This window comes from Pan troglodytes, chromosome 1, assembly GCF_028858775.2.
Source record: "Pan troglodytes isolate AG18354 chromosome 1, NHGRI_mPanTro3-v2.0_pri, whole genome shotgun sequence".
NCBI classification, from domain to species: Eukaryota; Metazoa; Chordata; class Mammalia; order Primates; family Hominidae; genus Pan; species Pan troglodytes.
The window spans coordinates 43,253,005-43,317,109 of NC_072398.2; the positions used below are offsets into that span (position 1 = coordinate 43,253,005).

Below are 64,105 nucleotides of genomic sequence, written 5' to 3' on the forward strand. Positions count from 1 at the left end.
GACGCAGCAGGAGCTGGGACTCGAGAGACACCCTCTTCTTCTCCTCACCAGGCAAGGACCTTCCATGTCCTCCTGGGCTTTGACAGCAGTGGGCTCCTTTTCCCTCTCCTCCTAACCCCCTTCCCCCTCAAGTCCCCAGTTTCTCACCTCCCTCCCTGGATGTGTACTGTTCCTTGGAGCTCGGGCTTCATGAAAAGTGTTGGAAACACAGTGTGGGGATTATTCCAGCTTTTTTGCTACTCCCCCTAAGATTCACATTCCTTCCTTTGCCCTCCCTTTTTTGGCCAATTCAGTACTTATTCAGCCTTTGTTAGAGGGCGAGCTGAAGAACAAAAATAATCCTTCACATTTCTACAGAGCTGTACAGAGTGCTTTCATACATCTTATCTCAGCAGAGACCCACAAGAACCCTGCGAAGAAGGCATTGTTACTCCTTCTTACAGGGGAGGAATTGGTTCTCAGAGAGGCTACACATCTAGCTGCAGGCAGTTGGCTCAAGCCCATGTCACCTGGCTCCAAACTCACTGTTATTCTACAATCCTACGTACCAATAGAATCTACTTCCCATCAATTATCTTATTTACTCATCGCAACAACTCTAAGGTGTTACTGTTCATTTTACAGATGAGGCAACTGAGTCTCTTAGGTTAAGTAACTTGTCCAAGGTCATGCAGGTGCCAGGAGCTGAGTCTATCTGAATCCAAAGCCTGTGCTAAAAGTACTGAAACTGAGACTCAGAGAAGCCATTTGACAGCATTCTTAAGGGGCAGCCCCAGAATTGAAATGCAGGTCAAAAATCCCCAAGTCCAGTACTTCTTCAATTGCACCGTGCTGCCTGCCCCAAGAACCTGTGGTGTGTGGCTCATTCATTCTGACCCAGAGAGATGTCAAGGACAAAGGCTATTCTATTGTTGGACTTGGTTCTTAGCTCTAGCTATCTGTATTCCTCTGGCTGAACTCTCCCTATTCACACCTCTCCCGCTGTCTGCCAGCATTTCTTTCCAGCCCCACCCCCAGCTTCTGGGTTCAGCTTTTTTCCCTTTTCTCTGAGTTTGGGAACAACCAGGTCTCTAATGATCATAGAGCAACTTGGAGAAGAGTGAACAGCAGACCCTCTCCTCCTCTAGTCTCACTAAACTCTTCCAGCTGTAGAAAAAAAGCTCCAGAGGGGGTAGGAAGCCCATGAGAGGGAACTGCTACAAATCCTGGCTCTGAGAACGCATGAATTACAGCCCAGTGGTCCCTGAAGGCTTCTCGAGAGAGCAGTTCAAAGTCCCCAGCCTGGCTGGAACAACAGTAGCCTCAAGACTGGCTGGGGCTTGGCGCAGTAGCTCTCGCCTGTAATCCCAGCACTTTGGGAGGTGGAGGCAGGAGGATCGCTTGAGGGCAGGAGTTTGAGACTAGCCTGAGTGATACAGTGAGACCATCATCTCAAAAAACAAAAGACTCTGGATGGGATGAGGCAACAAATCGGTGACTTTCCGCCACTCCGTCCCCATCCATCTAGACCACTTCCCAAATCCTCCAATGAAAGAGCTCCAACAGATAACCACAGGTACATCCTACACCCCTATCAAGGACTTAGCTCAAGCTTTTTACACCTCACTACCTAAGGCGAGAAGGAAGACAAAATATTCATAAGCAAAGAGAATGGGAACAGAAAGTTTGGCTGGAATCCCTTGATTGTGAATCTGGGTTGCTAAAAACATGGCCATCCTAAACCCAGTATTCCTTTTATCCAAGGGAGATAATAGGAGACAAATTTCCTACTTGAGAGCTGAACATTTCATTAAATTTTTTTTTGAAAATTCAAATCTAATCAAAGACGGTTGGTTTTTGTTGTTGTTGTTTCTTGAGAGGGGGTCTTGCTCTGTCACCCAGGATGGAGTGCAGTGGCAAGATCATGACTCACTGCAGCCTCAACTTCCCAGGCTTAAGAGATCCTCCCATTTCAGCCTCCTGAATAGCTAGGACCACAGGTGCACGTCACCACACCTGGCTATTTTTTTTTTCTTTTTTTTTGTAGAGATAGGGTCTCACTGTGTTGCTAAGACTGGTCTTAAACTCCTGGGCTCAAGTGATCCTCCCACTTTGGGCCTCCCAAAGTGCTGAGATTACAGGTGTTAGCCACTGCACCTGGCCTAATGAAATATTTTTATAAAAACAAACCTACTTGCAATTCTAGCATTCAGTGTCCATCTAATGTCAATAAAAAGAACCAGTATCATGTTTAACATGTTGTATCTAGAGGTACAAATATAAAAATTTAAGGATAATATAAATTATTTATTACTACAAAATGTTCCTTAGCTCCCACGTGCAATGTTGCAAACACTACACTAATTCATGGGTACCTCCAGAACCAGAAACTGGAACATAAAACAGAGCAAGAAAATGGACACTCAGCACTACTGGTAGATAATATTTCATGCAAGAATTCACTACACAGCTGAGCGCAGTGGCTCACGCCTATAATCCCAGCACTTTGGGAGGCTGAGGCAGGTGGATCACCTGTGGCCAGAATTTGAGACCAGCCTTGCCAACATGGCGAGACCGTCTCTACTAAAAATACAAAAATTAGCTGGGCTTGGTGGCAGGCACCTGTAATTCCAGCAACTTGGGAGGCTGAGGCAGGAGAATCGCTTGAACCCAGGAGGCAGAGGTTGCAGTGAGCTGAGATGACCACTGCACTCCAGCCTGGGCGACAGAGCAAGACTCCGTCTCAAAAAAAAAAAAATCCACTACAGACAGGGCGCAGTGGCTCATGCTTGTAATCCCAGCACTTTGGGAGGTTGAGGCGGGTGAATCACTTGAGGTCAGGAATTTGAGACCAGCCTGACCAACATGGTGAAACCCCGTCTCTACTAAAAATACAAAAATTAGCTGGGTGTGGTGGCATGCGCCTGTAATCCCAGCTACTCAGGAGGCTGAGGCACAGGAATTGCTTGAACCGGGGAGGCAGAGGTTCAAGCAGTGTGCAGTGTGCAGTGTGCTGAGATCGCATCACTGCACCCCAGCCTGGGCAATAGAGGGAGACTCTGTCTCAGAAAAAAGGAATCCACTACAGCCATGCTACCTAAGAGGAAGCATTTGACAAGTTAATTTTCTTTTCTCTTAGCTAAGCACTTTGACAGCTCAATTCCTGCCTATACTCCAAAACCACAGTGGCCTCCAAAGTTCACACTGATACAACCCACAAACCTTCAGGGCATCCAGACACAGTTACCTTTTTTTTTTTTAAAGACATAAAGCATGTTTGCTTAGGTAGCACATACACTAAAATTGGAACAATACAAATTTCCAATTAAAACACAATCGCACAAGGATAACACAAAAATATGTGAAGCACTCCATATTTTTAATGTATACATATTTCAAAACATCATGTACACAATAAATGCATACAGTGTTTATCTATCAACTTAAATAAATGAGACAGAACAAGATATATAAAGAAGTCACCTCCGGAGCCTGAACTGTATTAGACTCAGTAATGTGTGTTCAGTGTTACTGGTTGTTCTGTGCCAGTGCTGAGCACAGAATCCCAAGGGACAGAAGCATCTCTGTGTTTTTAATGGATTTATTTCCTTTGTGGTTATATTATATGATGCCTTCTAAAGCATTAAGTTCGAGGCAGGGGGCTTTCTTGCCTGGGTCTGAGAGATAAGGTGTTATTTTATATACCACATGGTGCCTGGTCTGGAAAATCAGGAAAGCCTCTGGTGAGGAAGTCATGACTGAAGCTGAGACTTCAAGGTTGAGTAAGAGTTAGCTAGGCAAAGCACAGAATGGGAAAAAATATTTGCAAACTTTGCATCCAACAAAGGTCTAATATTCAGAATCTATAAGGAACTGAAACAATTGAATAAGCAAAAAACAAATAACCCAATTAAAAAATGTGCAAAAGACATGAACAGACACTCTCCAAAAGAAGACATACAAGCAGCCAACAAACTTATGAAAAAAATGCTCCACACATCACTAATCATCAGAGAAATGCAAATCAAAACCACAGTGTGATACCATCACACACCAATCAGAATGGCAGTTATTAAAAAGTCAAAAAACAACAGATGTTGACGAGGCTACAGAGAAGGGAAGACTTACACATTCTTTGTGGGAATGTAAATTAGTTCAGCCACTGTGGAAAGCAGTTTGGAGATTTCTCAAAGAACTTAAAACAGAACTGCCATTTGACCCAGCAATCCCACTACTGGATATGCATCCAAAAGAAAACAAATCATTCTGCCAAAAAGACGCGTGCACTCACATGTTCATCACAGCACTATTCACAATAGCAAAGACATGGAATCAACCTAGGTGCCCATCAGTGGTGGTTTGGATAAAGAAAATGTACATATACACCATGTAATATTATGCAGCCATAAAAAAAAAAACAAAATTGTGTCCTTTGTAGCAACATGGATGCAGCCAGAGGCCGTTGTCCTAAGCAAGTTAACACAGGAACAGAAAACCAAATAGCACATGTGCTCACTTATAAGTTTGGGTAGTCATGGACATAAAGATGGCAACAATAGACACTGGGGACTGTTGGAGGGGAGCAAGGAAAGGGGAACAAGGTTGAAAAACTAACTGTTGAGTACTATGCTCAGTACCTGGGTAACAAGATCATTCATACCTCAAACGTCAGCATCACACAGTATACCCAGTTAACAAACCTGCACAGGTACCCCTGAGTCTAAAACAAAACTTGAAAAACAAAAACAAATGAAAATATATACCCCTAAAAAGGCTTGCACACATTGCATATAGCAGCCTTATTTGTAATAGCCCCAAACTGGAAACAACTGAAATGTCCATCAACAGGTGAATGAATAAACAAACAGGTGCATCCATATGATGGAACACTACTCAACAGCAGAAAGGAACAACCTGTTGATACACATAACATGGATAAATCTCAGAATAAGTACGCTGAATGAGAGAAATCAGACAAAAAAGATATATACTACATGATTCCATACATATGAAATTCTAGAAATGAAAAACATCTGTAGTGACAGACGGCAGGTGGCCCAACGCATGGGTTGAGAGAGAAAGATTAAAAGAAGCAGAAGAAACACAGGGGTCATGGATATACTCTTTATCTTGATTGTAGTGATGTTTTACTGATGTATACACATGTCAAAACATCAAATTGTACACCTTAAATCTGTGCTGTTTATTGCATATTATACCTCAAAAAAACTCTTAAATTTAAAAACAAAACAAACAAACAAAAAAACAGTGAGTTAGCTAGGCAAAGAGTTGGGGGACAAGGGAGAGAATTGTGCCAGACAGGGAATACAGTAGACAAAGACTATAAGGCAAATGAGAGCCTGAAACCTTCATGAAATAAAAGGAGTTGGCCAGGCACAGTGGCTCATGCCTGTAATCCTGGCACTTTGGGAGGCCAAGGCAGAGGATCACCTGAGGTCGGGAGCTGAAGACCAGCCTGACCAACATGGAAAAACCCCATCTCTACTAAACATACAAAATTAGCCAGGCGTGGTGGCGAATGCCTGTAATCCCAGCTACTCAGGAGGCTGAGGCAGGAGAATCGCTTTTACCTGGGAGGCGGAGGTTGCGATGGGCCGAGATTGCGCCATTGCACTCCAGCCTGGGCAACAAGAGTGAAACTCTGGCTAAAGAAAAGAAAAGAAAAGAAAAGAAGTCCAGTTGGGGCCTTGTAAATTAGGAGTGGAATTGTGGGCTTTGACTTAGGACAGTAAGAAAGAAAGTATAGCTAAGAGGTCCTTCTTTCCTTCTGTTCTTTTGTTCCTTTTTCTACTTTCTTTTTAATACTTACACATTATTTATTATATGCCAGGCACTGTTCTAAGTCACGTGTGTGTGTGTATGCGTGTGTATATATATATAAAATCATTTAATCCTAATAATTACCCTATGAAGTAGGCAAATTAGAAGGTTACTTAGGTTAATCATTTGGGAAATGCAAATCAAAATCACAGTGGGATACCACTTCACATCCACTAGGTTGGCCATAATCCAAAATGTAAAATAATAAATGTTGGTGAGGATGTGGAGAAACTGGAACCCTTCTACCTTGCTGGCGGGAATGTAAAATGGTGCAGCAGCTATCGAAAGCAGTTTAGTGTTTCTTCAAAAAGTTAAACATAGGCTGGGCATGGTGGTGTGTACCTGTCATCCTGGCTACTTGAGAGGCTGAGGCAGGAGGATGGCTTGAGCTCAAGAGTTCAAGTTCAACCTAGGTTTAAAAAAAAAAAAAAAAAAAGGCCAGGCACAGTGGCTCACACCTGTAATCCCAGCACTTTGGGAGGCCAAGGCGGGCAGATCATCTGAGGTCAGGAGTTGGAGGCCAGCCTTGCTAACATGGTGAAACCCTGTCTCTACTAAAAATACAAAAAATTAGCCAGGCATGGTGGTGCATGCCTGTAATCCCAGCTACTCCCAGGAGGCTGAGGCAGGAGAATTACCTGAACCCAGGAGGCAGAGGTTGCAGTGAGCCAAGATCATGCCATTGCACCCCAGCTTGGGCAACAAGAGTGAAACTCCATCTCAAAAAAAAAAAAAAAAAAGTAAACAGAATTGCCATATCACCCAGCAATGGTATATGGTCAAAAGAAATTAAACAAAAGATATTCAAATGAAGCTTATATATGAATGTTCACAGAGGACTATTCACAATCAAAAAAGGTGAAAACAACCCAAATGTCCATCCATGGATGAATGGATAAACAAAATGTGTTGTATCCATACAATGGGATATTATTTATCCATAAAAAGGAATGAAGTATTGATCTATGCTACGATGTGGTTGAACCTTGAAAACATCTGGATAGAAGAATATTTAAGGGCAAAAAATAAAACAACAACAACAAAATTAAGTTAAGTAAAAAAACCCATTCGCAGAAAGTTACATATTGCATGGTTCCATGTATATGACATATCCAAAATAGGGAAATCTATAGAGACAAAAACTGACTAGTGGTTGACTAACCAGGGAGAGGAGGGGAGGGAAGGGGAGAGTGGGTACTGACTGCTAATGGATACAGGATTTCTTTTTGGGGTGATGAAAATGTCTTAAAACTAGACAGAGTGATGGTTGTTCAACACTGTCAATATAATAAACACCAATGAATAGTACATTTTAAAATGGTTAAATTCATGTTATGTGAATTTTACCTCAAAAAATAAATAAATCCAAAAAAAAGTTATTTAGGAGGTAGAGTCGATGGATGGCAAATGGTGATTGATGGGTGGTGGGCGAGGAGGCAGGGAAGTAGAGGAAGGAGTCAAGAATGACTCCCAGATGGCTGACAAACAAATGGGCGGGGGAATCCTCTTTTCTGGGATGGAGAAGACAGAATAAGAAATAGACATCTGGGAGAGAACTAGCGCATTTTGGATATCACAAGTTGGAAGTGCTGAGACATCCAAGTTCAGAGCTCAGAAGAGAAGTCTAAGGCAAAGATATTTGGGCATCATGAACAGAGCATCATAAATGGACACTATGCAAGTGAATGAGACTCCATATGTAACGGTCTGACAGAGAAAGAAGGCCCAGATGTGTAAATTACAAGGTGTCAGCAAACATCACAGGAATTTTAAAATATAAGGCATTTCAAAATTAATATAAATTTTAAAATATAAAGTCTCTGTGTTCAAGGACTTTGTGATCAAGCATAAAACAATACGTTCATGTCAAAGAAGCCTTCAGCTCTGTAACATATCACCAAAGCCTACCATTTCATCTTTCATTTTACACGTCCCTACGTGCATCCAACCACATGTTGAAGAACCTGCTGTTCCCTGAAAATGACAAATTCTCCCTTGCCTGCGTGCCATTTCACTCTGTTCTCTCTAACTGGAATAATTCTTTCCCGTTTCCAATTCTTTTAGGCATATACTTAGGAATGAAATTGCTCAGTGATATGGTAATTCTGTGTTTAACCTTCTGAAGAAACATCAAACTGTTTCCTATAGCAGCTGCACCACATTATATTCTCACCAGCAAATGGACAAGGTTCCAATTTCTCCACACTCTCACCAACACTTGTCATTTTCTGTTATTTTCTCTCTTTTTTTTTTTATGGCCAACCTACTGGATATGAAGTGGTATCCCATTGTGGTTTTGATTTGCAATTCTCTAACAACTAACCTAAATAACTTTTTAATCTATTTACCATTCTCCAACCCACTGACCTCATTTTCCACCTGATATATTGCAACAGCCTACCTCCTAGGGTAATTATTAGGATTAAATGAGTTTGCATATAAACCCACACAGTCAGATTCAATCAAAGCACCTCCATGTCTTTGAAGACTTCCTGAGCCTTGCCTTCCTGTGACAAAATATACCTTTGTCACAGTGTTTCCTCCTGTGACAAAGGTATATTTTTGTTAAAGCTCCCCAGGAGATTCTAATATGCAGCCAGGACTGAGAACCACCAGACTGGGGCAGTTTCCCAACCCAGTAGGATCATGGGAGTCACCTGGGGCACTTATTTAAAAGGGTAGGTTTCCTGGCCCAGCACCAGACGTTTGGAAACAGAATTTCCAGGAAAGAGGCCTGGAAATCTATATTTTAAAAGAAGTTCCCAACAGGTGATTCCTATGACCAGGCCAGTTTAGGAAACCCTGGTCTAGAGGATAATCCTAGAGCAGTAGGCAGTAAACACAGAGGGCAGTTTGAAACTAGGTAATCTGGTTTGCAAGATACAGTCTTTTTGCATCCTGGCTCTTGAAAGATAAAGTTTGCTCATCTTTGGCTTGTGACCCACTGTGGGGTTGCTGCCCCTATTAGCTCCCACCTGCATCTATGTAAGAGACTGTCCATCATTAACCCTTTCCAGGTAGGCATGCCCTCACACTCTGGGAAGTCTAAAATTTCACGTGAGGCCCAGAAAAAGCCTGAGCTGCCCGTTCCAAGTGCCTAATCCCTGTTTATTGGCTGTTTCTCTTTGGTGAAATCTTAACAGTCCTACTGCGTGCAGGGAATGTTCCAAATGCTATATTATCCTAATCCTCTCATCATCTGTGAAGGCTAATGCAACTCCATCTTGGATGCTAATCCACCATGTTGACTTCTGATTAACTCCAGTTCCGGAAATGCCTCTAAGATTTCTATTTTATCTACTATTCCTTGGTAGGACCATATACTTATCATAAATCCTGCTCTTAGGTTAAAACAACTGACCATAAATCCTGCCCTTAGGGAGCTTCACATAGCATTCTCGCCTTTCCCTACAATTGTCCTACACATTCCTTCCCTGTAAGGTATAGGTATTCCTTCCTTATAAGGTATTCAAGCCCTGGTCTTACTGCTGTCCGGGATATAGACAGGGCTTCTGTTCGCAAGTCCCTATTAAATGCTTCTTTCAAGAAACCAGATTTGTCAGCCTCTTTGGCCTCTGAGCTTTCTCACACTTTGGGGGCAGGTTTGCATAGAACTGCTCACCATGGAACATATGTTGCAGAAAGGGAATTATGTCTCCATTTGATAGACATGGCCCAAGGTCATGTACCTAATGAATTGCTGAGCCATTCATGGATTCAAATCCGTGTGATTACAATGCTGTGGCATATTCCACTCTGCAGCACTGCCTCTCAAAGATTACTTTTCTATCCCCAGTTATAGTTCACCAGACCATTTTGTTTGCTGTCAAGGCTTCCCAGCTATACTCAGTAAATTCAGAGCTGCAGCTCCAAATACCTGGAACCATCCTGCCTGAGGGAATCCCAGGGTGGGTATCCAGGGGGCTCTGGGGAAAGGGAGCTCAGTTATAGAGAAGCAAAGGGAATGATGACAGTGCTGAGCACAGATGGCCACACTTCCCTATCCCACCCCCATCACTACATCCTCCTAAAACTGAATGAAGCCGGAAGGGGATGTCACCTCAGCTCTGGGCAGCAGGAAAGAAGTTGACCTCTGGGAGGGAGGGAGCAGCGGAGGGGTCACAGCAAGGGGAAAAATGGGAGGGGGCATCCTCCCCCACAGAACAAAAGATAGAAAAGTTTCCAGCCATGTCAGGCTAGTCTTACAACTAGCCATGCTGGTTAGGGGGTCCAGGATCTATGGGGCTCTGGAATTTTATGATGTCTCAAGATGAGTATTCAGGTAGTCTATGGAGAAGCCATTGGTAGACAGTACTTGGCCCAGAAGGAAGGCCATGGGGCTAAGAGAACCTCAGGATAGAGGCTAAATTAACCACATATTAGGACAAGTGCCAAGCAAGACTGAAGAATGCTGCCCCACAGAGGACCTTCCCACACAGGCTCCTCCACAGGCCCCTGCCTGTGGAGTGATCAACAATTCCTTTTGCCACAACACTCTTTCCCACCCCACACCCAACATATGCTCATATTCTAAATGAAAACACTGTGCTTGCTATACAAATGATGTTTCATGACAAGTCACCCAGCCTCTCTCCAACTAGATGGCGTCCCCAAGCTCAGTTTATATAAAAATTTGGGGTGCTACTACTAGCTTCTAGTTAAATGCCACATTATGTTCTGAAAGACATGAGGAGGGGATGCTGTGAGTTTGTTAGGGTGGTGCAAGGGGAAATTTCTGTCTCCCAGAGTAACAGGAATCAGTGAGACTCTTGACCAGAGCTGGTCAAGGATGCTGGAGAGAAACACAGCAAGAGAAAAACGCTGTAGAATGCAACAGGCCTATGAAAACAGTGCATGGAGAAGAGGCTGATTCGGTGGTCTTCCATATTCAGGATGGACATTACAGGCCATGAGGAAGTTAAAGCTGATTTTAAAAAAAGAGTTGCCCAATGCAGGTTAGGAATAAGACCCTCCAACCAAAGTTTCAGGGAACCTCCTTTGGAGAAAGAAATGTGTTTCTAGGTGTGGAAGAGCTCTCTTGGCTAACAAGCTCAAAGATTGGGCATGTCTTGAGGCAAGAGAGAGTCCACATGACCTTTGGAGGTTCTTGTCATACAAAGGTCCACAGTGATGCTCAGAGACCCTCACTATCTTTTTGATACCCCCAACTGCGTCTCTCCTTCTGAAGTATCTGGCTGGCCTGCTACTTGCTGGTAGTTCCTGTCTTTTCATCTGTGACCTCCGCTCCCTACATCTGTGCTCGTCATTTCACAGACTGTAGCTATTTCTGCTCTTTCAGTAGAGAAGGGCCAGGATGTCTTCCTCTTCCTAAGGTCACAGCTGCCTAAGCCAGAGGAAATCTGCTTCCCCCAGGTCCTCTTGGTGTTTGACTCTAGGGATCAGCACAATACAGAGCAAAGTACCTACATCAGCCTTATCCACCTCATCCATCATTCATTCAACATATTTATTAAGTACCTACTATGTGCCAGGAGCTGGGTTTACACTAGTGATCAAAATAGATACAGAGATTATATTCTTGTTCCAGTGGCCCTGACACTTCAGAAGACACCAAAACCAAGGGCTTTTGTATTTATTTACTCATAGAAATATTTGCAATACCTATAACCAACAAAGGACTCATATCTGATATTCATAAAGAACTCCTACAAAGTGGTAAGACAGGGCCGGGCTCAGTGGTTCACACCTATAATCCCAGCACTTTGGGAGGCCAAGGCGGGCGGATCACTTGAGGTCAGGAGTTAGAGACCAGCCTGGCCAACATGGTGAAACGCTGTCTCTATCAAAAATACAAAAATTAGCCTGTCATGGTGGCATGTGCCTGTAGTCCCAGCTACTCAGGAGACTGAGGCAGGAGAATCACTTGAACCCAAGAGGTTCCAGCCTAGGCAACAGAGCGAGATACCATCTCAAAAAAAAAAAAAAAAAAGTAGTAAGACAGAAGGAATAGAATAATAGAAAATGGACATAATACTTGAACAGATATCCAAGGGTCAAATAAATGCATGGAAAGGTGGTCAACTTCATTGGTTATCAGGACAAAGCAAATTTAAACTACAATACCACTATACACCCACCAGAATGGCTAAATTTTTTAATTTTTCTAGATTGACAATATCAAGTGTTAATGAGAATATAGAGCAACTAGAACACTAAGACGCTGCTGGCAGGAGTGTAAATTAATATGAGCACTTTGAAAAATTGTTTAGTCGCATTTGCTAAAGCTAAAAATATGCATATCCTTTTATGACCCAGTAATTCTATTCCTAGGTATATATCTAGTATAAATATGAACATAAGTGTACCAAAGGACATGAACAAAAACGTTATCGCAGCCTTATTCATAATAACCCCAAAGTAGGAACAACCAAAATGTCCATCAACAGAATAACAGATAAATTGTGGTATATTTATTTAATGGCACACCGTACGGCAATGAAAACAAATAAGCTACTGCTACCAATGTTTTGGATGAGTTTCACAAACATAGTATTGAGTGAGAGAAGCCAGACACAAAATAATACCTACTGAATGGTTCCATGTATATAAAGTTCAGAAGTAAGCAAAACTAACCTGTAGTGTTAGATAAACGTTACTTTTGAGAAGGAGTGTGGCATAGTCACCAGGAGCGGATAGAAGGAGGGTATCTGGGATGCCAATAATGATCTCGTTCTAGATCTGGATGGTGGTCATATGGGGATGTTCACTGTGTCATCATTTGTTGACCTGTACACTTAGGTTTCGTGTTCCTTTCCTAAATGCCTGGTATATTTCAATTTAAAAAATACACACAGGAGAGGGGAACAGTTTTCAAGTAAGTAAAAACATGGAAGGTAGAAAGGAAATAGGAGAGAGATCAAGATTTTATACACAGGTAGCTGAGCTGTGGCCAGATTAAATGGGGTAGTGGAGGGGAGGGAACTGTTGAATAGAACAGGGCAGAAGTTGCCTCCAGCCCAACCAAAGTTCCTCCAGATACATCAGCCTTAATTCCCCACCCAACCCCACACCCCGTATTCACAAACCTCATCTTTCTGGACAAGTCCCAGCATTTCCTAGACTAGCAGCTACTTCTCCTGGCAGAAAAACCCAGTATTTGAGGCCAAAACTGGGGTCTGAGACACTGATATTTTGCTCTAGTAGGTCCTGTGAGTCTGCAGGCCCTTGATGCAAATGCTCCAGAGCTGATCTGGAATCATCCTGGGGGTACTGGTTTGGGGTGGGTGAGGGGAACAGGGTTTGGTATGTGTATTTGTCATCCTTATCAAAAGGAATGACCTGCTCAGGTTGCTGTGTGTGCTCCTGTGAGCACGTGCCCAAAGCTTCATACACAGCACTGCGTTCTCTTCTCCCCAGGCACATCTCCCCTCCAAACCCTATTCAGGGGTCTAGAGCCATGTTCGAATGCCCCCGGGCTACTTTCAGGGAGGAAAAGGACAGGAAGGAACCGTTGGTCACAGGTTCCACTGACAAGAGGGGAAAACTTGGGAGTGGGGGTTCCCTTATGAGGGAGGTCACACCCCCTGCACAAAAACATCCCAAAGAGAACTGGCATTGAGCTTGTGTTGGAGAGGTGGAGATACCCCAGGGAGGAAGTGGCGAAAGGTGAGCATGGGAACACCCCTCTTTGATCCCACAAGGTGCGTCAGGGAAAGTTGGATTTCATTTAGTCCGGGATGGTGACATCTCTCCGCACGCTGCCACCAGGCTCAGTGGGTCAGAGGAAGTGAGGCTCCCCTCCTCTCCGACCTCAGGTGATGCGTGTGCGACCCCAGCCATGGGTCTGACCTCCTTTCGCTCCCGCCCGCCAGTCTCCACCCCTTTCAAGGCCGGGACTTTTTTAAGGCCGGATTCGTCAGGGGTGAGCCATTTGCTCAAGGAACGCGGAATCTGGAGGGAGCCTAAAGTGACGAGCCGGCGGGAGAAGAGCAAGGTAGGGACTGTTCTGTCCGGGTACCAAGTGGGAGGAGGGAGCACGCGGCTGGCTGCTTGAGCCCGGGGGTCAGAGGTGGCTGGCTGGCTGGCTCCACAGGGACGTTTACCGGTCTTCCCGAAGGCCAGAGGCTCCAAGGAAACATCCAGAGGCCGGAGAGGACGCGCACTGTCGCACACGCCTCTCAAAGTCTGCTGGGGCTCCGACGCGGCGCAGCGGGCCCGGAGGCGGTAGCACCACGCAGTGAGCCCGGGCAGCGGGCCCCTCGGACCCGGGCCGATGGGCGCTGGGACCCGCGCGCTCCAGGCGCGTAGAGCCGGCTCCCCGTTCCCGTCACTCCTCCTACTGCGTTTCCCCGGCGCTCCGCCTCCTGGGCACGAAGCGAAGGAAGGGGGCCGGGCCGAGGTTGATCCCGCCCCCTCCCCAGTCCCTGATTGGCTGCTGCTGTTGTCCATCCGAGAATCTATTTTTGATGGAGCGGGGGGGGGTGCCACCCAGTCTGCCCCAGATCACGTTTGCCACCGGCAGCCAACCAGTTGGGCCCAAGTCCGCGGGCAAGAAGCGATTGGGGGCGCGTGAGCTCGGCCCCCCGGTCCCCCGTCCGGGTGCCCCCCCGCCGGGCCCGAAGCGATATATCCTGCCCTCCCCGCGTGGAAGCGGAGCGGCGGCCTCGCTGTAACGCAGAAGCGAAATGTAGCGAGCCGGGTGTCGCGGCTGGACGCTCGCCTTGGCTAGGGGTGTGGGGGGGCACGCCGGGGGCCAAGGAGGACTGTCGAGGAGGAGTGATGAGAAGAGGGGGTGCCCTGCACCCCCCGAGACCACGGGCCACGCTGCCACTCGCCAGGCGCCCCCCTTCCTCCCAAGCGAGGGGCAGGTCAGTCCTGTGGGGTCCTGGGGCGGGGAGGGGGTGGTGGAGGGCGGCAGTCCTGGCGCGCAGCGCATTTGCTGAATCTGAGTGGTGGAGAGACTGAGGAGGCCACCCAGTTACTTTCTCTCCCTCCTCGAGGTTGGGGATACTAAAATGGGTCTTTTTTGTCCCCGCCTGGGAGGAGGGGATAGGGCGTCCTGGTTCACTTTTGCTTCTTTCGTCCCAGGGCCTTAGGCCTGTCTGAAGTCTCTTTACAGGGGGAGTGGTGAGGGAGGACTGGCTTCCCCTCCTGGGATCCCCCTCTCAGGTTCAGTGGCCTGCCAGGAACACAGGAGGGAGGCGGGGGTGTCAGCTTTTAGCGGACTCAGAAACTTTTCTGGCATAGGGGCACTGGACTCAGAGGTTTCCTCCTGGATCTCTGGTGAGGGAGTTTGAAAGAACCACAGTACTGTGTTTAAGGAGATTGGAAAAGGGAGTCCTGGTGGGTGACTGAATTGATAGAGGAAACAGTTCTCCTGGGCCAGTTCCTGGGGTTTGATACCTCCTTTCCTAAACTGAACTTGACTAATTGTGTGTGTTTGGAATACTTAAGGACCTGTTCCTCTTACCTGGTGGAACTCTCTTTAAATTTATTTTTTACGAATAAGAGCTCTTCTGGTGAAATGGAATAGGATGGGAGTCCATGAGGAATTAGGAAGCCTGGGAATTCCTTTAGGCAGAGAAGTGGAGCCATTACAGCTAAAGAGATGCATTTGGAGCAAGTGCATATTGGCTTACGGTGCTTTGGTTTTTGTTTTGGGTTTTTTTTATTGCTACTTTTGTTTTTTTGTTTTTGTTTCTAAGAATTCCACTATATCCAACTCTCAGTAACCCTGGGGAACAGGAGGAGCTTAATTAACTGAAATGCGTGGGTAATAAGCAATCGTTTTATGCTCTGTCCCTTCTAACTGAGATAACTCCCTTGTCCTATCTGACAAGCTCACAGGGCCAAGAGCAGGGGGAGACGGGGAGAGACAGAGGCCTGGATCCGAGTCAGCTGTCTGAGCTCTTTGTAACACTGTTGACTCTCAAGGGCAGGAGTGGGTAGGCCTCTGGCTCTTGGCCTTGGTCTGGCAGGCTTGCCTCACTGCCCAGGGAGTCCTCCTAGCTTTGTTTTGTTTTCTCAGAAGCTAGAACGATCTGGGGTCTGGGGGACTTCACTCAGCAATCAGTTTCTCCCTATTTCTTTGCCCTGTGTGGCTGTCTTTCTGTTGCTGTCTTGTGATGATAAGCAGTCACTTTATACAGGGGTGGCTGTGTGGCAGGGAGTTTGTGACTGAATTTGTAACTGAACCCCACTTAAATAATGCAGGGTTCTTAATGGGCATTCAAGAAGGGGTCTTGCTGAGGACACACCTACCCACCCCCAGTTGCTGAGGAAACAGTACAGAGGGCTCCTGCACAGCGTCTTCCCAATCCCAGGCTGGTCACATCTCGTTGCTGGTGACCACGGTGGTGATCCCCCAGGAGGGTTGCTGGTGGGGAGGATGGCGGGGATAGCTCCTGCTGAGCCTCCAGATGGAGCAGTGCAGGACTGAGTAATTTTTGCGGAAAAAGGGAGGCAAATAGCAAACTCTATAACTATATGATGAACTCCTAACTTCCTTGGGGGGAAATTCTCCCAGTACGAGCTGTCCTTTGCTATAGCATAATGTTCTTTTTCTTTTCTTTCTCCTTCCCACATAAGGTGTTCCACACTGATTCTCGTGACTTTAAGGACCAGGGATTTGAAGAGGTATTAGCTCTTCCCAGGAAGAGAGGAAGTTTCTGGAAGAGAAGGGAAAGACGGCAGACGCTGCGCTGGGACCAGCAGAGCCTGAGGAGCTGTGGGAAGCTGACAGAGCCCAGCCAAAGGAGCGGGAAGGAGCCGCAGCCCCAGGCTGGCACTGTGTTCTGAAAGATTTGAACTCAAGCTGCTTTTTACGGAAGAGGGGCCACTTCAGAGGGCACCCCAGAATTTGGTTGAGCTCTTCTACTCTGGATGCCCCCTGCTCTGAGGAGCCTGCCACTGAGAACCAAAGAAGATAAGAGGACAGATACTTTTTCTTCAAGCACAGAGCTGGTGGGTTGGAGTCAGGCATCTGCACCCCAGTGGCTGTCTGGTGAGGAATTTCTTGTTTCTTCCCAGCTTGCGGCTTCAGTGCTTGATGGGGCTGCCTGTTGGTGGATCAGTTTTTGCAGTGCCTGGTAGGAGTGGAGAGCCGTGGGAAGAGGTCCCGCGGCGCCCAAGCCTGGGTTCACCCCAAGACTAAGTTCTTTCCCAAGTTAGAGAAGGAGAGAGAAAGCAAAAAGAAGAGAGGAAAGTTCTCCCTTCCCCTCCTCCGTGCCTGTCATGTCCTCTAAGCCAGAGCCGAAGGACGTCCACCAACTGAACGGGACTGGCCCTTCTGCCTCTCCCTGCTCTTCAGATGGCCCAGGGAGAGAGCCCTTGGCTGGGACCTCAGAGTTCCTGGGGCCTGATGGGGCTGGGGTAGAGGTGGTGATTGAGTCTCGGGCCAACGCCAAGGGGGTTCGGGAGGAGGACGCCCTGCTGGAGAATGGGAGCCAGAGCAACGAAAGTGACGACGTCAGCACAGACCGTGGCCCTGCGCCACCTTCCCCGCTCAAGGAGACCTCCTTTTCCATCGGGCTGCAAGTACTGTTTCCATTCCTCCTGGCAGGCTTTGGGACCGTGGCTGCCGGCATGGTGTTGGACATCGTGCAGGTAGGACCTGAGTAGGGCAGCTCTTGACTGTGAGCCCAGGGCCACCTTTGCCTGCTGGGAAACTTGGAACTTCCTCTCTACCTCCCTGTCAGAAGTGGCTGCTGCTTCCTAGAATACTGTTTCCCTTTGGATCATGTCCTCGGTTTCTTCTTGGTCTAGTTCCTTTCTTCAGAAGCCTCAGGGAAACCGAGTAGCCCCGGGGAGGTGATCAGGGCAGTATTGCTAAATAGAAACAGAATTGGCTCCCGAGCTCAGGCTTGGGAGAGGAGAGATGGAACAGGGTCGTTGCTTGCCATCTCTCCCAAGCAGTCCTGCCGAGCCCAGCTCAGTAGGAGACATTTACAAGGGTCTCCTCTTTATGCCTTTTCTCCCCTGCATTTGGGGTTTCAAGGATACCCATAGTAGAAAGCTCAGTTTCAAGCCTCTCCTCCATCCCCCTACTGGGCAGGAATTTGTTCAGCTGCCAAGAGGGTCTCAAATTAAGTAGGAAGGCTCTTGAAGGCATTTTGTGTTGCTTATCTTCCTGTAACCTTGGCATAATCCCCTTGGGGGGTGGGGGTGGGCACTTGCTGTCTGATGCATGATTTGGAGATTTGGTGTAACAAGACCCAAATGTGCTAATTATCTGCTGTAAATGGGGACAAAATGTAACTAGGCCTGGGCAGAACTGTCTCTCCTCTTTGCTCCTCACCTGTCATTCTGAACCTGCCCTGGGCAAAGAGGGTTCTTTTTGAGGACATTGGGTAGAATGAAGGATGAGAGTCAGTGGGACATGGAATCTAAGAGCCAGAGATGTGCCATGTTAATTTATTGTGAGTCAGGACTTATGAAGAACCTCCAGGTCCAAGAGATAAAGTTTTGTTTTTAGATAAAAGTTTTTTAGGCACAGTGTGGCACACCAAACTTTTTGAAGGTGCTGGGTTTACCTAAGTAATTCAGCAATGTGTATCAAATTCCTGCTGAATGCTGGCCTCTGTCCTAGGTACTCAGAGAAATATTAATACCAAGGCAGGAGGAGATCTGGCCTTTGCTTTTTGGGACCCCCAGTGTTCCCTGACTGTGATATCTCCCAGAAGGACACGAAGCTTAGCATCACCTTCCCTGTGCCAAGCCAACCCTACAGACCATAGTGATATAGAGTCCTGCTGGTAGGTCTCACCATGCCTGTGTCCTGGGAGACTGAAGGTGGTTGGTTCTTGATAGTGTGTGCACATGGAGAACTTTGACCTGAGCCCTTCAGGGGAACCCTGCACCTTTGGTTGCTCATGAGAGTGCTGTTTAAGTCATGCCAAAGTGCCTTGCACTGCCTCCCCTTTCCCCAAAACTGTTATCTTGAAGGTTGTTCCTACATGGAGGTTGGGAAGCCAGCCTGGAGCTTTGGGTTCCTCCTGCTAGGGGCTGCTCCTCCCCTTAGGGCCGGGACTGGGACAGTAGGAGGAGGAGAAAGAGACTAGGGTAACATTTTTCTCCACCTCTTCTATTCCTTTCCTGTGGCCTCAGTTCTCATTCTTGAAGTTGTTGCATTCTGGTTTGATACCTACAAAGGGTTGCAGAGCCAGGGTCCAGAGGTGAACTGAAGAGAGTTGTCTTATTTTCTGGATAATAAAAATGGTAGTGGGGAAGCATTTGGGGGGCTCTTCGGTAGGCCCATGAGGTAGGATCCATAATCATCTCCATTTTGTAGGTAGGGAACTTGTAGCTTAGAGGGATTAGGTAACTTGTCCCTGGTCATCTGACCCTAGAGCCCACACCACTAACCCCTGTGGCCTTCACCATGGCCATGGTTCACCAGTTGGTTAAAAACTCGGAGAGGGGGCCGAGCTCAGTGGCTCATGCTGTAATCCTAGCACTTTGGGAGGTCAAGACGGGCGGATCACCTGAGGTCAGGAGTTTGAGACCAGTCTGGCCAACACAGTGAAACCCCGTCTCTACTAAAAATACAAAAAATTAGCTGGGCATGGTGGCAGGCACCTGTAGTCCCAGCTACTTGGAAGCTGAGGCAAGAGAATCATTTGAGCCCGAGAAGTGGAGGCTGCAGTGAGCCAAGATCGTGCCACTGCTCTCCAGCCTGGGTGACAGAGCGAGACTCCAACTCAAAAAAAAAAAAAACTCTGGCTGGGCATGGTGGCTTATGCCTGTAATCCCAGCACTTTTGGAGGCTGAGGCAGGAGGATCGCTTGAAGCCAGGAGTTCAAGACCAGCCTGGGCAACAAAGTGAGACCTTGTCTCTACCAAAAAAAAAAAAATAGTCAGGCATGGTGGCATTCTCTTATAATTCCAGCACTTTGAGAGGCTGAGATAGGAGTGATCACTTGAGCCCAGGAGTTTGAAGTCGCAATGAGCTATGATTGTACCACTGCACTCCAGCCTCAGCAACAGAGCCAAACGCTGTCTCAAAAAAAAAAAAAAAAAAAAAAAGACTCTACGAGGAGCCTGTTTTCTTTGTCTTTCCTTGAAGAACTGGGTGGCTTAGAATCTGGATTAATTAGCGTTATCTTCTGAAGTGAGCAAGAATAAAAGTTCTTAGATGGGGTAGGGAGGGACCCCCGCATACACACCACACCCCTACCCATCCCACACACTTAGATTCCAAAGTTTCTGATGTGTTGCCCCATCCCCACTCCAGGCCCATGAGCTGGAGACACTGAGAGGCCTGGGTAGGGAACCTTTGGAGCTGCTCTCAGTGTGACATCTCAGCTCACCTCAGAGCTGTGGATGACAATGGCAGGTTTGTCCATGTCCTCCTCCCCCAGCCTTCCTGCTACAGCTGGGCTGGAGCAGGCCGTGCAGATGGCAACAGTGAGATGGCAGGAGGGGGTGAGTGCAGAGGGACCGAGACATGGGACCACAGGGAGATTGTTATTCCACATCCACGGGAGTAAAAGGGGGACTGACAATCTCAGATTCAGGAAGAGCGGGATGGTTTCTAAGGATTCACACCTATATTACCCCTTCATAAGCTAAGATGGACTTCAGTAAGAGAATCTGAAAGTGCCCCAAGACCACGGGGCCATCTGGAGAAGCTGGCTATGGAGTGTCCCCAGCATCTTGGAGCAACTGAGCAGGAGTCCATGTTGGGCCTGGTTCAGATGTCTCCTTGGTCCAGGGCCCCCATCTTTCCTTGCTGCTGTAGAAAACTTGGTTTCTTTTTCACCAACGCGATGCAAAAAAAAAAAATAAAAAGTTGAATTTTAATTTTAATTTAAAAGAAAAAGAAAACCCACTCTCTTCCTAGAAGGGTCATTTCTGCCTCCTCTTATCTGCCCTCCCGTAAATGTGCACAGCAGCATCTGCAGTGAAATAAGGGGCTGGTGCTGGCCCAAAGTAGGAAAAGGATAAATGGACCTCCAACTGCTCTAACTTCCCAACCATGGCTGAAAGTTCCTGCAGCATCTGGAAGGGAAGCAGGCTGGGGCCTGGTGTTGGCTTCTGAAAGGGGTTGGGATATGGGAGCCTCCTCACTGCAGGAGCCTTGTGCCTATCTGCCCAGTTTGGTCCTAGGCTGCTCCGGATGTCTCACTCCCTTTATCTGTCAGCCTTTGTGAGGGATGGGGTGACAGGAAGTAGTGTGCCCATCTGCACTTTAATTCCCAGCTAGGTTAAGACAGGTCCTTATTTTAACTCACTACTCTCCTGCTAAGGATCTTGAACAAAGTAGATCCTGCTGTGTATACAGAAGTCTACAACGATGAAAGTGCATGGCAAGCGTGGCCTTGGGGAAGTAGAGTGGGAAGGAAGTATTCCTTCTGTGCCTGGCCTGCTCCTGTGGCCGCAGCATCCCTGGGCGGGACACTCTTATCTGCTTCACTTGACCACCCCTTCTGCTTTTCCCATCTCTGTGCCCTGCCTGCTGTCAGGGACCCATTTGCTTTGCTCCTGCTTTGTACTGCACCGTATATCCAGGTGTTGCCCTAAAGCCCTTTCCTGGACACCTAGAGGATGCCTCTTGGAAAAGCCTCAGACAGGTGAAGCCTGGGGTTACTGTAATCTCATCTGACCCAGTCCTTACCCTAAAAGATCAGCTCCAGCCCAGCTTCTCCCACAGGAGCCCAGATTCTCCCCAGCCTGGAGCCTAAAGCTTGTATCTGGGAATTTAAGTCTTAATGTCTTGATTCCTGGCTCTGACTTTCTTCCCTGCTGCTACCCTCCTGAGGTGGCTCAGGCCAGAACCCTTGAAGGCAGGTCGGGGTCAGTGTATGAGCTTGGATTGGAGTAGGTGAAGGATGGAAGAGGTGCATTGGAAGGGCAAGGAAGAGGTACTGGCAGGACCACTGAGGATCGAGACTTAAGGTGATTGCTGTGCCTCAGGATTCGTTTTGGCTATGGGGGAGGCAGTCTATTCCCTCACCTGCAGAATACCAGGGATCCATGAGCCCCTCACACCAAGGTTAGAGAAGGAAAGAGATGAGGAGCTGCATTTCTGAGAAGTAGTTAAAATCTAGATGCTCCCCTCACCTCCAAGCAGGGCAGCACTTCCTGGAACGTGCCCTTTTTCATCCCCATCAGAGCAGGAAGGCGTGGGTGGCTGCTTGGCAGACGGGTGTGACTTCAGGGGCAGATACTCCTAGCCTGGATGAACAGGATGGGGCTGAATTTGGCCAAAGGAGGAAGAAGAGCTACTCACTGTCTGCCCCTGCCCATCCTGTCTACTCCTAACCTCAAGACCACCTTGATTCCTGGGCTGGTTCCACATCTCCAGCCTCCAGCATCTCTTTCCAGAGTCCTATGCATGCCCATGTGTCAGAGGCTTTCTGCCTGAGCTGCAGCTTTGAGAGGGTTTGTGGGTGAAGAAAGTATGTGTGTAGGAATTGGCTTCTCTGACCCAAGTGCCAACTCGGGGCTTTGCTGGCCTGGGGTCAGGTCGTTTGAGGTTCCAGGCTATATTCTGTAAGAGTCGGGAAGACTTTTGCATAGGGGCTGTTACTGTGACTGCTCCCTCTCCTTGCCTGTCTGTCTCTTATCCCACTGCTCCTAAAACTCCGTACTTTGTAGGTCCTCCTGTAGCTATAAGGAGAGGGTGCATTGTGCTGGGAGGTAGAGAGATTTGGGGTGCTTATGGTAGCAACCAGAGGAACTTAGCTGAGCTTTATACATTTTTCTTAAATAATAATAAAAGCAAGCAATATTCATTACAAACAGCTCAGAAAACATTGCTTGCATACATGTGGAGTCTTCTTGTGGGCTTTTTCTTTCTATGAGTACATGTCCATTACATACACCTACCTGCAGAAGTGAGATTTTCATGGAGCTGGCAGCTTGGAAGCAGGGTGGAGCTGGTGTTTTGGGGTGAAGATGAGCTCTGAGGCTGTGCTCTGAGAGGAGCTTTGAAAGCCCGCAAGGGAGGGGAGAAGAGGGGGATTTTTCCCCTCTCTGGAGCTGGTTTGGGAGGAAGCAGGAGGCGAAGCAGAGCAAGGCCATACTGCAGGGAGCTGGAGCCTCAGTGGTATGTACCAGCCGTGTCCAAGAGTAACAGTCCCCAAGTTGCTCCAGGGCAGATGGGGCTCACTGGGGCTGCCTTCTCTCTGGGGGGTCTTAGGGTGGGAAGGGATTCACCTCCCTTCAGTGTTTGGAGAGGGCTGGCTCATCCTTTGGCTGCCTGGAAGCCCAGTAACTGTTGTTGAGATGGGGGGCAGTCTCTTCCCCATTGTTAGTCCCTACGGTGGGGCTTCCCTAAGGAGAGTCCCAGGTCTTGGCCAGACCAGAAGCTCAGGCAAGCGTATGCTCCAGCCCCAGTGAAATGAGTCCTTCCCCAGGATCCTGTGAGGCCTCCCACCCCATTCACACAGGGAGAGCTCCGACAAGAAAAGAGAGGTTCTTGCCTTATAGGGCCACCCAGTGCCCAGCCTCTCCTGGTCTCAAGCCCTAGCCCCACCCCCTCTGATAGCCTTGCTTATCTTTTTGGTTATTGTGGTAAAAAATGCGTAACATAAAATTTACCATCTTAACCCTTTTTTAAGTGTGCTGTTCAATAGTACTACGTATATTCACCTCATTGTACAACAGATCTCCAGAACTCCTCATCTTCCCCAGCTGAAGCGCTGTACCTATTAAACACTCAGTCTTTTCCCTGCTCCCCCAGCCCCTTGCTTCCACCATTCTTCTTTCCGCCTCTATGAATTTGACTACTTAGGCTGGGCTCGGTGCCTCATACCTGTAGTCCCAACACTTTGGGAGGTCGAGGCGAGAGGATCCTTTGAGCCCAGGAGTTCGAGACCAGCCTGGGCAATATAGTGAAACCCCTGTCTCTACAAAAAATACAAAAATTAGCCAGGTGTGGTGGTGCATGCCTCTAGTCCCAACTACCCGAGAGACTGAGATGGGAGGATGGCTGGAGCCCGAAGCCATGATTGCACCACTGCACTCCAGCCTGGGCCGCAGAGTGAGACCGTGTCTCAAGAAAAAAAAAAAAAAAAGAATTTGACTACTTTGGATACCTCAGATAAGTGTTTTTTATCTGAGTGTTTTATCATACAGTGTTTTTTATGACTGGAGTAATGTCCTCAAGGTTCATCCATGTTGTGGCATATGACAGGATTTCCTTCCTTTTTAAGGCTGAGAAATATTCCATGGTATGTATGTACCACACTTTGCATATTTTGTTTATCCATTCATTCCTTGATGGACATTTGGGTTGCTTCCACCTCTTGGTTATTACATATAGTGCTACTATGAACGTGGACATATTAATATATCTTCAAGACCTTGCTTTCTATTCTTTTGGATAAATATCCAGAAGTGGGATTGCTGGATCATGTGGTAGTTTTATTTTTAATTTTTTGAGGAACCACCATACTGTTTTTCATAGCAGCTGCACCATTTTCTAGTCCCACCAAGAGTGCACAAGGGTTCCAATCTCCACATGCTTTTTTCTTTTCTTGAGACGGAGTCTTGCTCTGTCACCCAGGCTGGAGTGCAGTGGCACTGTCTCGGCTCACTGCAACCTCCAACTCCCAAGTTCAAGCAATTCTTCTGCCTCAGCCTCCCCAGTAGCTGGGATTACAGGTGTGCACCACCATTCCCGGCTAATTTTTGTATTTTTAGTAGAAACAGGGTTTCACCATGTTTGCCAGGCTGGTCTCCAACTCCTGACCTCAAGTGATCCACTTTCCTTGGCCTCCCAAAGTGCTGGGATTACAGGCATGAGCCACTATGCCCAGCCCAAACTCTACATCCTTGCTAACACTGATTATTTTCTGGGTTTTTAAATAGTAACCATCCTAATGAGTGTGAGGTGATCTCTTACTAATCTACAGTATTGCTCAACTTTATTTTATCTATTTTATTTTATTTTATTTTATTTTATTTTATTTTATTTTATTTTATTTTATTTTTGAGACAGAGTTTCACTCTTATTGCCCAGGCTGGAGTGCAGTGGTGCGATCTTGGCTCACTGCAACCTCCACCTCTTGGGTTCAAGCGATTCTCCTGCCTCAGCCTCCCGAGTAGCTTGGGATTACAGGCATGTGCCACCACGACCAGCTAATTTTTGTATTTTCAGTAGAGACGGGGTTTCTCCATGTTGGTCAGGCTGGTCTCAAACTCCTGGCCTTAGGTGATCTGCCCGCCTCGGCCTCCCAAAGTGCTGGGATTATAGGTGTGAGCCACTGCGCTCGGCCACTGCTCATCTTTAACGACAGAGTGTGGGTGTTGGAATTGCCTTGAAAGACCATCTGATCTGGTCCCTGAATTGAACATTTTTCAAGAGCTTGAGGCCCTTGTAACTTGTCTAAGGTGTCCAGCCGGTCTACGTGAGGAGGCGTACTGGGGAGATAAGCAGGGGGCCATCCCTGCTGTCTCCTGTAGGAGACCCAAGGCTCTTGGTCCAGTGCCCTTGCCAAACATAGTGCTTGGCCTCCCAGCCATGATACGCAGACCAACCCATATATATCCGCCTGGCCTCCTGCCTCCTCCTCCCTCTCCAAACCTGGAGGCTTTCCATTCTTAAAACAAATAAAAGAAACCACCTACCCTGTTAGGGCCAGGGAGGGAGACACAATCCTAAACCTTTTTGCAAGTCCTCAGTTTCAATTGCAAGTAAAGTAGCTTTCAAATAGCCAGTCCTGGTTCCTGCAGTCCTCTTAGCACTAACTAGTGGAATACTGTCTGAACCCCAGTTTCCTCATTCACAAAATGAGAATAAAAATAGCCCCTACCTTACTGGGTTGCTAAGATGATTAAAAGAGAAAATACATGGAGAGCACTTAGCCTAGCACACAATCAGTCCTTAATAGATGTTAACCAAAGACATTGGTAGGAGAGCCAGGATTGATTGTCTTTGGACTAGAACTCAGGTCTCCTGACTCCCGGTCCAGGGCTCTTCCTACAGGAGTACACTTGCTTCTCCTAGCTGAGAGATTGAGGAAGGTGTGCGGGGTAAAGCAGTGCACAGAGAAATAAAAAGCCTCTTGCAGGCCAGCATTCAGAGGTTTAGGGGCCACAGTCTTAATTCAGAGCCTGTTCAGAAGGAGAGTTGCTGTGGCTGAGGCCCAAAGCCCTTGGAGATAGAAACCAAACAAACTCTCTAATCTCCCCAGCCTCGGCCCCAGCCCTGTGGAGCCCAACTCTTCACAGCTGAGACAACAGAGAAACTGGACTGAAGGCAAAGGGGCCAGGGATTGCAATTTGAGGGGGGATTGCAAAGGATTTCTGGGGTGTCAGGCAGCCCAGGGCAGCTCAGCTGTGTGGGTCCCCATTACCCTTCCCCACCCACCTCCAGGAAAACAGAAAAGGTAGGGCCAGACTGAGAGTCTCCCAACCGGCAGAGACCCTCTCCATCTCCCTGGTTCTGGGTGGCAGGAAGGGGGGTTGTGTTGTTTGAAGAATCATGGGCTTGGTTTGGTTCCAAGGTTCTTGGAGGAAAGGTGGCTGGCGTGCTCACTCCCTGCTGATTCTATTTCCTCCTCGAGCCCCTGATCTCAGACTACCTGTTGAACCTCAATGCCCGCCCTTTGGGGCACTGAAATTCCTGGGTTCTGTTTTCACCTCGTAGCACTGGGAAGTCTTCCAGAAGGTGACAGAGGTCTTCATCCTAGTGCCTGCGCTGCTGGGGCTCAAAGGGAACCTGGAAATGACCCTGGCATCAAGGCTTTCCACTGCAGTGAGTGTCCTGGCTGGGAGGAGTGGGGCACAGAGAGGACTCTGGGCAGCACAGAGCCAGAGACTGGGAGAGGGCTACGAGCCCTTCTCCACTGCCCAGGCCTGGAGTGTGGGGCTGGGGTGGGAAGGGAGGGCCTGGCTGGGCAGGTGTAGGGAGATCCCAGGCTGGGTGTCCTGCTCCTGGGCAGGGGCTCCCTGCCCAAAGTGGTTCCCAGGCTTGGTTTCTGGATGTCCCAGCCACCCCTGGACTCCTGCCCCACCCCCTACCTCTCAACCACCTCGTGACTGTTTGTGCAGCTTTGACAGGCAGGCATCATGCTGGTTCCTCCACCCGCACAGATGGGGGCCTCCTCTGATCTCCAGCCCTGCTTTGCAGCTGGGCGGGAGCAGAGCCAGGCCCTCCCAGCACCCCCAGCCCCCCGGCCATCCCATTCCCTTTACCCATGGCAGCTTGCTCTTCTTTAAGGAAACAGACAGAGAGGAGCTGCTCGTCATTCCTACCTCCCGCAGTTGTGAGCCGTGACGATTCCAGGCCTGAACAGATACAGGGCCCTGGGCTGGAGGTGGGAGATGATAAAACTCAGGAGGCCAGGGATCTCCCTGCAGGGTCAAGAGTCTAGAGAAGGTGACAGACAGAAGTGGCATCCAACTTAACCCACCCTGACTTGCCATACCCGACTTCTGGCCCATGCCACCCACTCCTTCCCAAATACTCTTGGAGCCTCAGTCCTGCACCAGCAGCTGACCTTTCCTTCCCTGGGATAGCAGGCTGGCTTCAGAGTCAGGGACTGGGTTGTTCTGACCCATGCAGGAATGGGCTGCCCAGATAAGCAGGGCAAAGGATAGAATTTGCCTCTGCTCAGCTGGTGTCCTGAGAGGAAGAGAGGCGACTGCCTAGGGGACCCCCTTCCAACCCCCCACCCAGCTGCAGGAGCTCAGCTTTAGCTCCTTCCCTTTCGCCTCAGTTTCCCTGATCCTGCTTCACCTTTCCGGGACTGTCAGGTCCTGCTCTCAGAGTCTTAGGCCACATGTACTGCCTCATGATCTAGGCAGGAGCCTAATGGATGGAGCTTCAGGCCTTTTCCAGCCTGAAGCTCCAGCCCCTTGCCCTCCCTTTCCCAGGCCAACATTGGACACATGGACACACCCAAGGAGCTCTGGCGGATGATCACTGGGAACATGGCCCTCATCCAGGTAAGAAGGCAGGGACCAGAGAGGGTGGGCTAAGCTTCCCCTTAGTCAGGAATCTCTGAAAGGCTTAGGTCAGCCGCAGCAGGCTCCTGAGTGAATCTCCAGTATCCCACTGAGCTGGCTTCCCCCAGAGTAGCTCTAGGAGGTAACTAGGTTACCCAGGAAAACGCCCAAGATGAGGAGGGCCCAGCATCACCCATTCTGGTTCTCAGTTCTTGGTGGTGCACGTGCCTTTGAGTCCCAGCAGATCCTGGCAATATGAGCAGACTCAGGAGTGCTGAGATGTCCTGTGCCACTGCTGTCCCATCTCCCCATGAGACCACACAGGTTCAGACTGGGAGCCTTCCCCCTTGAGGCCCAGGCCTTGACTCTGGGTGGAAGTCTCCGGCTCTGCTGAACCTCACTCCCATCCCCAGAGGCACACTCATTCAGCCAGTAACATGTTCTGGGCTCCTGCAGAGTGCACTGCCCAGTACTAGTGGCTGGTGTGAACCTAAATAAATAAAGACATCCTTCCAGCCTGGGAGGACTGGACCATGCAGTCCAGCCTGCCTCCTGGGGCTACTGCCAGCCAGGAAGAGGTCTGCCCAGATGCTTATGACCTCAGCTTAGGAAGCCCACTGCTCTCAGGGCTTTCTGAGTTACCACTCCTGTCCCCAGGTGCAGGCCACGGTGGTGGGCTTCCTGGCGTCCATCGCAGCCGTCGTCTTTGGCTGGATCCCTGATGGCCACTTCAGTATTCCACACGCCTTCCTGCTCTGTGCTAGCAGTGTGGCCACAGCCTTCATTGCCTCCCTGGTACTGGGTAAGGAAGGGAGGGCATAGAGGAGTAAGGAGTGCCGCCCCAGAGAACACTGCACCTGGCACTTCCACTCTCTCTTTTTGTTTGTTGAGACTCCTTTATCTCTTCTCACCCTGCCTGCCCCTCCTCCCACTTGCTCACCAGGTATGATCATGATTGGAGTCATCATTGGCTCTCGCAAGATTGGGATCAACCCAGACAACGTGGCCACACCCATTGCTGCCAGCCTGGGCGACCTCATCACCTTGGCGCTGCTCTCAGGCATCAGCTGGGGACTCTACCTGGAACTGAGTGAGCCACCAAGAGTGTGGCTTGGGTGGAGTCCTGGGTGGGGTTGGGAGAGATGGTAGTAGTTTGCAAATGTGCAAGAGTTTCTTCTGTGTTCTTAAACTATTTGGTTTGAACACAGGTTGTAATAATTCCTGATCTTAGAGATTTGAAGCTAAGTACTGATCTCAAATTCAAGCAGGCATCAGGGGCAGGGGAAAAGTATCAGAAGTATATTCCTGTGTGGTCCTGCAGATTCTTACTTCTCTTGGAGGGATGAGGTGGAAAGGGTAAAGGAAAGGAACCAGAGGCTTGGATCTGCTTGCAAAATGAAGAAGCGGGTGGGAGATGGTGTTTTCTGGGATCCAATCAAGAGACCTAGAGTCTCTGTCCTCTGGTCTCTGTCCCTAATTGGTTCAGTGCCCGGCTAGCTCTCTCCCTTGGTTTCCTCATCCATAAAATTGAAAAGGCTTGTCCCACCTACCTCCTGAGCTGCCAGTGAAGATCAAATGGGATAATGTGTTTACTGGCATTTAGTGTAGTCTTGCTATTGATCTGTTGGGACATTTTCAGGCTGAGCCAGGGAGAAACTTGGGGTAGGGAAACACAGTGCTTATCTCCTTCTGACCTCTGCCCTCTCAGATCACTGGCGATACATCTACCCACTGGTGTGTGCTTTCTTTGTGGCCCTGCTGCCTGTCTGGGTGGTGCTGGCCCGACGAAGTCCAGCCACAAGGGAGGTGTTGTACTCGGGCTGGGAGCCTGTTATCATTGCCATGGCCATCAGCAGGTAGGCTGGGGCCCTGAGTATCCACTCCTACCCCACTCCAACCCTTGCACAGACTTCTTTTTAAACCCTGGAGAGAGGGGGTGGGGGTCAGACCCTAGAAATGTGTTCATTAGTGTTTCAGTCACATGTCCTTCTGTTGAAAATGACAGAAACCATCTGAACTGGGTTTCATTCCAAGGCAGAATGTATTGGCCTGGAGAACCAAAAAGGCACAGCTGAATTCAGCGACATACCTAAGATCAGGGCCCCAGTACTCTGTGACTCTCAGCTCTGCTCTTCTCTGTCATGGCCTACAGCCCAGGTTTATGCTTTTCTTACTCCTACCAATTCCAGTGGGAAGAGAGATTCTTCCCCCAACAGTTCCACAAAGTCCCAGAATAGAGTTCCACTGCTTCTCATCTGGTGACATGATTATCTCCAAACCAGTCAGTGTGGCCTTGGGGCTGCAATCCTCTGATTGGATGGACCTGGAGCCTAGCTATCATTGAGGCATTGTCACCTGAGCCACAGTCACTGAGCTTGAGAGAGGTGGTTCCCTGTGGAGGAGCCCAGTGCTATCACCAGAAAGGGAAGTAAATGCTGAGTGGGCAGAACAACAGAGGTCCTCAGAGGCAGATAGTCCTGTAGGCTGCTCCTCCGGCCAACTTAGAGGGCAGGTACAGGAGGTGGTTGCCTGACCCAGTACCACCAGCTTGTTCTGGAGTCACTGTGCCCAGTCAGAATGTTATGGGCAGCACCTAATCCTGTCAAGGGAGGCAAGGACTGGATGGTGAGGAACTCCTGAGAGCCAGGGTGCTTCCCTTCATCTCCAAGGATAGGTGGGCCTGGACCTCTCATCCCAGAGACTAAGGCAGAACCCTTCAGTGGTCTTTGCGTCATTTTGTCTTTATGTCTCTATAGTGTGGGAGGCCTCATCTTGGACAAGACTGTCTCAGACCCCAACTTTGCTGGGATGGCTGTCTTCACGCCTGTGATTAATGGTGAGGTCTGGGCATCAGCTATCAGAGGGCAGGGCTGGGGGAAGGAAAGGGACAGGAGAAGAGGACTTAAGGGGTTGGTTTCTGTATCAGTCAGGGTTCCAGCAGATGAGAATCTAGCTCAGATGGTTCAAGACCTTAATGAAGGGACTGCTTACAGAGGTGGGAGGAGAGTAAAAGGACAGATAAGGGATGTTGAGGCACCCAGAGATTAGCAGCAATGGGAAGCCTCTACTCCTAAAGGGTCAAGGGGAGTATCTTAGTCCATTATCTGTTGCTAGAACAGAATACTTGAAACTGGCTAATTTATAACGAAAAGAAGTTTATTTAGCTCACAGTTCTGGAAGCTGGGAAGTTCAAGATTGAGCAGCTGCTTCTAGTGAGGGCCTCATGCTGCATCCAAACATCCAAATGGAGAAACAGAAGGGAAACTGGGCATGTGCAAAATGGGCAAAACAAGAGAGGCAAACCTCGCTTTATGACAACCCACTCTCATGGGAACTATACCTTTCCCAAGAAAGACATTAATCCATCTTAATAACCTATTCACTCTTAAAGGCACCACCTCCCACCACCACATTTGGGGACCAAGCCACAACATGAGTTTTGATGGGGACAAACTATATTCAAACCATAGTAACGAGGGAATAGCATTATAGGAGTCCAGTGAAAGCTCTGTCTTTGCCCCCAACATGGGGAAGCCAATGCTGAAAAGCAGGGAGGGATTGGGAAAGAAATACCTGATCTCTCTCTCCACCTGCCCTCTGGTTGCCTGCTGTTGCCTCCCACTGAACAAACAGTGGAAGCAGCCAGCAAGGGAGACTGGGTAATGCAGTCCGTGGAGACCAGTCCCCCAGAGCTCAGAGCAAGGCTGAGAAGAGCAGGGAACAGGTTGGGATGTGAGGGCAACAGAGAAATCAGCACAGGTCCTGGCAGAGATACCAGATTCCAGAGTTTGGAGCTCAAACCTGATCCTTGAAACTGGTTACCAGAATCAGCATATGACCATAGGATGCCTGGGTCTGCTCAGAGCCTTGGAGAGGAGGTGAGGCAAGGCAGGGCTTCATCCCCTCAGCTGTGTAGGAAGGCAGGTGCCCATGCTCTACTGGTGGAGAAGTCAGGCTCTCTGAGTCTGCAGATCTGCACGTATCCTTTCCAGCACTGTCACAGCTTTGCCAGGGGAACATGGAACTGCTGCATCTCCATAGAGGGGAGGATGGGGGAGGCTGGAAGATGCCCTGGAAGCAGGGGTCTTTGTCTTCCTTCTTAGTGCCTTACTCTTCTTTTGGGGACTGCTGAATGGGTGATGCCCACATAGACCCTAAATTAAGACAGAGGACAGTGCCTCTATAGATAGAAGACAAAGAGTGAGAAGATCATTTTGTTCCCACTCCTCCCTCTGACCTCTGTCTGTGTCTAAGCCCGTATGTGTCTCTGCAGGTGTTGGGGGCAATCTGGTGGCAGTGCAGGCCAGCCGCATCTCCACCTTCCTGCACATGAATGGAATGCCCGGAGAGAACTCTGAGCAAGCTCCTCGCCGCTGTCCCAGTCCTTGTACCACCTTCTTCAGCCCTGGTAACGGCAGATTCCCAGCCTCCCAGCCCTGGGGGGAGTGGGCCTACTGTCAGTGAGCTTCACTTAAGAGACAGCTGGGGCCCAGATCCACAGGTTCTCCTTCTCTGCTGGGCTGTGCCAGCTGTTCTGAAGGGCAGAGCCCAGGCAGGAGGGCTGTCTTTTCCTGGAGCACCCTAGGGGTTGGAGACCACAGGATGCAGAAGTAGAGACATTCATCTGTCTGTTGCCCTGGGGTATGGTGCCGTCCCTCCTGACTTTGAAAGGCCTTCTGGGGCCAGGTCTTCTCCTCCCCTCCTCTTTACACCCTCTTTTCCCCAATTCCAGATGTGAATTCTCGCTCAGCCCGGGTCCTCTTCCTCCTCGTGGTCCCAGGACACCTGGTGTTCCTCTACACCATCAGCTGTATGCAGGGCGGGCACACCACCCTCACACTCATCTTCATCATCTTCTATATGACAGCTGCACTGCTCCAGGTACAAAGTGGCAGGAGCAGGGGCATGGGAAGGAGCCAGGATGCCCTGCAGGGATGGGAGAGGAGGCCAGACTTGGCCTCTTAGACACTCAACCTCCTCTTTCTCTGTGTCAGGGCAGCTGATAAACACCAGACAAGGGTGCAGGAGAACAGATGGTAGTTCCAGTAGAGTCACCAACATGCTGTGTGACTTTGACCCTGTTCTTTTACTACCCTGATCCTCAGCGATACAGTTGTAAATTGAGAGGAATGGACCAGGAGTGGTAGTTTTCATTGCAGGTGGTTGTAGGATGCTGAGCCTGTGGGGTTTGCATGCCAACCCCACTGGCCACAGAGCTCCACATGGCTCTGTTTTGCATGTTGAGCTTTCTCAAGAAATTCATTTGCATAAAGCATCCCATAGCTTGAAAAACTGTCAAAACCACTGCACTAGATAATCTGTCGGATCCTGTGTAGCCTTGCCATTCCATAATACCATGACACTTTCTCCCTTCTTGTATTATTACATTGTAAAAGCTTTTTATTTTGAAATCATTACAGATTTGTAAGAAGTTCTCAAAAAAAGGTTCAGAAATCCCATATACCATTACCCAATTTCCCTCCATGGGAAAATAACATTTTGCATAACTTTAGGACAGTATCAAAATCAGGAAATTAGCATTGATGCAATCCGCAGTGCTTATTCAGATTGCACCAGTTTTACATGCACTCGTGTGTGTGTGTGTGTGTGTGTTTGTGTGTGTGTGTTCGTTCTATGCAGTTTTTATCACAAGTGGAGATTTGTGTGACCACCACTATAACCAAAATACAGAAAACTGTTTCGTCACCACAAGGCTCCCTTATGCTATCCCTTTACAGCTAGATCCACCCTTATTATTACATTTTAAATTTTTATAGGTTTGATTTTTGAATAGTCACATAGTTCAAAAATGTTTTAAGGTTCATAGTGAAACCTCAGTGAAAAGTCTTCTTTTCTGTCCTCTTCTTCACAGCCATCTGTTTCTCTCCTTCACAGACCATCAGTATTATCCCTTTCTTGTGTGTCTTTATAAAAGTAAACATATATTTTTCTTATTTCCTTCCTCTTTTTTACACACATGTAGTATACTGTACACACTGTCTGCACCCTGCATTTTTCATTTAAGTTTATCTTTGAGATCATTCCATATCAATACATAAAGAGAACAACACCCTGATTTTCTTACAGCTCCATCATATTCTGTGATACCCAGACCATAATTTTATTTCGCCAGTCTTGTATTGATTAACACCTATCCCTCCAGCCCCCTTACCCCCAGCTTTAGAAAGGTTGTGTTCGGACATCTTGGCAGGGGCGGGGCTGAGAATCAGCCATATGCTGTTGCCCTGCCGCAGTTAGCCAAGCTGCCACATTCCGTTGCTAGTGGGTTCCAGTGCAGCACGTGGTGGGAAGATGGGGGTGGATATGCCAGGGGTCTGTGGTGGAGGTTTTCAGCTCATCCCTTGGCCTGAATTGGAAAGGATGAGCTTCAGTGCCATCACCCATGATGAATACCCTGGAGACATTCTTGCCTCTGCTGTCCTCTCTAGATCTGTGGAGGGCCAGAGCGTGACACTTGATCCCCTGTAAAGGCTCTTATTGATCCCTTTGCCACCTCCTCCCAGCTGTGTGTCCTGGGGCCTGCTCAAGAAGCTGGAATGTGAGGACAGCTGCTACCATTCCCTTCCTAGGGCATGTCCCAAAGGCCTCCTGGCCATGCTCTTTATTTGGGACCCTTCTGCAGCTGCTGGAAAGGGTGTGAAGTTATGGAAGGTAGGGGAGCCAAGGCCGTGGTAGCACAAGACAGCTGTGTGCAGAGCAAGGGAGAATGTGAAGAGTCATCTCTGGCTTCCTTGGAGAGAGGGCAGGATTCTCTCAGGCAGAGCCTAAAATTTAAAAAAAAAGAGAGAGAGGACAGGAGAGCAACCAAGATTGCCTAAAAATAGGTATCAGTTCTGGCTTCTGGATCCCTTAAGGGCTGTGGTTCCCGCATCTGGATCCCTTAGGGCAGAATTTTCATACCACAGTATTTACAAAGTATAGTCAAGGGTAAAACCTCCCAGATGACTGACTGTATTGGAGCTTGACCGTCAGAATCTGTTTCATTCTCACGCAGATGCAGTCATTTAGGGAGCCCAAATGTCAGGCACTGTGCAGATTCTAGGAGATTCAGGCCTGCCCCACCGTGGTATTCTAGATCAAGGGCATCGCCAACTTAAAAGCGCATGTAAATCTTGTTAAATGCGGACTCTGACTCAAGAGGTCCAGAGATTTTGCATTTCTAACAAGCACCCAGCTGTTGTTGATGCTGCTGGTCCTGGACCCACTAGCGAGATTCTGATCTGAGTCATTCTTAATTATCTGTATTAATAGAAGGTAAGCAAGAACACAGATAAAATCAAAGCCACAGATCATGTCAAATGTATTTTGAATTGGTATGCATTGTCTGCTTTATATTAATATTGAGGTGACTTATTCACAATTCAACTTTATTAGGACTAATGTTAAAATAAACTTGCATTCTTTGAGCCCAAACAATGGAAAAGAAATGGAATGAAAAGCCACAACAACAGAATGAAAAGGGTCAGGAGGAAGCCAGCTTTGGATGATCATCTGTTACTTAAGACAACCGCCAGCAGCAGCTTCAAACACTATCCTTATACCACTCTGCCTAGAGAAGACATCCCTTTAGGAAAAGCTGACTCCAGCAGCCAGCCCCCTGCCATGCTCCTGGAAAGGCCAACATGGCAGGAATTGGAGTAACCCCAGAATGAGGTGACCCAGAGTTAGAGGCAAGAGGGCTGAGTTTCTGCAACAAGTAGGATTTAGGTCAGGAAGCTCCTTGTTTGGTAAACTTGGGAGCAGAATATAATGCTGATGTGGGTGACCCTGGGTCGTAGCAGCATCTTCCTTTCTAAAGAGCTCTTATTGTGCTTGTTGTCTGCTCAAAGTGGTAATTGTGGGGTGGAGAAACACAGAGAGGTTGCTGGGGTGGAAAGAGGAAGATTAAAAAGTAAGGATTGTGGCCAGCCAAGCCTTGTGATGCACTGAATGGGTCTGATCATGTGGCCTCTGGCTCCCCCTGGAGAGAGAGGATGGCTATAGGCTGGGCCCTTTTGTCTCCCCAGGTGCTGATTCTCCTGTACATCGCAGACTGGATGGTGCACTGGATGTGGGGCCGGGGCCTGGACCCGGACAACTTCTCCATCCCATACTTGACTGCTCTGGGGGACCTGCTTGGCACTGGGCTCCTAGCACTCAGCTTCCATGTTCTCTGGCTCATAGGGGACCGAGACACGGATGTCGGGGACTAGCTTGGTCACTCAACATTTTCCCCATCCCTCTGCACTTTCTATTTGAAATTTTTCTTTTGTTCCCCTGTCCCTCCTCCACCCCACACTCCCACCTCTTTCTAGGACTTCACTTTGATACCAAATTCTCATTATTTTCAATGGGAATTTTTATACATTGAGCCAAGTTTGTATAGCAAGAATTTGGGAAACACAGATGGCCTGAGATAAGCAGTACAAGTAGGTTTTTGAGACAATCACCAAGTGCAGTTTCATGGTGGGTGCCTCCAGGTGATGTGGACTGGAGCAGGGGAGTTTTGTCTGGAATCTGGGGACATGGGGTTTGGCTTTAGCAACCTGTCTTGGCCCTAATGAGAAACCCTTTGTAAGTGGGCTCTGGATTTTTGGTTTTGTTTTCTTTTTATCTGTTTTGTTTTATTTTTGGTTTTGGTTGAACAGAGGGACAGAAGAATAAGTAACACTCCCAAACACAGACATACTTTTGTAGAAGTGGACCAACTTCAAAGCTCTGGACAGGAGACAGCTGCTCCAGGCCCCTGTGATCCCAGCTCTGTTCTCTTGCCCTCTGGACCTAAGCGTTCCCACTCGCAGAAAGAGTAAGGTGGACTGACTTTTCAATTTGTGCACATGCCTCTTGTTCAATGGCCTGGTCAACATCAACAACCCCTCCCTCTGATCATTTCCAGTTGATTGTCATATCCAGGAAAAAATGGAACAGTGCACTCTTCTCCCTGTTGACCCATGTCCACCTATTGGTTCCCCAAAATCCACATTCTCCCTGGGCCCAGATGACTTTGTCTCCCTGGGCCCAGATTCTTTGTCTCTCTTCAACCTTCATCTCAAATTGTCTCTAAGCACTACCTTCCCCAGAGCTTGCCAGGTTGGGTTTTGAGATTAGGGACAGGTCATGGGTATGTGGAGAATGGTTTGGAGGTTGAGGACAACCACAGGTGTCTCATTGCTGCCATTTCTCCTGAGGACATAATCACTTGTTCACCTTGGACCCTGTCACTTCCTAAAATTACTCATTCTGTCATGCCATAGAGGTCAGTTTTCCTCTTTCTTGGCTTCTACCCACAAACATTCACCAATCATTTATTCGTTCATTTAATATGCAGCCTCCGCAAGATGAGCTCTCCTGCAGACAAGCATGGTCTGAAACATTCTTTGAGCAATATTTATTGAGTGCCTACTATGTGTTAGGTACTGTGCCAGGCACTGATAAGCCAGTGGTAAGGGAAACACAGCTCTAACCTCACCTCATTCTCCAGGTTACAAAGGCCATGTGCCCCTTTGAATCTGGCAGAGAAAGTTTCCTCGTTGTAAGTATTTGCATCTACTTCAAGCCAGATTCTTCTGCCTCTTTCTCCTTTCCAGACCCCTACTCTGTGCAGTGCTGACCACAGCTAGAGCCACCGCCCCATTGCTCAACCAGTATTTATTTCCCTAAACGGCCCTTCCTCACATTCCCTTCCCTCCACCTCTCCTTACCAAGCACCCAAAAGAGGATTTAGAACTAGCAGGGTGGACATCATCTGGTTGTTTCTACTTTTCTCTGCCTAGCACAAAATTGGGAGAAAACTGGAGCCTCCATCCGCAGTCACACGTGTACAGATCTGGGGATTTGGATGTAGGCTTTTTCTAACTTCTCTCTCAGAAGCTTCTACAGAAACCCTTCGATCTGTAGCCTCAAGGGCCCACCTCCAATGGAAGGTTTAGGCAATGATCCTGTTTCTACAACACTGCACCTTATCCCAGGAACCTGCCCTAGACCTCCAGAGACCATATTTTCTCTCCCTCCATTTCTACCCAGACCTCCAGGCCTCCTTCTGGAATCATAGAACCGTAGAATTGGAAGGAATTTTAGAGGTTTTCTAGTTGGAGTTGTGTCCAACAGAATTCATTAACACCAGCCTGGGCTTGTTTTTCCTCCTCCCTCTGGACTTTTTTCATCTTTTCCTCCACCTCAAAAAATACTTACACACAGATTCTTCTTGTACAGGCATCAGAACCAACTCCTCTGCCCCTAAGGCTGTGTCCCTGTGGTCTCCAGCCACCCCTACCCCAGTCACTCGCCCCTTCCTCATCTCTGGAATTTGGCCAGGGAGTCCCAGAAGACTCTGGAGTGACCTCCTTTGCCTAAAAAGCAGACAGATAGGCATGCCCCAGGCCCTGAGTGTGAGCAGAGGAGGACTGTAGGGTGAGAGGGAAAGAAAATGAAGGTGACTTTCATGGAAGTTTCATTTCTTTTCCCCGATTGTACCAACTGCATGTACTTTTGGCCTGGCTGCAAGGAGCAATATTGGTTTACTCTCGTATCCTTAAAAAGTTACAGAACTGTGTCTTAAGAGAATTATTTATAGTTACTATAACTGAATTGACAAATGTCAACTTAACTGATAAATTATATTTGGTAAAATAAAGAGGACGTTTATTTAGATGGTTGGTGTTTCCTGTATGTCTCATCAAAAAGCAGCTTCAACTGTTGTCTTGGGCCCCTCTGTAGGCCTTACCCTCTCCTCAATTAGGAGTAGAAAGGGGCCAAAGTGTGACAAGAAATGAAACATCTCGGCCGGCTGCGGTGACTCACGCCTGTAATCCCAGCACTTTGGGAGGCCGAGGCGGGCGGATCACAAGCTCAAGAGATCGAGACAATCCTGGTCAACATGATGAAACCCCGTCTCTACTAAAAATACAAAAATTAGTCAGGTGTGGTGGCGGGTGCCTGTAGTCCCAGCTACTCAGGAGGCTGAGGCAGGAGAACCACTTGAGCCCAGGAGGCAGAGGTTGCAGTGAACCAAGATTGCACCACTGCACTCCAGCCTGGCAACAGAACGAGACTCCATCTCAAAAAAAAAAGAAACATCTCTAAAATGCAGAGATTGTCTGATAGAAAATACAGCATTGCCAGACACAGTGGCTCATGCCTGTAATCCCAGCACTTTGGGAGGCTGAGAGGGGTGGATCACCTGAGGTCAGGAGTTCGAGACCATCTTGGCCAACATGGTGAAACCCGGTCTCTACAAAAATTAGCTGGGCGTGGTGGCGGGTGCCTGTAATCCCAGCTACTTGGGAGGCTGAGGCAAGAGAATCACTTGAACCCAGGAGGTGGAGGTTGCAGTGAGCTGATATCATGCCATTGCACTCCAGTCTGGGTGACAAGAGCAAAACTCTGCCTCAAAAAAAAAAAAAAAGAAAAAACACAACAGGCATTTATTGAGAAACTGGTGCACGGGGACACACTCAAGAAGCTAGATGCAGGGTCCTTGCTCTCGAGGAAGTTGTACTCTGGTCTCCATGTGTTAACTCAGCCTCTGTTGGGGGATTGTGCTATGGGTCCAAGCATTTATGGGTTAAGATTCCCTCCCTACCGAGGCTTACAATCTGGGTCAAAATAGTGACGGCTCTTATTTGTTGAGTATTTCCTGTGTGTCTTCACCGTTCACCTTTAAGCCCTTAGAAACTTATAATAGACTGACTGCAAAGGGTTTGGAGTCAGATGGGCCTTGGTTCAAATCCCAGCTCTTCTGCCTGTATTTGTATAACCCTGGGCAAATCATTCACCCTTTCTGAGCTTCAGTTTCCTCATCAGTACTAATACTTATTTCATAGGATCATTATGAGACCTCAGTGAGATAATAAACAAAGCACTAAGCTCCGTGCCCGGTATATACTAAACCCAAAAATCCTAATCAATACTACGGTGTGGGAGGGACGAAGGCCAGTGACTAGGTCATGTCAGTACGCTGGCCATGGGATAAATTCAGGGTGGATAAGGGAGCGGGCCAATGAAAAGGGCACCTGATCAAGGCTTGGGAGTCAGGGACATCCTGGAGGAAGCTGAGAAGAATAGGAGTTAGCCTAGCAGAAAATAGGAGAAAGAGCCGTCCTGCAGAGGGAACCAGGAGCTGAGCAAGGAAGTAAGCCTGATGCTTTTGGGAACCGCAAATAGCTCTGTATGACTGGAGTTGGGAGCACAGACGTTGATAGCGCAACCTTATGAGACACACGTATTTGTGACAAAGCAGTTTTTCTGAGATGGCAGATACAGAAAGGCAGAGTCAGAGCACAGCCCCACTGAGGTATCTCTGACTACAAAGCCTGTGTCGGGAACCACTGCCCACCCAGGACATGCCCCCATGGGATATGTCACAAAAGTATTGAGCAGATACTGGGTGCAGAACATTTGCCAGTCTCAAAAATCTGCCTTTTATCACAGCCTGTGCTCCAGTACTAACTCTTCAAAGCAATGTTTATAAGGCTAGTAAAGGTTAATGGAAAGAGGATAATTGCTTGTTAATTATTATTTATATAGTGTTTCGCTATATAGTATACTATACATATACTTTTAAGTGATAGACTCATTTGTAACATCAATGTTTTCTCTAATAACGCTATAAGATAGATATTATTGCCATTTTGCAAGAGAAAAACTGAGGCTCAGAGAAAAGTTAAATGTCTTGCCCCAGGTCATATATTCACACCCAGGTTTCTTAGCCCAGTACCTTCCTTCTATGCCTGGAGCCAGATGAAATGGCTGGCCATGGTGCCCCCTTACAAGGAATATAAAACATTGCTAAAACAGTCAGAAAAATGGGTGCCTGTTATCTCAGTTTTGCTTATGAGACACTATACATGACTGCAAAATGTTAATTGTTTACTGAAATAGTATCTTCCAATGGACATTTAAAGTCATGGCTCCAAGGCGCCAGCCTATCTCTGATGGTATTTTTATAACATAATTACAGGCAGCACTACCAATTCAGAGGTCAGTCAGCTGACAGTCTCCTGAACTTAGTTGTCTCCTTTAGCTAAACTTCAGAAACCGAATAATGCATAGTATAATGCTGTTTACTGTACTGTATTTTTATTACATTATCTAAATATGAAATATATTAATATGGCACCCATGAAAATGTCTGGCTTGAATGATTAGAAACAAAACCAAAAAAACTCTACAGCCAGGCATGGTGGTACAAGCTTATAGTCCCAGCTACCCAGGAGGCTGAGGCAGGAGGATCAGTTGAGCTCAGGAGTTCAAGTCTAGCCTGGGCAATTTGGTGAGACTCTCTTTTCAAAAAAGCAAAAATCTTAATAACTCAAGAAAGAAAAAGAAATTGCAGAAAAGTGAAGACAGCTTGGCCAACCAAAAAAGAATGTTTAAAAATAATTTCAAAGACTTTACAGTCATATTTATGTTTAGTTAAGTATGAATGACTAATATTATCTAGTCATTGGTGATTTTTTTAAGTTAAATGAAAAACACATCCAAATAAGTTTAAATGTTCTGTCCTGGCCAGGCGCGGTGGCTCACGCCTGTATTCCCAGCACTTTGGGAGGCCGAGGCGGGCGGATCACGAGGTCAGGAGATCAAGACCATCCTGGTTAACACGCTGAAACCCCGTCTCCACTAAAAATAAAAAATAAAAAAAATTAGCCGGATGTGGTGGTGGGTGCCTGTAGTCCCAGCTACTCAGGAGGCTGAGGCAGGAGAATGGCATGAACCCGGGAGGCAGAGCTTGCAGCGAACCGAGATCGTGCCACTGCACTCCAGCCTGGGCGACGGAGCGAGACTCCATCTCAAAAAAAAAAAAAAAAAAAAAAAAAAAAGTTATGTCCTATTCAGTCATATTTATGTGATATACAGTCCTTGTTTTGAACATAAATATTTTGTATTATATTCAAATGTTAAGTGAAAAAAATGTTGAACAATTGTATAGAGAACATTGCATTAGAAGAGCCCCAAATTGTGGCCTTCTTGGGACACCCACATGTTTATCTGTCTTTTACTCGGCCACAGGTTGTCATGCGCATAACTTTCAATCATATTACCTAAATTGTTAACTACTTCACAAATTACTCAGAAATAAAGTATGTGGTTTTTAGGAATTCGAAGTCCATGGAAAGAGAGACTAAAGCTTTAAGAGGTTAACTTTAAGACCTGCCCCAGGTGTCAAAGACGGAATATTAACTACAGTCTCCTGATTGGCAGGCCACACACCAAACCACCCTTCGACACAGGCTCAAGAAGGTAGCGGGGAAAGATGTCACCATGGCCGGAAGTGCTCTTAGGGGACCCACTTCCAAGCCAAGAACAAGGCCACTGATCTCTCGCCCTCATAACTCCCATCCTGTGGAGCCAGAATAGTCCATCATGTGCCCACTCATGCTTCTGCTCATGCTTCTACATTCTATATCTCTCGCTTAGCTTAACATCTAGGTTATCTTTTTTCTGTATCAGGGTCACAGCTGGCTGCCAGAATCCTCTGAGATGACCCAGGGCTTACCTAGAATTTCTCCTGCTTCTCCAACCAGACACAACTGCCAGGCTGCCTTCGCCTATCAGGGCAGATTCTTTTTTTTTTTTTTTTTTTACTTCAGTAAGTAGGGGTCCTGTTTTCCACCTTTGGAACGAGGAAACTCAGAAAACATGCTAAGGATGCTGTACTCTTCTGGGAAACCTCCCTCATCCCCACACCCAGCTTAATTTTTAAAAATAGTTGTAATTAGAGGTAGACAGACATAGTAATAGATTTGGATCCCAGCTCTCTCAGCTCGTGGCCATAATTAGCCTCTTTTGGTCCCGAAAATGGAACAATAATGCCCTCTCTGTGGGGTTGTTAGGCACACAGAAGATTCGACAAATAGAAGCTTTTATGATGATGATGATAAAATGTGGGTTGAATTAGTGGTGGTAATAATATGAAGGAACTGGGGAATGAAGAAGTGGATAGCCCTGTAGCGATGCTGGGTTTTTTTGTGAGGTTTTTTTTGTTTCGTTTTTGGTTTCTGTTTTTTTGTTTTTTTTTTTGAGATGGAGTCTTGCTCTGTCGCCCAGGCTGGAGTGCAATGGTGCGATCTCGGCTTACTGCAACCTCCACCTCCCAAGTTCAAGCGATTCTCCTGCCTCAGCCTCCTGAGTAGCTGGGATTACAGGCATTCGCCACCACACCTGGCTAATTTTTTTGTATTTTTAGTAGAGACAGGGTTTCTCCATGTTGGTCAGGCTGGTCTCGAACTCCCGACCTCAGGTGATCCGCCCGCCTCGGCCTCCCAAAGTGTTGGGATTACAGGCGTGAGCCACCATGCCCAGCCGATGCTGGGTTTTATCCATCTGTGACATGGGTGCAGCTGAAGCTGGACAACGCTGAGCAGTGAGGAGGACCAGCCTGTTTCACAGCTAGGTTTCCACTGGGCGAAGGCTATGACATGGCTAAGCTAAGCCAACTATGACCCTGAGTCCAGCTGCATCCTCAGAGGCTCAGAAACCTAGTCCCATTCAGATGTCATCCCACTCAAGGAGGCTGCCAGACCCACACACCCACAGAGGCCTGTGCATAAGACCAGATGCCAGCTGGTCAGTGGACTGGACGGACACGTCAGCCTGACCAGCACATTCACTCCTGGAAGCAAGCCACAAGGGAAGGCAGATGATCAGAAAGTACCTGGAAAGTCAGGAATCCTAATAGAGAAGTTAGTTTTAAAACGCAAAAGTCCAGCAGGCGCCAGGCCTTGTTATATTTGGCTGCATGAGTCTGCACAATAGGGATACCTGACAGAGGGCCAGATATTCTCGTAAGACTCTGGTCCCTCTGCCAGACAGAGCCCAAAGAAGTGAAGCCAGAATTCTTTCAGAGTCTCCTTTCTTTGCCTCTGAGACCTTTCTTTGGATCAGTGCATTCCTTCTTTAGGTGTGTTTATACCTTGGGTCAATGTCACCTCCTGGCTGGGCACCTCTCATTACATGTGGATTTCACAGTTTATCTTTGAGAGGGGTGGGAGGACAATGCTACTTCCAAGTTCTTGGCAAGGAGGGGCAGGTTATCAGTGGATAACTAAGGATGGCCTATGGGTGCAATAATTTCTGCTTTTCTCACCTCCTAGAGAGTTGAAATAACATAGGAAATTAGAACAGTCATGTCCGTGTTGGAAGGGAACTTTATTTTGTTTCACAGATGAGACTTTCCTGTGCCATATGGACAGTTGGGAACCACACAACCAGTTCTTTGAAGTAAAATTTTCTCTTTAGTTTTCACTTTTTTCCTGTCTTCTTTCCCTGGCCTTTATTTGGGGTGGAAGGAGGGTAGCCACAGAAGGAGGCAAATGTGACAACCAAGGCAGTGAAAACTATAGTTTGATGTTTTCCCTAGATACTCCCAGGCCCAAATCTGGCCTAGACCCTTGGCACGGGCCAGCAGAGGAATGACTGGCAGGCTGCCCTTTGAACTTGCCAGCCTCTCTGTCCTGAGGGTTTCCTTGGGCACCTTGCTGCGAAGTCTTCCAGCTGAATGCTTAGCTGGGTCACAGGCATTTCACCAAGCTGCCTGCCCCTCCCCAAAGCAACAGCCAAAAAGTTATGATCATCGAAGTGAGTCTGGGGGTTGGGGCTGAGGAACAGCTGTAGCCTCTTGACCTCACCCTTCTCTGGGTCTGTCCCTCCCCTCTGTGCTGCTGCTGGGCCATTTGCTGTGTCACTTCAGTCTTCCCTTCATGTTACAAAGCATTTTTCCACTCTGCTCCTAGGACAATGTTGGAGGCTCTGGAGATTATATAAGCTGTCTCTCTCCTATTTGAAGTCAAGCTCCCAAGTCCTTAGGAGATTGCCTGGCACCAGATCATTTCTTCAACAAGTGTTCATTGAATTCATAGTGTAGGCATCACTAATAGCTACCTGACATCAGCAACATACTAAGATGCACACCACATCCTCTGTGTGGGGCTCTTGCCCAGAATGTTTCTTAAATCAAATCTTGAGGAAATAAACAGACAATCCAGGATATGAGACTTCCTGTAAGACAACTGGCATGGACTCTAAAAAGAAAGTCAAAAAAAAAAGGGCAAGGGATTGTTATAGACAGTACTGTCCAACAGACCTTTCTGTGATGATGAAACTAGTTTATGTCTGTGCTGTTCAATATAGTAACTGCTAGCCAAATATGGCTGCTAAGCACTTGAAGTGTGGCTAGGCAACAGATGAGCTGGTCTTTACATTTATTTATTTTAATTAATTACTTTAAAAAATTTGTTTAGAGATGGGATATCGCTATGTTGCCCAGGCTGGTCTCGAACTCCTGACCTCAAGCCATCCTCCTGCCTCAGCCTCCCTGAGTAGCTGAGATTGCAGGCAGGAGCCACCAAGCCCAGCTGATTTTATATAATTTAAATGTAAATAACCACACATGGCTACTGGCTCCTGTATTGGACACAGCAGGCTCCTAAGATTGAAAGAGACTAAAGAAATAGAATAACCAAATTCCATGCATGAAACTTCATTGTATTCTGGATGACAGGTGAGGAGAAAATGAGAAAAAAATATTGGGGAGCTATAGAGAGATGTAAATGTAAACTGTTTGTTAGATGATATTATTGGATTAAGGTTAATTTTCATAGATGTGACAATGGTATTTTGGGCTGGGCGAGGTGGCTCACTCCTGTAATCCCAGCACTTTGGGAGGCCGAGGCAGGCAAATCACTTGAGGCCAGGAATTCGAGACCAGCCTGGCCAACATGGCAAATCCCATCTCTATTAAAAATAGCTCGGTGTGGTAGCGTGCACCTGCAGTCCCAGCTGCTTGGGAGACTGAGGCAGAAGAATTACTTAAACTCAGAAGGCAGAGGTTGCAGTGAGCCAAGATGGTGCCACTGCACTCCAGCCTGGATGTCAGAATGAGACTCTGTCTTAAAAAAAAAAAAAAAAAAAAAAAAAAAAAAGATAATGGTATTTTGGCTTTGTAGGATAATTTTATTATTAGAAGCTGCATGTTGAAGTATTTAAGCTTGAAGTGTCTGCTACTTACTTTCAAACAGTTCAACACACACACAAAGAGACAAAGCAGATATGGCAAAATGTTAGTAATTGGTAAATCCCGATGAAGGACATATTAGTATGCATTGTACTGTTAACTTTTCTATGGGTTTGAAATTTTTCAAAATAAAAAGTGGAAAGTAAAAAGTAGAAAAGAGAAAGGCAGACACATACAGGAAGTGTGGTAGTTACAGAGCAAGGCTGACCCCTTTCCCCAGCTTCCAAACTATATGTTCCAAACATATACCAGTTGACCCTTGAACAACACGGGTTGGAACTGCACAGATGCGCTTACACAGGGCTTTTCTTCCTCTTCTGCCACCCCTGAGACAGCAAGACCAAACCCTCCCCTTTCTTCCCCTCCTCCTTGGTCTATTCAACATGAAAACGCCAAGAATGAAGACCTTTATGATGAACCACTTCCACTTAATGAATAGTAAATATATTTTCTTTTCCTCATGATTTTCTTAATACATTTTATTTTCTCTAACTTACTTTATTGTAAGAATATAGTATATGATACATATAACACACAAAATATGTGTTAATTGGCTGTTTATGTTATTGGTAAGACTCCCAATCAACAGTAGGCTATTAGTAGTTAATTCTCGGGGAGTCAAAAGTGACACACAAATTTTCGACTGGAGGGTAGGTAGGCATTCCTAACCCCTGAGTGGTTCAAGGGCCACTATATGTGCAAATCAATTGTTTGGCACCTTGAATGTGTGTTCTCTTTCTCTTATTTATATCCGTCTCTCTTAAAAACTGAGATCAGAAATGCAATTTAGTGTTGAAGAAATACACCTTTCAGCCAGGCGCAGTGGCTCATTCCTGTAATCCCAGCACTTTGGGAGGCTGAGGCAGGGGGATCACTTGAGGTCAGGAGTTCAAGACCAGCCTGGCCAACATAGTGAAACCCCATCTCTACTAAAAGTACAAAAAAATTAGCTGGGCGTGGTGGCAGCCGCCTGTAATCCAAGCTACTCGGGAGGCTGAGGCAGGAGAATCGCTTAAACCCAGGAGACGGAGGTTGCAGTGAGCCGAGATTGTGCCACTGCACTCCAGCCTGGGCAGCAAAGCGAGACTGTGTCTCAAAAAAAGAAAGAGAGAAAGAGAGAAAGAAAGAGAAAGAGAGAGAAAGAAAGAGAGAGAGAGAAAGAAAGAGAGAGAGAGAAAGAAAAGAAGGAAAAGAAAAGAGAAAAGAAACGAAAAGAAAAAGAGAAAAAAAAGAGAAGAGAAGAGAGAAAGAAAAACACTTCTCATCCCCATCAAAGAAATGATTACTACTTTGAGAACTGTGTCTTTCAGGGAGTACCAGAAATTTGCTAATCTTCCCTCTTAAATCTTAACTCCCGACCTTTCCAATTTTGGAAGCTAAGAGTAGTTCCTTTCACAGATGATCAGGAGCAAAGTCAAAATTTTGAAGGAAAAATTTACTTCTTCCTGTTTTCTTTGAGACACGCTGGTTGCTTATATAAGTTAAATAGTTACAAATTGGTCACATAGTTAAGTGACCAAAGTGCAAATAGAATATAAATGCTACAGGCCGGGTACAGTGGCTCACACCTATAATCCCAGCACTTTGGGAGGCCAAGGCAGGCGGATGACAAGATCAGGAGTTCGAGACCAGCCTGGCCAATACGGTGAAACCTTGTCTCTACTAAAAATACAGAACTTAGCCAGGCATAGTGGCACGTGCCTGTAATCTCAGCTACTTGGGAGGTTGAGGCAGGAGAATCACTTGAACCCGGGAGGCGGAGGTTGCAGTGAACCAAGATAGCACCATTGCACTCCAGCCTGGGTGACCAGAGAGAGACTCCCTCTCAAAAAAAAAATAATAATAAAAATAAAGGATAGGCCGGGCGTGGTGGCTCACGCCTGTAATCCCAGCACTTTGGGAGGCCAAGGTCAGTGGATCACAAGGTCAGGAGATCAAGACCATCCTGGCTAACACGGTGAAACCCCGTCTCTACTAAAAAATACAAAAAAAAAAATTAGCCGGGCGTGGTGGTGGGCGCCTGTAGTCCCAGCTACTCGGGAGGCTGAGGCAGGAGAATGGCATGAACCTGGGAGGCGGAGCTTGCAGTGAGCCCAGATCGCACCACTGCACTCCAGCCTGGGTGACAGAGCGAGACTCTGTCTCAAAAAAAAAAAAAAATTAAAAAATAAAAATAAAAAAATAAATGCTACAGGTGACCAATAAAGGCTGCAATAATAAGGGAAATGTTTATAAATAAGTAGATATTTAAGTCAGGCCTTGAAGCACCATTTCTCAAAAGTACTATTTCTCAAAGTGGAATCTGGTGTAGCAATCACATGAGTACTTGTCAAAAATGCAGATTAACCTGGGTCATCCCCTAGCCCTACAGAATCAAAATGTTGGTATTTAACAAGTACCCCAGGTAGGTGATTCTTATGCACACTAAAATTTTAGAACTTACAGTGACCTTTAAGACAATCCACTCCCACTTAGTGAATAATATAGTTTCTCTTCCTTTTGATTTTCTTAATAATATTTAAGTAAGATTTAGATGTGTAGAAAGAAATCTGAAGAGTATTCTGAAAGGTGATGCATCCTGGACAAAAATAGAAAACCAAAAATGACATTGGGCTTTAAAAGAGCATAAGGAACCTCACCTTGTTGGAAGGAGGAAACTCCCATTTGAAGTTGGGTGAGATAAAATTGGTTAGGTAGGCTGGGGCAGGTGCATAGAAAGCTTTGGACACCAGCTTCAGGGAGGTTGGCCTTTTTTTTGAAAGATAGTTGGTAGATAAGGAAGAACAAACAATGGTGTTTTAGGAAAACCATCCTGTCCAGTTGTAGACGGTGAGTTAAAAAGAAAATAAATTCAGGGAGACCAATAAACAGGTTACTGCAGGAATCCAGGTGTGAGATGGTGAAAGCCTGAACTAGGAAAGTGTTACTTGCTGATTACCCGGGTGACAAAATTATCTGTAAGCCAAACTCGCGCAACATGCAGTTTACTCGTGTAACAAACCTGCACTTGTACCCCTTGAACCTAAAATAAAAGTTGGAGAAAAAAAAAAAGGAAAGTATTACTGAATATGAAGCAGAGAGGATGAGTGGGAGAAACCATTTACTTAAGAAACAATCAATCAGACATGGTAACTGAATTTTTTTTTAAAGGGTATAGACCAGGTGCAGCGGCTCACGCCTGTAATCCCAGCACTTTGGGAGGCTGAGGCGGGTATATCACTTGAGGTCAGGAGTTCAAGACCAGCCTGGCCAACATGGTAAAACCCTGTCTCTACAAAAAAAATACAAAAATTAGCCAGGCTTGGTGGTATGCGCCTGTAGTCCCAGCTACGCAGGAGGCTGAGGCACAAGAGTTACTTGAGCCCAGGAAGCAGAGGATGCACTGAGCCAAGATCATGCCAATGCACTCCAGCCTGGACAACAGAGTGAGACTCCATCTCAATAAATAAACAAATAAATAAATAGGTATAAAGGGACATGTGTAAAGGAAATAATAATGCTCAGAATCTGAAGTCTACATGGAGGCAAGAAATGATGAGACCAGTGACAGAAATAGGGAAGCTGAGAAAAGGAGCTATTTTTATGGCAATGTAGTAAGAGGAAGGATGTGGCAGGACATCCAAGTGGGGGCACCTTTTGGGCAGCTGAATATCACTGATCAGAGATAAAGAACAAATAAAGTGTTAATGGTAGCTATGATAGCGGTTATCACCAGTGCCGTGAGTATTCCTTCATTAAGGGCTGACACAGAGAACAATTATACTTATTGGGTATATTTATCAATCTTGGCTGGCAATAATGCCTGGATGCAATCACTTTATGACGCAGTTACACATGCTTTCTGATCTCAGTATTTACCATAATAAATCTGCTCCTATAATTGAGACATACCGCCCTCAAAAACTTATTTGTAAACAGGATTGGACCCAGTTAGAAAAAATGAACGTACTTGTTTAGGAAGATTGCATTGCAGAACAGGCAGAGATGCTGCACAATGATTCCTATGGAATCATTATTAATTGGTCCCCTAAGGGGATGTTTAGCTTGAATTGCACCTCTCAGTCTGCGTGCCACGGCCACACTATGTTCAGCTGGTCTGAACAAAATGGTCAGATGGTAGATATAATAAGAAGTACGGCAAGAGTTCCTATTATCTGGAACCATGGCAGTATAGTGGCACCTCAACCTCAAATGATATGGCCCGCTCTAGGAGCTTAACATAAGGATTTAAAATTAAAAGAAGAAATATTTAAAGCATCCAAGGCACACTTGACCTTAATGCCAGGAACTGGAGTGCTTAGAGGAGCCGAAAATGGATAAAAACACTTGGAAGCTCTGTGATTTCAATGATGATTGTGCTTTTAATCTGTGTTGTTTGTCTTTGTATAGTCTGCAGATGTGGATCCTGACTCCTGCGAGAAGTAGCTCACCGTGACAAAGCTGCCTTTGTGTTTATCAATTTGTAAATCAGAGAAGAGGGACATGTTGAGAGCAGGCCCTCCAAAATCTGGCCATAAACTGGCCCCAAAACTGGCCATAAACAAAATCTCTGCAGCACTGTAACATGTTCATAATGGCCCTAACGTCCACGCTGGAAGGTTGTAAGTTTACAGGAACGAGGGCAAGGAACACCTGGCCCGCCCAGGGTGGAAAACCGCTTAAAGGCATTCTTAAGCCACAAACAATAGCATGAGTGATCTGTGCCTTAAGGACATGCTCCTGCTGCAGTTAACTAGCCCAACCTATTCCTTTAATTCGGCCCATCCCTTCGTTTCCCATAAGGGATACTTTTAGTTAATTTAATATCTATAGAAACAATGCTAATGACTGGTTTGCTGTTAATAAATATGTGGGTAAATCTCTGTTCGGGGCTCTCAGCTCTAAAAGCTCTAAAGGAAATCAGACCCCTGATTTCCCACTTCACACCTCTATATTTCTGTGTGTGTGTCTTTAATTCCTCTAACCCCACTGGGTTAGGGTCTCCCCAACAGAGCTGGTCTTGGCAGAATATCACTGATCAGAGATAAAGAACAAATAAAGTGAAGATAGATCTTTGACACCAAGGACAATTCACTAAAGAGTTTATCGAATGATTGACTCAGAGACCAAGAATCGGGCCTTAGGAAATACTTAGCGGGAAATGGGATGGAGAGAAACCTGAAAGAAAAAGATAATCATCAGAGAAGTACGGGGATGACAAAGAAAGAACAGCGTCATAGAAGGCATAAGGGAAACAAATGTCAAGGAGTGGTCAACTATGTCAAAACGAATAAGAACAGAGAAAACTGGATCCTTAAAGATGAGTAGCTTGAACTAACCTCCTGTACCTGGGTAACAAACATTCTGGGCAAAATATATTGTGAACCATGCTGATGTTCTTTCGCCACAAAACATAAGTGATAGCCTCTCTATCAAGAGACCTAGATTTCATAGTGTCTGGTCCTGGGCTGTTTTCCCATGGCCCCGCTGGTTCTCTTCCTCTATTCCTAGAAAAGTATAGAAAATGGAGCTCTCTTTGCTTGCCATTGAGCTCATGTCCTGCCAACTTCTACCCAAGTGACAGGTAGGTCAGTAAAGTTACAGGCTGAGAAATTAAAATTATTTGCCAAACACTAGTTTTATGATTATCTATTAACAACAGCCACAACAAATCAAGAAGGAGTCCCAGTGTATTTCAATTAGCTTCTAGCTCAAGTGATACATGAGTAGTATGGCTAGAATAGGCATTGTAGAAGTATGAATGGAGAACTGTCTCTTGTTTTCTGTCTATCTTTATTGTTATTGCTGGATATTAAATGCTGTAATTTTTGGCATAGGTTTTTTCCAAAGAATGGTCTCTTGGGTCAAGTTTTCCTGAACTTGCCTGGTATTGGGCAAGTTCACACAGAAAATATAAGTCATTTCACAAAGTCCTGGGCTTGTCTATCTACTTGAAGGAATAGGAAATGGACTTCACCTGGAGCATGATGGATGAGGCTTGGGCTTTTACTAATGAAATAAGTTTCAATCTTAACTCAGTTAAACCTTTAAAGACAGGAGAAAACTATCTGGGGATGGATTCAGGCCAGTGAGATCACGTTGCACAAATCTCCCCTTAAGGGATCTTTACTGACCTAGAATTGTTTCAAAATAAGATTCCAAACTGTCGAAGGAGTTTGAAGCCTTGAAACTTGGTGTAGGTTTGCTTAAAACAAAATAACGAATACACTACATTTCCCAGGAGGCTTCGCGGTGAGCCTCCGCACTCGGCTGGTTCTCTTTACCGCGAGGAAAGCTGGGAAATGTAGTGCCACAGGCAACCCTGCACGTGACGCTTGCGGAGGAAGGGGAGAGAGAGGCGCGCGGGAGGGCGTCTAGGGAATCGAGGTGCCGGCTGCTCCTTCCTCACAATTTGGTTTGTGCTGCAAGGGGAGGGTCCTCATCATCTGGCCCCAGTGGTGTAATGAGCTGACTGGGATTCAGTCACTGTCGGAGCCGCTCGGGGGAAGTCCCGGTGGGTGAGGTTCCGCGGCGCCTGGTCCCGTTTCTCGGCAGTCAGGCCAGGAGGGGGTGGGGAAGGTGCGAACAGCCGGGGGCTCGGAGCTCGCGCCCTGCGCCCCACCCAGGTTGCGGCCGCCCGGGGAGGAAGCGCGTATAGGTTGAGTGCAAAGTTTCCTTTTTTGCTTTCTCGTCAGAGCAGCCCAGACAGGCGGTGGGTGGGAATGCCTTACTTCAGTTTGAAGAGGGTCCGGATCCAAAGGGGTTAAAACGGGCGACCCCCGACCCCACTTCCCGCCTCCCTAAAACGCACACCCGCTAGCCATGGGCAGCCGTGACCACCTGTTCAAAGTGCTGGTGGTGGGGGACGCCGCAGTGGGCAAGACGTCGCTGGTGCAGCGATATTCCCAGGACAGCTTCAGCAAACACTACAAGTCCACGGTGGGAGGTGAGACGTCTCGGGGCGGGGGGAGGGGGAGGAGGAGGCCCCGACCGCGGACTCGAGCTGGGGACCCAAGTGGGGTGGGGATTTGCTGTCGGTTGTTGGGTCCTTCTTCGGGTCAGGAAGTACTGTCTGGGAACCTAGATGGTGTAATTGCCGGGTGTTTGGTTTACACGCCTCTCTTGAGTTTCCCGTTAGATTTTCCCAAACTGAGCCCACTGCCAGGAGAAAGGTAAGAGCAAAGGCGTGAAGATGAGAAATAGGGAAGGGAGGATGAGGATGAGCAATTGCTGTTTATTGCAGGCGTACTGTGAACTTAAGTCTCCAGCCTTTCAGCTGTCCGGCAAATCTCTCCAATCAGCAGAAGCAGCTGAGATCCTCTGTGGGGCCTCCTGGTTAGGTGCCGGCTGGGGCTGTCGTCCTGCCCCTCTGTTGAGGGAGGAACCGCAAGGTGTTTAACCTGGCTTCAGGGGGAGAACGCAGGAAGCGGAACTGATCTGAAGGACTCTAGCTTTGTTGTGGGGCTGTGGGTGGGATGGAAGACACAAAATCCCCGAACGAGCCCCTTGGCTACGCAGTCAGATGCCCATGAGGGCTGATGAGCTGTGTTTTTGTCCGTTGATTGCTTAAATGTAACCAAGGAATTCTTCCAAGAATGTGAAATATACCACTTCTCTGACCTATCTTCCCACCACTTTTTTCCTCAAACTGGAGAAGGTAGGGAGGAAGGGGACACCGAGTTCATTCATTTCTTTCCTGGGTGTGGCCTTTGGACTCAACTATTTTTTCAGAGGCAGAAATGCCTTATTGTTAATTAGAAGGTATTTAGCTAGGAAGAGCTGGTGATTGGGGAGAGTAACTTAAAATTTTATTTCTCTCTGTTAAAAGAACTTGTTTCAAGGGGGGGAAAACTCGTACCAATGGAAAAATTGAAAATGTGTGCTCCTGTTCATATGGAAGTTTAAAAAGAAGTTAACAAACATTTACATTGCAATTAAAACATTCTCCTTAAGAACCCCCAGTAGGGCCCAGTACGGTGGTTCATACTTGCAATCCCAGCACTTTAGGAGGCTGAGGCGGGAGGACTGCTTGAGCCCAGGAGTTCGAGACCAGCCATGGGAAACATGGCAAGACCCCCCCCACCTCTACAAAAATTAAAGAAGAAAGTAGCCGTGGTCCCAGCTACTCGGAAAACTGAGACGAGAGGATTGCTTGAACTGGGGAGGTCGAGGCTTCAGTGAGCCCCGTTCGCACCACTCACTGCACTGTAGCCTGGGCAACAGAGTGAGACCCTGTCTCAAAAACAAAGGAACAAAAAATTTAAGTCTGGCAAAATTAAAGGTTCAGAGTTTCAGACACTCTATTCTGACCGCTCTGCTCTGCCCTCCCACTCCTAAATAATATAAGGGTCCCTATTTCACGGATTTGGGTTAAAAGTGGCCTGCTATTAATAGTTAATTTTTAACAATTGCTGTAGTTTTCCTTTAGCAAAGAATATAACTGGCTAATTTTTTTTTCAGTGTTTAGTCTAAATTTCCCTTAGCTTTGATTCCTGTCACAGATGTGAAAGATAATATTTCCAAACCTCAGAAATTACTCTGTTTCTCTCCTTAGCCAAAAGGCTTTCCCCATGGAATACTTACTCAGCCTTAAGGAGTCTCAGCACCTGCAGACTTGGTGGTAGATTCCAGCAGGACTCTTCAGCAACATCCACGCAGTGTCTTCTTCTTGGGACTCCTCTGGGACCTTTTCCATTTATTCCATTCTTGCCCAAGATAATACCTGCGACCTTATGGTGGATGTAGAGTTCCCCAGGGTGTGTTCTTTTCATAATACAATTTGATTAGAAACCAACAGTGAAATTGAATGTGGAAGATACGAAAGCAACCACACTTGTCTCATTTCCCCCTTCTCCCCCATCACCCCTTCCCTGAGAAAACCCCCTAAATCTCCCAGAAACTAACCTGAGAATGAGAATTGTTTTCATAGTTACTCCCACCCCCAGTCTTGGAGACAAACAGTAGCAAATAAATGAGCTTGACAGTAGAGTAAAAGCTGGAAACCCCTTTGGAGAGTGAGTATGAATCATCCATCTCACACTAAATACACGCATGTGGACTCATCTCAGTGAATTGAGGGCTTAAAGATAAACATATGGGATTGGAATTGTGTGTCCATAGGGTTTCACTGCCTATTTGATTTGAGTTTATCCCTATTAATTTTTTACAGTGAAATTTTATTAAAGTATAATGTACATATATTTTCAGTGGATTTTGCTCTGAAGGTTCTCCAGTGGTCTGACTACGAGATAGTGCGGCTTCAGCTGTGGGATATTGCAGGTAAAGTGGGAGGGCTAGATAGGAACAAGGGAAGAAATTTTGATTTAACTAGAAAGCTCTGAGGAAAAAATGGGGCAGCAAAGCCAGAAATTGTTTTTCTGAAGCTGGAATGATTGAGCTGCTCTGAGGACACATGAGCTGAATAGGTGCAGAGCTTTTGTAGATGTTTTGCCCTGAATAGATCTGGAGCAGTCTCTGTGTGGATGGAGGGGCTGGCAAGGTGGTGGATTGTCCAGACTATAGGTGGACACTCCCACAGCAGGGGAGGGTGCTTTTTCTAGGTTTAAGGCTGACCTTGGTGAAAAACAAGATCCCCAGAAAATAGATACAGTAAAAATAGTGAATCCTTACTATGTGCCAAGCATTCTTCTAAGTATTTTAAATTCACTGACTCATTAATCCTCACATCAACCCTATCATAAAAGCTACTGCTTTTGGAGAATTGCTTGAACCTGGGAGGTGAAGGTTGCAGTGAGCCTAGATGGCACCACTGCACTCCAGCCTGGGCAACAGGAGTGCAGGAAACTGTTTCAAAAAAAAAAAAAGCGACTGCTTTTGTCTTCACTTTACAAATGAGAAATCTGAAGCACTGAGAGCTTGATTTGCCCGAAGTCAAATAGTATGCAGCAGAGCAGGGATTTGGACTGGAGCAATCTGGGTGCGGAATCTGCCTTGGAAATAATTGGGCTTCATTATCCCTTTATGGGATAGAAAACCAAGAGTCAGAGGGGGAAAGTGAGTGGCCCCATCTGACACATATGCTTACTGCCCTCTTCTACAAGGAATGGGGAGAGGCTGGCTCTTGGGTCACCTTGAGAACTCTCCCCTTTCTCCCCAGGGCAGGAGCGCTTCACCTCTATGACACGATTGTATTATCGGGATGCCTCTGCCTGTGTTATTATGTTTGACGTTACCAATGCCACTACCTTCAGCAACAGCCAGAGGTGGAAACAGGACCTAGACAGCAAGCTCACACTACCCAATGGAGAGCCGGTGCCCTGCCTGCTCTTGGCCAACAAGGTATGTGGCCAATCTCAGAAAATGGTCCCTAGCCTCTATCTGTGGTTAGAAAGGAAGTAAAATGCTCTCTGATTCTGGGCATCCATTTCCCCTTCTTAAGTTGGCAAAATCATCTCTACCTCCTTTCAAAGGATGTTGAGGGTGAGTGAGACTTACTTACTTTTTTTTTTTTTTGAGACGGAGTCTCGCTCTGTTGCCCAGGCTGGAGTGCAGTGGCGCGATCTCGGCTCACTGCCAGCTCTGCCTCCCAGGTTCACGCTATTCTCTTGCCTCAGCCTCCCGAGTAGCTGGGACTACAGGTGCCCACCACCACACCCAGCTAATTTTTTTGTATTTTTAGTAGAGACTGGGTTTCATTGTGTTAGCCAGGATGGTCTCGCTCTCCTGACCTCATGATCTGCCCGCCTCAGCCTCCCAAAGTGCTGGGATTACAGGCGTGAGCCACTGCGCCCAGCCAAGGGTGAGACTTTCTTTGGGAAGAATATTGATTATAGATTTCCGATGCTGGTGTTCTTATCCATTGGTGGAAATATGTTTAAAATCCACAGTATCTGAGCCATATTCTTTCTTAGTTGCAGGAAGTTTATGATACTGCCTTTTATTTTTTCTCTTTGCTAGTGTGATCTGTCCCCTTGGGCAGTGAGCCGGGACCAGATTGACCGGTTCAGTAAAGAGAACGGTTTCACAGGTTGGACAGAAACATCAGTCAAGGAGAACAAAAATATTAATGAGGCTATGAGGTAAGTAGCTCATGCTGATAGGCATGCAGATGTATCCATCTTCCACTGTGGCCCTGTGGACCCTCTTTTCTTATTTCTGAGCCAACAATGACAGACTGAGCCATTGGAATGCTAGCCCCTAAAGGTCAGGGATACTGTCTTTCCTGAGATAACTGGGGACAAAGGGGCATTTAAACCTTCTGGCTTTACCAAATACTATCTGATGATAAGTCAGACTACATCTGCCATTTCTGCTTTTCCTCCAAAATAAGCTTCTCAGGCTTATTTTTTGTCTTTTAGAGTCCTCATTGAAAAGATGATGAGAAATTCCACAGAAGATATCATGTCTTTGTCCACCCAAGGGGACTACATCAATCTACAAACCAAGTCCTCCAGCTGGTCCTGCTGCTAGTAGTGTTTGGCTTATTTTCCATCCCAGTTCTGGGAGGCCTTTTAAGTCTCTTCCCTTTGGTTGCCCACCTGACAATTTTATTAAGTAAATTTGAATTGTCTCCTGACTACTGTCCAGTAAGGAGGCCCATTGTCACTTAGAAAAGACACCTGGAACCCATGTGCATTTCTGCATCTCCTGGATTAGCCTTTGACATGTTGCTGGCTCACGTTAGTGCCAGTTAGTGCCTTCGGTGTAAGATCTTCTCATCAGCCCTCAATTTGTGATCCGGAATTTTGTGAGAAGGATTAGAAATCAGCACCTGCGTTTTAGAGATCATAATTCTCACCTACTTCTGAGCTTATTTTTCCATTTGATATTCATTGATATCATGACTTCCAATTGAGAGGAAAATGAGATCAAATGTCATTTCCCAAATTTCTTGTAGGCCGTTGTTTCAGATTCTTTCTGTCTTGGAATGTAAACATCTGATTCTGGAATGCAGAAGGAGGGGGTCTGGGCATCTGTGGATTTTTGGCTACTAGAAGTGTCCCAGAAGTCACTGTATTTTTGAAACTTCTAAAGTCATAATTAAGTTTCTCTTGTCTTGGCATCAAGAATAGTCAAGTTTTTTGGCCGGGCATGGTGGCTCATGCCTGTAATCCCAGCACTTGGGGAGGCCAAGGCAGGCGGATCACATGAGGCCAGGAATTCGAGACCAACCTGGTCAGCATGGCAAAACCCCGTCTCTACTAAAAGTACAAAAATTAGCCAGGCGTGATGGCACGTGTCTGTAATCCCAGCTACTCTGGAGACTGAGGTGGGAGAATCGCTTGAGACTGGGAGGCAGAGGTTGCAGTGAACCGAGATCATGCCACCGCACTTCAGCCTGGGTGACAGAGAAGGACTCCGTCTCAAAAAAAAAAGAAAAAAGAATAGTCATTTTTAAACTACCTGTCTCATGCAATGAAAGCATTTTCTTCCTCAAAGAGCTTAATCCTCATGATAGGATTGCCTAGTGTCTCCCATTTGCAGGTTTCTGGGTTGATGTCTTAATGCATAATACTGCAAGTGACATCAGCTGGCTGTGATGCTTCGAAATAGGTCTGCTCCTCACAGCTTTGGGAATCTGAATGGAAGAAGAAAAGAGAGAAGTTAACAACCTCCACTGGGGCAACTTTGTGAACACGTAGGCACTTAGTCATAGGAAACATATTATGTGCAGGCCCTAGCCTGGGGGAGGAAAGTAGATAGACAGAAAATCATTAGGTAATTTAAGTACTAAATTGGGCAGGGCTTTTTAGTATCAAATCACTACTAGACCGTTTAATTTGTTAAATTATCTCTAGGATGGTGATTTATAACCTACCCAAAGTTGTCGATATTCTTACTAAACTCAGAGGCCTGAAGTTCTTTGATAGACCTTAAATAAGTGTCCTAAGTCAGTGGTTCCCAAATCTGGCTGGTCAGGAATACCTGGGAAGTTTGTTAAAATTTTTTTAAAATGTTTTAAGATTTTTGGGTCCTGAGCCAGGCGTGGTGGCTCACACCTGTAATCCCAGCACTTTGGGAGGCTGAGGCAGGTGGATCGCCTGAGGTCAGGAGTTCAAGATCAACCTGGCCAACATACTGAAACCCCGTCTCTACTAAAAATAAGAAAAATTAGCTGGGCGTGGTGGCGGTCACCTGTAATCCCAGCTACTTGGGAGGCTGAGGCAGGAGAATCGCTTGAACCCGGGAGTTAGAGGTTGCAGTGAGCTGAGATCACACCATTGCACTTCAGCCTGGGCAACAAGAGTGAAACTCCATCTCAAAAAAAAAAAAAGAAAAAGATTTTTGGGTCCCGACCTCAAACCTACTGAATCAGAATTTCTAGGGATGAAGCCTAGGAATGTGTTGTTTTCAGAACTTCCCTGGTGATTGTGATAAGCCTGGTTTGGAAACCATTGCTGGAGAACTTTGTAAAGATACAGAGACCCAGACCTTTTGTATTTACATTTAAATACAAATACAAATCCTGGGTTTCTATATGTTCTGTTAGCTTTTCAGGTGATTCTGCAACACAGACGTTGAAAACCACTGCCCTAAGAAAGAGATCAGAGGCCACATATCAGAGAGAGAAAAGGGGCCAAACCTTCGGTGGTTTGTTGTGTGTTGTTTTAATGCCAATTATTTTAACTTGCACAGTCTTCTGAAACCTTGTATTAATAGTTCTCTTTTGTATTACCATTTTCAGGTAGGATTTTGATCACTATGATTCTGAAGATAATAGTGAAATAGTGAATTTCATTGATATGAAGAGATAATTGATTTTCCTTCATTGGTTTGAACACCTGCAAAATCACAAATAAATGAGAACTAAGTCTTGTATTCATAGTAGTTATTGGCCTTTAATGTGAGTTTGTCAAAGTGCTGTTTTACACTGATAGCTCAAGAGGATTGCGGAAATGGAGACTTGATTTTTTAAATACCTTTTTCTAAATTTCCAATTCAAGGGGTACGTGTGCAAGTTTGTTACATGGATATATTGTGTGATGCTAAAGCTTGGGTTTCTGCTTAGCCTGTCTCCCAAGTAGTGAACATAGCACCCAGTCGGCACTTTTTCAACGCTTACTCCCTCTCTCCCCACTTTTGGGAGTCCCCAGTGTCTGTTGTTCCCATCTTTATGTGTGTGCCCAATGTTTACCTCCCACTTACAAGTGAGAAATGTGGTTAAATACCTTCTTTTAAAATGAAGGTAAATATTATTCTGTTTACCTGTTAACTTACTAATACCAATTGCTTAGATCCATCTGCCTAGTACCAATTCAGTACTTGATGTAACATGCCAAATACTACTTGGAAATGTGACCTTTTTGAAAGACTGAATGTGCTTTCTTTTCCCATTTGCTGACTCAGGATTTACCTGCCTTTTCAAGCATTGCTAGAGGCTGGCCAGCCAGCCAGCCCTTCTGGATATTATCTCCCAACTGGTGAACATTATAGGCCTGAAACTAATTAAGGAACTGAAATATACCTAATTCCTCTTTGTGCCCCTATCCATAAAAGAAAAGCAATTATGATTAGGAAAAATAAAATATTTACATGAATGGAAATGTGATGCTACTAAAAATAATTAGGTCTTATCATTCGGATGCTACCTCTTTGTTGCATTCAAAAGAGGTAGCGTCCAAAATTGTTTGGAACATAGATATCGTAGCCCCTCCCTAGAGGAGGTCCTACATTGGAGACAAGATGCCTCTCCAACCACTCAGGTGGCTTTTGGTCAAAAAGAAAACAGTTCCCCCAGAGTGTTCTCAGAAACCCTAAGGGAGGGCTGAGAACACAGCTGTGGGGTAGTGTCTGCCCTGACTTTCTTCTTTGAACAGAAGAAATTTGGTCACTTAGCTGAGTGACCAAATAAGTGGAGCAGAGGAGATTGTAGGTCAGGGAAGGCCCTTTAGCAGTAAAGAATGGCCTGCTGCGTTATCACTACTATTGCGCCAGAATTACCCCAAGATGTTTCCCTAATTCACTTTCTCCAGGTAGGGTCCCTCACTGTTTCCTGTTATCTCCAGATTTAACTTTTTCTGTAGGTGGTCTCTCTTCGGTCCTCAGGATACTATCTCATCTAACGTGAGGCCTGTCTTGCCTGATACTTTTGTAGGCAGTGGCTAAGGCCATGGTTAGAGGATGTAAAAATTTCCATGGAATTCTGTAAAATCTAGTAACCAGATTGCCCAAGGAAACAAAACTCAATGCACGTTTCCCCTTCACCCTTCTTTTTGTTTGTTTGTTTGTTTGTTTGAGATGGAGTCTCGCTCTGTCACCAGGCTGGAGTAGAGTGGCGCGATCTCAGCTCACTGCAACCTCCGCCTCCCACGTTCAACCGATTCTCCTGCCTCAGCCTGCCGAGTAGCTGGGACTACAGGCGCCTGCCACCACACCCAGCTAATTTTTGTATTTTCAGTAGAGACGTGGTTTCACCATGTGGGACAGGATGGTCTCGATCTTTGACCTCGTGATCCACCTGCCTCAGCCTCCCGAAGTGCTGGGATTACAGGCATGAGCCACTGCACCCAGCCCTCCCCTCCACCCTTCTTGGTTCACTGTGTATAGGAAGATTTCCTCAGCTGTGTAAGTGACTCATCTGTTAAAGCCAAATAACCCCCAAAGCTGCAGGTTAGAATAGGCAGGAAGTCACTAGAAAATGAGGTATTCTGGAAAGAATTCTACATATAATTATATATATGATATATATATAGAGTTGAGTTTTGTTTGTTTGTTTTGAGACAGGGTCTCACTCTATCACTGAAGCTGGACTGCAGTGGCACAATCTCAGCTTACTGCAGCCTTGACCTCCTGGATGCAAGCCATCCTCCCACCTCAGCCTCGAGTAGCTGGGACTATACACGCATGCCACCACACCTGGCCAATTTTTGTATTTTTATAAAGACAGGGTTTCACCATGTTGCCCAGGATGGTCTTGAACTCCTGAGCTCAGGTGATCTGCCTGCCTCTACCTCCCACAGTGCTGGGATTATAGGAGGCATGAGCCACCGCACACCCAGCCTTGCATTCTGTCTTTTTTTTTTTTTTTTGAGATAGGGTCTCACTCTGTCACGCAGGCTGGAGTGTAGTGGTGCGATCTCGGCTTGCTACAGCCTCAACCTCCTAGACTCAATCAATCCTCCAACCTTCCCACCTCGGCCTCATGAGTAGCTGGGACTACAGGCTCATGCCCCCACGCCCAGCTGATTTTTGTACTTTTTGTAGAGACAGGGTTTCACCATATTTCTACATATTTTTTTATTCTGCCATAAATACCAGAGACTTCAGGATACAGTCAGAATATATGACCTTTGTTGTTAGAAAAACCCTGCCTGCCTTTAGTTTTCCAGCATGACCTGAATTCTCTGAAGTTTTAGCTGCAGTTTTGGTATAATGGTATTTATTGTTCTATATTAGAGTTCTCCAGGGAAACAGAACCAATAAGAGAGATTGGTAAATATTATAAGTAAAAGATATATAGAAATAAACATATAGGGAGATATAGATATATAAATATATGTGTGTTTATTATAAGGAATTGGCTTACACAATTATGGAGGCTGGCAAATCCAAAATCTGCAGAGCTTGGCTGGGTGCAGTGGCTCACGCCTGTAGTCCCAACACTTTGGGAGGCTGAGGTGAGCGGATCCTTTGAGGTTGGGAGTTCAAGATAAGCCTGGCCAACATGATGAAACCCCATCTCTACTAGAAAATACAAAAATTAGCCAGGCATGGTGGTGGGCACCTGTAGTCCCAGCTACTCGGCAGGCTGAGGCAGGAGAATCACTTGAATGTGGGAGGCGGAGGTTGCAGTGAGCCAAAATCATGCCACTGCACCCCAGCCTGGGTAACAGAGTGAGACACTGTCTCAAAAAAAAAAAAAAAAAAAATGTGCAGAGCTGTTGTCTAGTGGGCTGGAAAAGTCAATGTTCCAGTTTAAAGCCTGTCAGGAAGGAGAATTCTCTTTTACTTGGGGGAAGGTAGTATTTTGTTCTACTGAGGCCTTCAACTGATTGGATGCGGCCCACCTACATTGGGAAGAACAATCTGCTTTACTCAGTCTGCCAATTTAAATGTTAATCTCATCCAAAACACCCTCACAGAAACACCCAAAATAATGTCTTGACCAAGTATTTGGGCGCCCTGTGGTCCAGTCAAGTTGACACATCAAATTAACCATCACATCATGATGGGTACTGTTTTGATTCCTTTTTTTTATAGTCTAATTTAATTTGCAATCAAGTTAAAGTTCATCTGATTAAGAACTATATGTTAGTGGGAATAAAGAAAGCAGATAGGAAGAGGAAAGAGATATTTTATGATTTATTTTGTATAGAATTCGTCCCTCAGATCTGTGAGTTGTATATGCCTCTTACACTATCTTTGAAATAAGAAAGTAAGCAATTCTTCCCATTCTGTGTTTCAGGGAACAAATGTCTTGAAATTTGACTGAAAGGCAGCTGGTTGAATTTGTAATACAGCCAAGGCATAACTGCAAGTCTTCTCATTCTCTGTCTCCATTCTGTCATTTAGGTTTCTGGGAAACATTTGGCCTGAAAAACCTATTTTAGAAAATAAGCCCAGACATTTAGAGAAACAGAACTGAGCCCTTTGGGTTTTGAAACTCTTGGTTTGTGTTAGATATCTTTTGAGAACATGCTCATGTGTGAAATAGAGACATGCATGTAATTAAATTTGGGGCCAAATTAGGTGCAGTTAGAATAGCATGCAGTGCAGACATATCCCAAGCTGTTTAATTGACAAGTTCCACTTACTAAGATATGTCACCTCAGTGACTGTCATTTAATTTTGAATATCAGCTTTTTGTTTGCAAGTGCAGAGATTTTTGACAGCCATTCCAGCTTCAACTGTTGTGGCCAATAGCTAATGTTAATCGGAGTGTTTGGTATAAACCAAGTACTCACCTAAGTACTTCACATGGATTATTTTTATTTTCACAATGACCCTATGAGATAAATATGTGAGGAAACTGAGGAACAAAAAATTTAGACTTTGCTCAAAGATGAAACAGCTAGCAAGTGGCAAACTGTGATTTTTTTTTTTAACCTTAAGTGGTGTTGCTCCAGAAACTGGGCCCTTTACTCTACTACACTGCCTCCTTGAAGTTTTTCCATTTAACAAGTTTTCAATATGGTGGAAACAGTAATGTATTAAAGGGTATACAAATTTTCCAATACTTTTATAATGAAAGATGAAAAACCTACTCGTTAAATAAAATGGGCCGGGTACAGTGGCTCACGCCTGTAATCCCAGCACTTTGGGAGGCCAAGGCGGGCGGATTACCTGAGGTCAGGAGTTCGAGACCAGCCCAACCAACATCGAGAAACCCCATCTCTACTAAAAATACAAAATTAGCCGGGCATGGTGGCACAGGCCTGTAATCCCAGCTACTCGGGAGGCTGAGGCAGGAGAATTGCTTGAACCTGGGAGGAGGAGGTTGCAATGAGCCAGATTGCACCATTGCAGTCCAGCCTGGGC

General features: G+C 46.5%; 2 protein-coding genes across 12 annotated transcripts; both read left to right on the top strand.

Annotated features, from left to right (window-relative positions):
* Positions 1-13,683: 13,683 nt before the first annotated feature.
* On the top strand, positions 13,684-38,323 carry SLC41A1 (solute carrier family 41 member 1). Of its 3 annotated transcripts, none has more exons than XM_016937334.3 (11): positions 13,684-13,774; positions 16,369-17,385; positions 26,375-26,482; positions 27,604-27,675; positions 28,333-28,477; positions 28,619-28,765; positions 29,384-29,531; positions 30,432-30,511; positions 31,949-32,083; positions 32,408-32,556; positions 35,703-38,323. In XM_016937334.3, exons 2-11 carry the CDS (start codon positions 17,014-17,016, stop codon positions 35,886-35,888), a joined length of 1,542 nt encoding a protein of 513 aa, XP_016792823.1. In that variant the 5' UTR covers positions 13,684-13,774; positions 16,369-17,013; the 3' UTR covers positions 35,889-38,323. The 3 variants fall into 3 exon arrangements, with proteins under 3 accessions (XP_016792823.1, XP_003308716.1, XP_009439584.1); XM_003308668.6 differs by lacking the exon at positions 13,684-13,774 and adding an exon at positions 14,232-14,648; XM_009441309.4 differs by lacking the exons at positions 13,684-13,774; positions 26,375-26,482 and adding an exon at positions 14,254-14,648.
* Positions 38,324-51,954: 13,631 nt separating this feature from the next.
* Positions 51,955-59,446, top strand: RAB29 (RAB29, member RAS oncogene family). 9 transcript variants are annotated; one of them, XM_009441303.4, is made up of 6 exons: positions 51,955-52,054; positions 52,368-52,613; positions 54,875-54,946; positions 55,785-55,966; positions 56,585-56,706; positions 56,986-58,935. In XM_009441303.4, the coding sequence occupies exons 2-6, from the start codon at positions 52,490-52,492 to the stop codon at positions 57,095-57,097; spliced, it is 612 nt and encodes a 203-aa protein (XP_009439578.1). In that variant the 5' UTR covers positions 51,955-52,054; positions 52,368-52,489; the 3' UTR covers positions 57,098-58,935. The 9 variants fall into 9 exon arrangements, with proteins under 9 accessions (XP_009439578.1, XP_001162514.1, XP_001162387.2 ...); XM_001162514.5 differs by having other exon boundaries at positions 51,974-52,181; positions 56,986-59,446; XM_001162387.5 differs by having other exon boundaries at positions 51,974-52,082; positions 56,986-59,446.
* The last annotated feature ends 4,659 nt before the right edge of the window (positions 59,447-64,105 follow it).

What these genes read in the sequence shown, in the direction of transcription:
- SLC41A1 (XM_016937334.3), top strand. Translation starts at nt 17,014, where the DNA reads ATGTCCTCTAAGCCAGAGCCGAAGGACGTCCACCAACTGAACGGGACT. An exon ending in GGAACATGGCCCTCATCCAG is followed by an intron (nt 27,676 to 28,332) that starts GTAAGAAGGCAG and finishes TCCTGTCCCCAG; the next exon opens with GTGCAGGCCACGGTGGTGGG. An exon ending in ATTGCCATGGCCATCAGCAG is followed by an intron (nt 29,532 to 30,431) that starts GTAGGCTGGGGC and finishes ATGTCTCTATAG; the next exon opens with TGTGGGAGGCCTCATCTTGG.
- RAB29 (XM_009441303.4), top strand. Translation starts at nt 52,490, where the DNA reads ATGGGCAGCCGTGACCACCTGTTCAAAGTGCTGGTGGTGGGGGACGCC. An exon ending in CTACAAGTCCACGGTGGGAG is followed by an intron (nt 52,614 to 54,874) that starts GTGAGACGTCTC and finishes ATATATTTTCAG; the next exon opens with TGGATTTTGCTCTGAAGGTT. An exon ending in AATATTAATGAGGCTATGAG is followed by an intron (nt 56,707 to 56,985) that starts GTAAGTAGCTCA and finishes TTTGTCTTTTAG; the next exon opens with AGTCCTCATTGAAAAGATGA.